General features: G+C 39.6%; 1 protein-coding gene across 1 annotated transcript; it reads right to left on the minus strand.

Moving 5' to 3' along the window:
- Positions 1-39,956: 39,956 nt before the first annotated feature.
- LOC148024468 (uncharacterized) lies at positions 39,957-54,105 on the minus strand. The gene is made up of 7 exons (XM_087693587.1): positions 53,325-54,105; positions 52,251-52,948; positions 52,057-52,157; positions 41,451-41,617; positions 40,940-41,377; positions 40,673-40,834; positions 39,957-40,331 (listed from the first exon to the last, which is right to left on the minus strand). Exons 1-4 carry the CDS (start codon positions 54,029-54,031, stop codon positions 41,489-41,491), a joined length of 1,635 nt encoding a protein of 544 aa, XP_087549713.1. The 5' UTR covers positions 54,032-54,105; the 3' UTR covers positions 39,957-40,331; positions 40,673-40,834; positions 40,940-41,377; positions 41,451-41,488.
- Positions 54,106-72,089: the final 17,984 nt, after the last annotated feature.

The raw sequence follows: 72,089 nt of genomic DNA on the forward strand, positions 1-72,089 counted from the left end.
AGAGGCAAAAATGGTGTAAATATAAATAATAATCGTGATAGAGGCTCACATGCCAACATGGGCAAGTTTCAGTTTCATGGGCCATCACGTAGTAAGTCCCGCAGTTGTCAGTCCTCTTTGACATGTCATTATTGTGGACAACAAGGTCACATTAGGTCATAATGTCATATCGGTCCAAGGGTGGCCCCATGTCCTATCAATCCTTGGATGGCATAAAGTATTTTGTTACGTTCATAGATGATATTTTGCATAAGGTTTGGGCTTATCCCATTAAGTAAAAATCGCATATTTTTTCTATGTTTCTAAGGCTTTTGAGCAACTATGTGATGAGAGAGCTATTAAGTGTTAGTTGATTGCCCTATACACCCCACCCCGGAATGGTATCGTAGAGTGTATGAATAGGAATATTTAGGAAAGTGTCCATAGTATGCTTAGTGAAGCATGCTTACCACATCACTTTTGGGCTGAGGTAGTTACTACTACCATGCATCTCATTAATGTAAAATATTACACGGCACAATGAACAGAATCTGAGAAAGAGATAGAGAGTACACAACAGATAAGAGGAGAATCAGTAAATTCTTTAGCTCCAAACAACTGATACAAAGATGGCTCTGTCCACCCGTGCGCTTCCACTGTGTGAAGCTTAGATGGTGATCTATACAAAAGATAGGTGAAGAGCTTAAGGCTAGCTGGAACAACAACTCTGACTGGGTGAAAGATGAATGATAGATGGCAGTGAAGGGGTTTAGCTTTTATAGCCCGCGAAGGCTGTTAAGTCGGTCTGACCGACCTACCATATGAGCCTCCACTAGTCGGCCAGGGAATATGAGCCCCCCTGGGACCCCCCAGCCAGGGGCCACTTCCACGGCCACCAGACCCCGAAATAGGGGCCCCTTTTAACTCCCTTACCCTGCAACTCGATGCAATGTGCCTCGAGTTGCTACCAGCTTAACCACTCTGTCTAACCCAAAGATTAGACCCACAATGGTCACCTTTTTGCCCTCCGGTCACATAGACCTCATCTGATATACAAGTTAGGACTCAACCAATGTCCGGGCTCACATTTGGCTTCTCCTCATAATGGGGGCCTTACAACTTTGAGCACCATGGATCATTGGTAGCACCTAATGATGGTGGGGCATTGATCATATCTAACAATTAATAGATCCCCATGCACTACTCTTGGTGGTAGAGTTGCAAAAGAGGTATGGTTTGGAAAACCTCCCTTGTATGCACACTTGCAAATCTTTGGATGCGAGGCTTTCTACCATATCCCTAAAGACAAGCACAATAAGTTGGATCCAACTTTTCTCATATATGTATCTTTCTGGAACATAGGGATGTAGGTGAGATGGGCTATCATCATTGGGATTTGCAAGCTAGGAAGGTTACCCGCATCCATGATGTTATCTTCCATAAGGATAAGATGCATATGAGACTAGAAGAGGTGATTGAGCTATGCAAGTTGATCTTTCAATAGGACCCTCTTGTTACCAAATATCCAATGAGACAACCTACTGTAGTTGTTGATGATGTAGAGGCCTAGGATTTGCCTATTGTGGAGGATCGTGATATTGAATAAAGAGATAGGTTGTAAAGGATCTATTTGTTGTATAGGATCATGATGTTGAGTAGAGAGGGTGGTTCATACAAGATCTTCTTGTTGTGCAGGATCATGATGTTGAATAGAGAGGACAAGATGCACAAGCCCCATAGCTAGTTTTGAGACACTCTAAGAGCTTCATGTCCTCCTGATTGTTGCTATGAGCTCTCTATGGTTTATGTCATGGGTAATAGACTCTATTGAGTCAGTTACCTATGAGGAGGCTATGTGCCTAGGTGATTCTCATTCTTGGGAGAGGGCTATGGATTTTGAGTTTGATTTTCTCTAGAAGAACCATATATGGGACTTTGTTTCTTTGCTTGATGAAAAGCCTGCATTACCATGCAAGTGGGTGCATAAATTGAAGAGTACCACTAGTCATCCTAAGCTATCATATAAGGCTAAATTTGTTGCTAAGGGTTTTAATTAGGAAAAGGGAATTGGTTTTAATGATATCTTCTCTCTTGTGGTAAAGATGATTATCCTACGCTATTGAAGGGCAATCACATCAAGACACCAATCCAGAGAGTATAAGGATTAGAGCCAAATGAAAGATTAAAGGTGATCACTGATAAGCATGCTTCTCCAAAGTGAGAAAGAAATCCTTAAAGTTTTTAAATGTAGCAACACAAGCTTTGTTCTTGAGACTACAACTGAAGGTTTAAGACATATTCTAGCTAATGTTGGTAGGCTTGAAGAATAGGAGATTGAAACAATTTGAAGATTGTAGAATTAGGACATAAACATACTATTCAGATGTACCTCTACTCCCTCTTGTCTTTCTACACTCTAACCTCACTTCATGGAATGATCAAGACCTAAAGCAAGAATTTAAGTACATTGGAACCACTTGGGCATTATCAGGACACTATTAGATTAGCATAGCCAAGACATCAACAATTGATTGGCATTATCATACATGTCATGCATATGTTCAATCATCAATAGTAGGCTTCACAAGAATTTGGTTTCTTCATGATTTTTCTCTCTATGGATCTTGACATAGGCAAGCTCAAACTTTAGAGAAGTGTTACAAAGAAGTGGTTTGTAAGGGTTGTAGGATGATAGACGAAGAGCACCATTATATGTAGAGCAATGCTCTTCAAGCATCAATGGAGGGAAGGGCCATTCAAATTTATGCTTCATTCTCTAATTTTAGTCAAAATAGAGTTTCATTAAGAGCAATGTCACTATTATCAGTTTTTCTTCAGCTTTGCATGAAACCTCCTTCTCTTTTGAGCTGATTAGAGGAACTCTTACTATGCTTTTCTTCTACCACCTTCATCCTTCAAGGAAATCTTGTGTTGTTTTAAGAGGCCATCCAATTGTCATCTTCAAGATCCACTCCATCATTGGCAAGATCATTGTCATGAATGTGGTCATCTCTGTGATCGTACTTGTCATCTTCGGGCTTCATTTCATCATTGCTAAGATTGTGATTATCAAAACCATGCCCATGGCTACTTGAGTGCAAAGTGATGTAATTTGTCAACTTTCTGGATTGTCAAAATCTCTAGAATGTACCCAACAAGCTCTTCTAGACTTTCCATATGATCATAATGTAGCCTCTATACTCTATTGCATCTAAAAGCTTATCGATCCCATTTACCATCTAGTCTCTTCTCTTATGATCCTTCTTTTGATCAATCTCGCTTCAGTCATTTTATTAGCTTGTCGCGCACCTTAAAATCTTGCACTTGTTTTCTTCTTTTTTCTCGTGTGACATAAGTTAGTCCCTCTTCTCCCACTATTCTTAATCGGTACCTCTCTCTCAAGCAGTGTAGATTTGGCTTATTTCACTCACTTCAACCTGTCAGGATTGTTGTAGCCTTCTTTGTTAAGTAAGAAAACTCATGCCTTATCTTCTTTGATCTTAGGAGAAGGCTGTCACCTTCCTATTAGCTACTCCCTTACTCCACCCTCCTTCCAAGTAGCAAGTAGCCCTCTCTTGAGAAGATCAAGTCCTCCCTCTATTTCATCTTCCCATCCTCACGTACTAGCTTGCCTTCTTCTTCCTATCCACCCTACTTGTAGCTCATATTAACACCTTGTCATCCTCCCCACAAGCTTCAAACCATTCCCTTAGTTTTGCACAGGCTCCATGATCCTAAAAAATAATGAGTACTCTTGGGTGTTGTGCTCTCCTCTAGCCCATTGAGTCTCTTCTCGTAATCCTCTTCTAATCATGGAGGTCCCCTCCTTCATTGCCACTCTTTTCCCTCCCTTTTCTCTAGTGCCATGCACATGTTAGGTTTTTTGTAAAGCATGTTGTTTTTTGAGTAAACAAAAATCATGGGACCTTAACGGGCCTTAAGTATTAAGGTGCTCAAGGCCTAAATTAACCTACAATATCATATCCTTCCCTTTCCTTCACCCTATACAAAGTATGTTCTCCAAGGCATCATAATTATTCAAACCAATATCATTAAGATTTGGCACAAATATACAATTTCTTTAAGAGCTCAAATCCTATACACCAAAGGAATGTAGATTATGTCCACCCTCGACAGTCCACCAAGAACATCTTGTACTCTCTTTGCTCCATTGACAAGACACCTCGCTTAGTTCGCTATGCTTGAGCTCACCATAGTCATTATCTTAAAGGAAGCAAAATCAAGTGGCATAGTACTTACTTAATATATGGACGTGATGCTATCTGTATTTCAACTACTCAATTGTAAAACATTCCTCTTCTATGGTCTTTCAAGAGTGAATGTGTAGCGTCACGACAACACATGGTCTTGGCCTTAGTTGCTTAATTGGCTTTGGACCTCTATCAGATGGATGCTAAGACAACTTTCTTACATGGGGACCTACATGAGGACATTTATATGCAGTAGCCTAAGAGCTTTGAGAAAAGAGGCAGGAAACACCTAGTGTGCAAATTGAAGAATAGTCTTTATGGGCTTAACTAGGAACCTAGGGAGTGGTAACATAAGTTTAATGCTTTCATACATTTATAGGGGTATTCATATATTAATATGGATCCATGTTTATATACATAAAGAAGACCTTGATGGTATCCTTATTATTTTGGTGCTTTATGTTGATGATATACTTATAGATGGGAGTGCTAATGTTGAGCTAGATGCCTTAAAACTTTAGATCAAGAAGAGATTTGAGATGAAAGACATGGGACATGCCTCACATAATCACTCTAAGGGACTTCTCTATTTTTCCTTGAAGGAGTACAAACACAAAGTACTTGAGCAATTCTATATACAAGATGGTAAGCCTATTGGTTGTCCTTTACCTTCTCATGTGAAGGAAGGTTAGGTCAATTGTCCACAATCAAATGATGAGAGGGTTGAGATGGCCAAGGTCCCTTATGCATTAGCAATGGGCAGCTTTTCTCCTTTTCTTTTACTCCTACTAAGGCACATTCAGCTATAAGTGGGAGGTTCTTGAGGGTAAAGGTGCTTGTGTCTAGTCACCTACATGTACTTGTGTGTAGACTTGCATACCTATACATGGTAGCTGATAGGCATGTAAAAATTACACGGTGCAGCAAAAAGAATTTGAGAAAGAGATAGAGAGTACACAACATATAAGAGGAGAATAAGTAAATTCTTTAGCTCCAAACAACTGATACAAAGATGGCTCTGTCCACCTATGTACTTCCATTGTGAAGCTTAGATGGCGATCTAGATAGAAGATAGGTGAAGAGCTTAAGGCTAGTTGGAAAAATTTTGACTGGGTGAAAGATAGATGATAGATGGCTATGAAGGGGTTTTGCTTTTATAGCATGCGAAGGCGGCTATGTCAACCTAACCGATCTATCATATGAGCCTCCACTAATCGATTAGGGAATATTCCCTTTATCGTCCGGGCCGAGGGCGCTACCCCCGAACCCTTTCCAAGGGTACCGCAGGCCCCCTTGGGAACACCCAGCCAAAGGCTGCTTCTGTGGCCCCCAGACCCCGAAATGGGGGGCCCTTTTAACTCCCTTATCCCCAACTCGATGCAGTGTACCTCGAGTTGCTACTAGCTTAACTACTTCATCTAACCCAAAGATTAGACCCACAAGGGTCACCTTTTTGCCATCCGGTCACATAGACCTCATCTGACATACAAGTCAAGACTCAACCAATATCCAGGCTCACATATGGCTTCTCCTCATAATGGGGGCCTTACAACTTTGAGCACCATGGATCATTGGTGGCACCTTATGAGGGTGGGGCATTGAGCATATCCAACAAGGCACCCATTACTTTTACTTTATTCTTATTCTTTTAGTGACAAATAGAATAAGGGAAGGTAGGTCATACATTATGACTCTTGGAGTTCCCACACATTGTGACTCATGTAGTTCCCACATTAGTCTCTCTCTTCTTGCTTTAGTCTCCATAGCTCTTGCTCTCTTCTTGCTTCTGCTTGTGCTTCTACCTTCCTCTCACCTTTCATTGCATATGTGGAGTGCAAGTCAATAAAGTAGTATTCCTAAAGAGTTCATCATTATATATATATGTGTGTGTGTGTGTGTGTGTGTGTGTGCTTCTAGCTAAATGCTCTAATTATACAGAGTGCCACAACCAAGTTAGTAGAGATCTTCATTAGTGTCCCTTTGTATTGGAATCGAGGCCCTTCTAATAGTCTTGGATATCCTTCTTCCTCAAATGGTGAACAAAGTTTCCCTTTCTCTGCTCTTGGCTCATTAGATTGATTTCATGAATGTACTCCATAAAATTCAATCCTATTCGAGTTTTGAGTTCCTTGAGATTCTAAATCTATGGAGTGTGGACTAGTAAGCTAGCCTTCTTGAAGAGTTTCTGCTATTTAATCATGATATAGATATATGCTTCTATTTGGATGCTCTCGTTGTACAATGACAACCAAGTCAAGCAGCCTTCTTGAAGAGTTATTATTGTTGAATCATGATATATCTATATGCTTCAAACTGGATGCTCTCATTGTAAGATGTCACCTTTAAGTCAATGAGAATCTTCATTGGAATTGATTTGTATTAGAAACAAGGCCCTTCTAGTAGGCTCACAAGAACTACCCCTAAGGTAGAGAGAATATTGTATATAGTCAACAATGATGTCATATTGCAACTTGCCTTCAACTTGTACTAGCCTATATAAGAGGTGCTAGATCTTCATTTGTAAGAGAGCCATACAATTGAGAGTGCATAATCTAACTTCTCCTACCTTGTTGGGAAAAAACTCATTATCCTTTTATCCTCTCTTATTATTAACAAAATCTTCTATCTCTTATCTAGTTGCATGGATTACCTATCATGACTATGTTTCACTATTTCTTACCTTAGCATAATCAATGCTCATGTGATTCATTATAATGAAGCACCATGTCTCCAACATGGTATAAAAGTAGCCACACCCCAACTTCATGCATTTGCATTGTCTCCTCATCTCATATTTAGGAAATAAAATATTTAGATGAGTTGTCTTCATCTACCTCTTATTTACTCTTCTCTTTTCATCCTCTGAGTTAGGTAGCCAACTACCCCCTCCACATGGAGGAATCATATTTCTTGATAGAGGCCATATTAGCTCAATTCTTGAATTGAAAAAACCTTCTCCATAGCATGCACACACATGCAGTACTCAACCTACACTAAATTGATTGGGGTACAACACCATTCTCACACCAAAAATTGCCTTACAACAATGCTAAAAACAAGATACAATACAAATCCATCTGTAATATGTTGGAGGGCTAGCATGGTAGTATTTGAGAAATTACATTACCCCAAGGGACCATAACCCCTACCCTAGTCAATTGTTTTCAAACAATTGCAATAATGTCATGTGCTATAGTAGTTTATTCTACCTAATGAATGGCAAAGAAACAACATGAAAAGGTACCAAAATTATGCAAACATTAATATTTCCAATTCACCACTATTTGTTGCATCTAGAATGTGGCTCATTTTCATTTGTAGTAAGAAAAGCAAAGCTTGAGATGGACTCCATTGTCATATTTCGCAATAATAAATATGTATCTACATCAACACTCCATTAGAACTATATTTATGTAATCATTGGCCTAAAGAAGACAAAATTGGACACAAAAAGTGCATAAAAGTCATTAGGAGGGGATAAGTGGACTAAAAAGGACTATGTAAGGAAAATACCAGGTTAGTTTTTGATGAAATCTAGGGTGATTTAAGTTGGAAAAAGTGAGTCATTTTATTACTATTAAAATGGAAGAGGTGGGGTTGGTTGCACTTATAGCTAGAAAGTGGGGGACCTTCTCAAAAGGGGAAAATATGGGCCTAAAAGATAATTATTGAGAGCCTAATTGCACCTAGGTTTAGTGGGGGGAATGAAAGGCCACTCTCACCACTATCACTATGGTCATACCCTATGATTCCAAGGGAAGGGGGTTATCTTAGCCTCAACCTTTCCCTACTAGTAGCCTCTCGAAAGGGCATGATAATGCTATGCTAGTGGGGCTAAGGTTGAGGGTGGAATGGTTCTTGAAACTACACTGGCAATAGTAGGCAAGTAGAAGCCTTAAGGGAAGGCATCTATTAATGGAATCTAGCTCTCTGACACTAGAGAAGGTTCAAAATCAAAACTCAAGATTAGAATGGATTTGGAGTAACAAAGACATCTTTTTATGATACTATAATAAACTATTATAATAGGGCTGAAGTGGTATTTAGTGACCTATCTAGGGTTTTGTCATGATTGAATGGTTTCAATCACTTAGTATTATATATAGGTGTTAGATGTTACCTTTCACCATATGGTTGCATGATTAAAACATGGATTTCAGAGTCTATGTAAAGCAGTGAATTAATCAATGCCAAGGTATCAATTGAGCTATTGACTCAAAGTGATTAGGCAATCGTATCATAAAGGGTTTACACTATTATGTGTAATGCATGCATTGATCTTGAATTGATGTATATGTTATTAATCAAAGAGTGTTGATTTGGCTTCATACAGTGTGTTTGTATTCCAAAATTTTGTAACTAGTTATTCTTCTTAATCTTTTCTATCTTAACTCTCTACAACCTCTCCTATCAAAACCCTTGTGGCTAAGGCCTTTGACTTTATAGGCCTCTAGACTTGATGTGAAGATCATTAGAAGGATTGTAGGTATGGGTGATGCAATGGGTTCTGGTTCTTTTGCAGTGTCTAGTGATGACATGAGGCAGGTGTTATTGCTACCGCAGCAGCACTAGCAACAACAACAATAATGGTTAGATGAAAGTTAACATGAGTCTGTAACCATAAATGCTTTATAGGTAGTTGAGTATGAGATTCAATAGTTTGACGGGCATCATGTATCAGCTAATTTATGGTAATATGCATTAAAGATGGATTTTTAAAGGTTTTCACGATATGCATGAAGTTGATACTTTGCTTAGCTTGCCAATAGGCACTTAAAGAGTGGATTTCAGCCATGTATAGGCAAGATTTAGATTAAGTAGAGTTTACCAAGGGTCTGAGAGAGAAGTTTTTCTTGGAAGATACCGGCTTGGTTACACATAGGACATTTATGGACTAGGTAGAGAAACCAATAAGGGTCTTACAACCACTACATTGTTATGAGAATTTGAGAATAGGCATGCACAATTATATACTATTGAGTAACATGCTCTTAAAGGTCAAAATGTTGAATTGGTTTTGAGAAAGCCACAGATCCTGGATTGCAAAAAAGGCTAAGGGACCATTTGGAAGATAATAGAACAAATATAGGGATGAAACTTAATTGGTCACATGTAATTGATGCTGTAAACACGATTGTTAAGAGGGAAAGAATGAAAGCGAGACTACATGTAGGGGCTATGCCTGCTGCCCCTAGCAAAGAATCTATAGTGAAGCCATTTTTTCCTATGGTTGTACCTACTATTCCAACTGTGAAAGAAGATGCTTTGGATGAGATTGTGAAGGGGATGCATAACATACAACTAAATGTTACAAAGTTGGATGAAAAGGTGGAAGAAAAAGGGTAGCAACCTCAAAATCTACTCGAGAGGGGTTTGTATGTAGATGCATATGGTGTGGCAGCTGTCAAAATGACATGCATGACTATCCTTTCTATTGTGATGCATTGGTCAGAGATTTGATCTTTTGGAAGGATGGCAAGATCCATGCAAGGGACATAGGTTTGCCTCTTGATCGAAACTTTGGCAAAGGTAGAATGCAAAAGCTTCTTGATAAAATGGGTGCAAGAAATGCATTTATAGTTGTAGATGCTACTACATATGGTTCACAAATTGAGAAATCTCTTGGAAAATGTATGGATGCCCTTGAGGCTAAATTTTGGACACATGCCTTGTATTCTATAGAGAAAGGGAAGGTTTCTGATTGATAGGTGCTTGTTAGAGTATATGGGGTATGATAGGTTAGGATGCTCACATTGACTCTTTTTTAGTTATATATACTTTTAAAAAGTGCAAAATATGGATGTAGTTGTGGAAGACAAGAGAAAGAGGGATGAGAATGAGGTAGGTACCACAAAGAGGAGGACATGGGATAAAGTAGAGCAATAGAAGATGGCTAAAAAGGTCATTCTTAAACATGTGATGGAAGATGGAATGCAAGATAAGAAGCAAAAAGGGAAGAAAAAGGGCAAGTAGCCTAGGTATAAGTTGTAGTTTGACATAGAGAATGTGACTAATATTAAGAAGGCACTTGAGGAGCAAATCTTGAATAGCAGGGTGAAGTTAATGCTAGACAAGGTGTTGGCAATTGTTAAGTGTGAATTTCATGATGAAATCATAGATATTATTAAGAGAAAGAGAAAGTTTTGGGAGAGACCACGTAGGCATAGGTTGAAGAAGGGATGGGTTTGCAAAGGATATAGTTGGATTCTGATGATTGTTTAAAATAGTCTGAGGCTAAAAATGGGGAAAATGAGGATGTGAAAGTTCATGTATTGGCTAAAAATGTTGTTGATAATAGTGCTATTCATGGGGGTGTTATGTAGCTACGATCGAATGAGGATGAGGCTTCTAGTTTCATTCCTATTCATGCACCCATTAGGCTAGGGCCACTAGAGAGACTAGTATGAAAAATCAGGGAGTGAGAGACTCTGTGCATTGCATTACTCAATCACGGGTCCAAAATAAATATCATGACACATATTCTATATAAGAATGGTGGTTGGCCAGTTGATGTAGATTATGGATGGAGAATGTGGGTTGCAAATAACCCTACAAGAGAGCTTTATGCTGCATGTCCAAATATATAGGTGAATATTGGGGATGTGAAGGATAACCAATAGTTTTTTGTGTAGGATACATGTAGTTATCTAGTTATATTGGGACATCCATACATCACAACTGTGAAAATGGAGACTAGAAGTTTTGCATATCCTCATGTTAGGAGTAGAGATGGCAGAAGAGCAGTGTAATTTTTGACCGTGTGTATCAATCATGTACAAAGCAGAGATACTCTCAGGGATTACCCAATGCATTCGAATGCAAAAGAATTTAAGGTTTTTTTTAGAAGGCACTGATGTAATGGGAGGCTATGATAGTGTTGCCTTGCAAATGATGCTGCCTCCTGGTGAAGGAAAAAATGTGTTTGTAGCTAATTTTCATGTATGGACAACAAACAGTTCGGGAAGATTCAAGAGAAGTGAAGCCATGTGTAGGGCTGAAAGGATGTATCTAGTGAAAGCTGAAAAACGAGTTTTAAAATATGGTGTTATGGTTGAATATGAATGCATTTCAGGGCTATTTGATGGGCTTATCTTTGTAGACACTATGGCTAAAATTACAATAGTAATTATTGTAGAAAATATGGTTAAAATTATGTCCTAAAGGTATGCACGCTGGATATGTTTGAAGTCATAAGAGAATTTGCTTAGCAAGAATGTAAGAAACATTGGACAAAAAGATTAAGCCAATTGTTATGCCTTTATTCCATGGCAGTAATGTGATGTATGAGATAGTGTCAAAACAATCAAGTTTGAGAGATCCAAGGGGTGTTAGGCATAAGTTTACTATAGACATATTGAAAGAATTGAAGGTTGGGTGTGATGGGCTTCTTTTGCTAGTAGAAAGGTTTTTTTTTTTTTTGTAGATGTTATCAAAGAATGGGAAGGTTTTTACATTTCATCTTGCTAAAATTGGTTATGTTGACCCAACTATTGTGGATCATATGATGATTTTTATAGTAGTGCCTCATGTTCCATGGAATTTGAAACCAATTCTTGTGCCTCAAGGATACTTGCCTAAGTTAATGGAGTTATTAAATAAAAAGATCAAGATTAAAATTTTGGAGCCATCCTTAGCTCCATATTCATGCTGCATTACAATTCATTCAATGTATGTAGTGGGTCAACAAAGTAACAATAAGGAATATTGGTGCATGACCTACACTAGATGAGTTTACATTGGCATTTGCTAGAAGGGCTATTTATTCGCTGGGGGATTTGTACTCAGGTTACGATCAATTCTAATTGGTAGTGGAAAATAGAGATATCACTACCATGAAGATGCCATTAGGATTAGCTCACATGTGTACCCTTCCACAAGGGGCTAAGATATTATAGCCCACATGATGAACATGATGAATAAGGTTTTGAGAGACTATATACCACAACTTATTATACCATTTTTCTTAATGATGTGTTGATTAAGGGTTGTAGAGTGGATGAAAAGAATGAGGAGTTGCATGAAAATAAATGTAGGTTATTTATTGCTAAGCATATTGGCTATGAAGAAGTTTTTAAAGTTTGCACTGACTTTGAGGAAGGTATACTATTCAAAAGGAAGTCCTATTATCCTTATAGTTGACACAAGCCCGATTGGCATTGGGTGGGAAATTGCACAGGATGATGAAGAAGGTAGGTATGCTATCAAATTTGGTGTGAAGGTGCTAAATGAGAGGCAAATAAGATACCCCCAAGTGAAAAGAGAGTTATGGGGGGTCGTAACAGTCCTCAAGTGCAATCGAGAGTACCATATTAGTATGCCTATGGTTATAGAAATGGATTGCTTACTGTGGTTGGGGATGATTTCTAATTGTACAACTCTGGATATTGCTATGTTACATGGATTGCTTACATAATCTCACATAATCCTGAGTTACAACACATTGCAAGGAATAGCAATCCAGTTGTTGACATGTGATCCTCAAGGGCATGCTTTGAGGATAAAGAGGGGATGATGGAAGATGAAGAGGAGGATGATTTTGCTGTTAAAAATGCATGTCTTACTATAGGAAATGGAATGGAAGCTATTGTAATTACATGTGTATAGTTGTCATAAATGTAAGTTCATTTGTCATAAATGCAAGCACAACATTAAATATTGCAAGTATAGTAGGTAGACTGACTGGGAGTGTTGTCAAGGGATATCCAAGGATATTGCACACTTTGTGGAGTCATGTAATACCTACCAAATGTATTTAATTGTGAAACATAGAGATGGGTTATAGATAATCTATCATTTGTCTCTTCATTACAAATGGATGGTAGATTTTGTTAGTATGCCTATAGGAACTATGGTAGGTGAGATACCTTGTGCTTACGCATGAGGATTTGACAAATCAAGTGGAGGAAAGAGCTCTAAGCATCAAGACTATGCAGATTGTATGCAAGTTTCTCTTAGAAGAGGTCTTTTGCTGATATGGATATGTTGGTAAGATTATTGCTAACAAAGGGGAACTAGATTCGGATGAGGCTTGTGAGTTCTTCTCATAGTTGGGGAACCTCAATCATATAGTGAAGGATTTAAAGCTATTATGGAAAATTGTACATGGGAACTTGCTAATCTACTAGAGGGTAAGAATGTCATTTGATGTAAGTGGATCTATAAAGTTAAGTTGAGAATTGATGGTACAATCAATAGCTCGGGGAGCTCGCTATAGATGTTGTATGGTATCACGTGAGTGTAAGGGAGGGGGGTTTTTGGAAGGGGACACTTAAGCATATACATTAGAGGTAGACCCCTCTTAATTTCCTATATTGAACTTAATCACATAGTAGGGTTATTGAACCTAAGGTTTCTAACAAAAAAAAGCATTAGCAAACTGTGAATAAGCATTGACTGTTGTTTCCCCTCCCACCGCAACTTTGGATCATCGTCCTTCGCAGCTCCAAGTCCTTTTCCTTCATCTGCCATCTTGAGCGTGAGCACTTTAGACTTGCAAAAAGAGAATGCCTCACTTTAGACTTTGTAATATGACCATTTTTATACTTTTAATTGCTTAGGATAATTCCAACTTTTAAAAAGAAAGTTAGTATATGTTCTATGAAGACTTACATTTAAGAAAGGAGATACATAAAAAGTCATACATGTATATTATAAAAAAAATGCATTATAGTTCACTTAAGTCCTTTCATGCCATATACAAGTTTTCTTTCAGCCCAAAATTTGATAGCATCCATACTTGCAAGACTACTATCAATAAGAAGGAAAGGAGACTAGTGAAATATCTACTCTGAAGCAAGCCATTAGATTCTCTCTTGAGACTTTAATCCAAAAGAATGCATTATAGTTCACTGAGCCCTTTCATGTCATATACAATTTCTATCTAATGTTTGAGTATCTCATATCTTGCAAGACTACTATCAATAAGTATGAGATCGACAGTATAGAAAATGATCAATATAATATTCTTACCTTCCTGCTTGATATATAGACGCCAATCATCCACACAAGGTATTCAAGTGTAAGAAGTCTCTATATGGGCTAAAGCAAGCCCCTAGATCTTGGTACACTAAGATTAACTCCTTGTAAGCTCATGGATTTTGAGATAAAAATGTTGAACCTAATCTCTATATCAAGCAGGAAGGTAAGAATACTATATTGATCATTTTCTATACTGTCGATCTCATACTTATTGATAGTAGTCTTGCAAGTATGGATGCTATCAAACATTAGATAGAAATTGTATATGACATGAAAGGGCTCAGTGAACTATAATGCATTCTTTGGATTAAAGTCTCAAGAGAGAATCTAATGGCTTGCTTCAGAGTAGATATTTCACTAGTCTCCTTTCCTCTTATTGATAGTAGTCTTGCAAGTATGGATGCTATCAAACATTAGCTAGAAATTGTATATGGCATGAAAGGACTTAGTGAACTATAATGCATTTTTTTTATTAAAGTCTCAAGAGAGAATCTAATGACTTGCTTTAGTAGATATTTCACTAGTCCCCTTTCCTCTTCCAAGTCCATCAGTATCTCCTATGTTTACTCCCTACATGCAGTACTCTACTTTGTTGATCATATTGCATGAAGCATTACTAGATTTCCATTGGAAATTTAGTGAAGTCAAAGCCTACGTCTCGTATTTGATATTGAGGTAGAGATTGTTCTTGAATCTTCTTACCTAACTAGGATTTCTATAAGACACATTGTTCTTGAATCTTCTTGCCTAACTAGGACGAGTTTGGATAGCAGGACGAGAGATCCCAAGGAGGACACATCTTACCTCGAGGTGCATCGAGTATTCTAGGTGTTTAGCGCACTAAGCATTGAGAGGTTGTCACCTAGTTTGCACTTTAGAAAGGCATGTTAATATTGTGGTCTTTGCTACTTTGAAAGCTCTAGGGTATTCCTTGATTATGAACTCACTTTTTGGAAGCTTATTTCCTTTGCCAATGGTTCATTATATCATGGATGGTGGGGTTTGCTTGGTTGGAAATGTTCATTCCTTAGCCTATGTTTCTTTGTTCCTTTCAACCTTATTGCAATTCTTGGATCTTTCTCTTTGTTTTGGTTTCACTTTTCTAGTTTGTAATTTGATTCAATGATCATCTAGTGCTTAAAGAAGGATTGGAGCATATGAAGGAAAAAGCAGAAGAATGGGCGGGCAAGAACAAAGATAGAATCAGAAACTTAGCCTACAAGATAGCCCATGCCAAGTTGAGTGCCTTCTAGCAGAATGCAAAGTCACAACTGTCGAGACAGGAATGCTGGAGATACAACGTGCATTCTTACGAATAGTGTTGAATTTCACATAGCCAGGGTAGAAGAGGGAGTAGAGCAAATCAAGTGAAAGTTAGAATTAACGAGGAGGGCTCTACAACATGGACTCCATGACAAGCCACCTGGGACCAGCACCAATTTGGGACTAGTACCGGAGTGCACGGGAGAGGAGGTAACTCGATTGGCATGGAGGTAAGATCACTACACCCGTAGATATGGATGGCGCGTCAGCTATGTGAGAGGTAGCCATTAGTTCTCGGCTTGGAACGCTTGAAACAATAAGCGGTCCGTGGGTCTTGGCGGTTGAGCAAAAGCTCCCACAAAAGCTAAGGATGGAACTTCACCTATCTCAAGAAAATCTATGGAATATTATCAATGGCAAGGAAGATTTCCCTGAACAAGAAGGAGCAGACAAGAAAGATTGGATGCAAAGAGATGCAGCTGTGAGAATGGAAATACTTGTCCATTGTGGAGATCGACAAGTACAACTAGTAAAAACAATACCCACTGCAAAAGGTATTTGGGAATTCTTCAACAATACATATGAACACACAGATAATGTTTATCAAATGACCATATTTAGAAAACTTTCTACTGCCACTATGCATGAAGATCAGTCTTCCACTAAGTTCTTAGAATAGTGGCAATCTTTACTAGATGAAACCATAATATCTGGTTTAGTCCTCTCAGAAGAATTACAAGCCATGTTTCTACTCTCTTCCCTACCTCTATCTTAGAGAGCCTTTATTACTACTCAAACCTCCACTAATAAACTCAAGATTTAGCCATTGATTAATAGAATCAAGCAAGAGCAAGTCATGAGAGATACTCTTTCTCTACTTCTTCAAATCAAGAATCCAAGGCCCTAGTTGTAACTGCTTACAACACCCAAAAAATTTTCACAAAAGAGCTCAACATGTTCAACAAAAGCCTAAGTTTTCTTCTTGGTCTAACTTCAAAGGGATTCTTGGTAATCCTCAACATAAGCCCAAGTCTTCTCAATCCCTATCCTCAACAAGAAACCCTCATTATCATCTCATATGTAATGCTTGCAAAAGGCAAGGTCATATTGAAAAGGATTGTCGTCAAAAAAATAGATTCAACAAATATCAATCAAAAGGTCAGGCTCACTTTGTTAGCATCGGCAATTATAACATAGAAGAGGAACCAGAAACAATCATAAGCCTAGCCACAAATGTTTGGCCACCTTCATCAAACTCCAAAGAAGAATATACATGGTTTCTAGATTCTGGAGCTATTCATCATATGACTTTTCACAAGGAATGGTTACTCGACTTCAAAGAGATCTCTACTCCACTTTGTGTTGCCATGGGGGACAATAGCATTCAACAAGCTCAAGACTACGACACAATTCAAGTGGAGCTTCCCTCCAATCACATAATCAAGGTACACAAAGTCTATTATGTTTCCAATCTCAAGAAAAATCTATTAAGTATCAGTGAGCTCACTTCTCAACCCTCTCTCACTGCTCACTTCTACAAAGACCACTACATCTTACAACTACTCTCACCTTCTCTCAAACTTACCTGCCCCAAAGTAGGTTGGCTTTATACACTTGGGTATTCACTTCTACAACCTCCTTCAAGTGCTTCAGCTAACTTCACTTCAATCACAAGTCTACCGCAAAACGCTCTCCTATGGCACTCTAGGCTTGGTCATGCCTCTCAGAATGTTCTCCAACAACTTATTCACAAGAAGGTTGTCCGTGGCATTCCAACTTCTCTCTCTCAACTTCCATTTTGTCAAGCTTATGCTCTCAGTAAAGCCACAAATCTTCCTTATCCCAAATCTTACTCCATTACAACTTAACCACTTCAATTAGTACACTCCGACATTTGTGGTCCAATAAATCCTGTATCTCTCACTGGAGCAAAATACTTTATGGTACTTATTGATGATTATTCAAGATATACTTTTGTATATTTTCTCAAGAGGAAGTCACAAGTCTTCTCCAAGTTCCAAGAATATAAGGAAGCAGTTGAAAATAAGCATGAGTTATGACTCAAAGCTCTTCGTATCGACAAAACGGAGGAGAATATACTTCAAATGAATTCAAAGATTATTGCAAGGCCTTTGGCATTCAACATGAGCTTACCGTACCACATCATCCACAACAAAATGGAGTTGCCGAAAGAAAGAATCGTACACTACTCAATGCTGCAAGAGCTATGCTATCACTAGCTCATCTGGAAAAAGACTACTAGGAGGAAGCAATTGCTACAGCAACGTATCTTCAAAATAGGTTGTACTCCAACTCCCTACAAAACAATACTCCTTACGGATTGTGTTTTAGTCACCCTCCTCACTTATCACATCTTAAAGTCTTTGGATGCACTGCATTTCTTATCAATCAAGATCACAAATCCAAGTTTTCTCCTAGAGCCACACAACTAATTTTTACAGGATATGGAGAGCCACATGGTCACAAGGCCTATCGCTTCTATGATCCAACTGATAAAGTCTTTATTTATGGCCGAAGTGCTATCTTTTATGAAGATAATCTTCTTCTGTCTCCAACACCACACAATGTCTATCTCTCACACTTTTTCCCGTCAACGAAACTCTGACATTAAACATGAATCATACAAATCCAAACATATCTTCGACAAAATCCTCTTCTTCCAGCTTAAGACACAACATCTCTTCACCTTTATCATCACCCTTATCTCGTTTTAGAAGTTCAAACTCTGTTAGATCATGTGAATAACCCTCATCTCAAAAGGCTTCAAACCTTAATGGATATCAAACATTATTAAAAACGTCAAAAGCCATTATCACTCTAGCTCGTCAAATGGCAATAATCACGCCCCATGTCCCTTCAAATGGTGCTGACCGTCAGGCAGCAACCTGCACATTGAATGCCATGCAGCAACTCCACGACTCACAGCATATGAGCTCTTCAATCAGTCCAAAATCGCCAGCTGCTCCAATCCATGAAAACCAGGTACAGGCGATGCATCAACAGCAATTGGCGCACCATAGCTCGACTGTTGCTGCCTATTCTAAATACCAGCCTGTCACAAATTGTAATCAACAATTTAACACTCAGTCAAATACTTCCTTATCTCCACGATTTCAAAAATCCCAAAATGAAGGAGAAAATTTATATAATCAGCAGTCTTCAAGTCTTCCACAAGCTTCATTTCCTCATGAAAACTTGGCTCCTCTCCATGCCTCTACTCCCAACTTAGCTCCATCCACACTGATGAACAATGACCTCGAAGGTCTTCTCGCATAGCCGCAATGTCTTAAACATCAACCAACACATCCAAATACCTTCAAGTGTGATACATTGGGCTTCTTGCCAGTAAAGCATTCTTCAGGAGTCATCCCATGAACTGCAGCTATGGGGGTTCTGTTCATAATATAGATAGCAGTATGGATAGCGTCAGACCAAAAATGCTTGGGCATATTCTTTTCAACCATTAATGCACGTGCGACTTCTACAATATGCCTATTTTTTCTTTCTACAACCCCATTTTGCTATGGGGTATACCTGCAAGTAAATTGCCTCTTTATCCCATGAGTCCTCAAGAAGCCAGTAAACTCATTAGAGAGGTACTCTCCCCCTCCATTTGATCTCAAGCACTTCACTTTTAAGCATGTTTTTATTTCAACAGCTGGCTTAAAAGATTTGAAGTGCTCAAACACATCACTCTTTTCCTTCATGAAGTATACCCATAACTTCCTTGAACAGTCATCAATAAATGTGACAAAGTATTTGCTGCCACCAAGACATACATTTTGTGTAGGCCCCCAAATATCTGTATGCACTACATCAAGTATTTTTCTACTCACTTCTCTGTCATGAGAGAAGGGGTGTCTTGCCTGCTTACTAAATTGGCATGGTTCACAGACTTTATGCAATTTTGCAACTCTAAATGAAGGCAACCCTGTAACTAATCCTCTGGACTGCATTAATTTCAGCCTTTGCACATTTTCATGTCCAATACGTTTATGCCATATTTCAATATCTGCAACTACTCCTTTTCCTTTAGCATACATAGCAGCATCCATTGCAAGAATTCCAGCATCTAAAGTGAACATGTGGCCAACTCTACTTCCTTTTGCGACCAACCTACACTTATCATTAAAGTCTTCTACAAAACAACCTTTTGCATTGAATCGGACCTGCAACCCCTGCTCTACCATTTGGCCAATAGACACTAGATTCTTTGTGATTGATGGCACATGTAACACATCTGTCAGACTCTTTGTCTGGCCATCATACAAGGACAAGGGAACCTTTCCAATGTGTGAAATTGGGTGGCATGAATCATCAACCATCTGCATATAACCTGGATTTTGTAAGTCTTGCATCTCTCCAAGCCATTCAACATGACTGGTCATATGATTAGATGCACCTAAATCGACATACCATACATCATCATGTGTCACCTTTCCTGTAACTGCATTCATTATATGCTGCATAACAAACAGATGCTCATTTTTGTCTTCATTCTATCGTGAAGACGATGCATAGTTTCCTTGCTGCAATTTACCACTGCGAATATCATCCTTCTTAGCATAACAATTGGTTGCAATATGACCTGTTTTGCCATAATAATGGCAAACAATAGCAGAATTTCCAGAACCTCTATTCTGTCATCCACCTCTTCATCTAGAGCTCCCCTTGCCTCTAAAGTTTTCTCGGCCTCCTAAAACCTGTACTTCACCAAATTGCTTATTGAACCTATTTTGCTAGTTATCGCTAGCACGTCCCATACCACAGTATTTCAAAGAGGATCTACCACGTCCCTTCTTGAACTTGAGCAAAATTCTTGAACCTGTTCACCATTTTTTCAGATGAGTCACCTTGCATATTGATCTCTTCGGTAATCATGAGAGAGATCAGCTCATCAAAATCTAGAAATGACTTCCGTACGTATACTGAAGTAATAAATAATTTTCCATGCCTTTTCATTATTAAGACCGCTCAAAGTGGATGAAACCAAATCATCATCATTAGGCATTACATCAATCGCTGCTAAAGCATCTGCAATGCTCCTCACCTTCAACACATACTCATTGACAGACATTTTCTCTTTCTTCAAGAAATTCAACTCTTGCTTGAGTTGAATCTTTTGTGCCTTTGTATTTACTGAAAACATGTTCTCAAAAATTGTCCAAGCTGCATGTGAAGTTTCTGCATTCCTGATATGTCACAACATCGTATTATCAATGACTACAGATAACCAGTACATCACCTTTTTGTCTTTCGCATTCCATTCTTTCCATGCTTTTAATTCATCTGCAGCAGTCGGAGGGATACCCAGCCCTAGCTCCTTTTCTCCACTTGAAACAAACTCATAAAGGCCCTTTCCAATGAGAAAGTTTGTCACACGGAACTTCCATGAAGGGTAGTTATTCTTGTCGAGCTTCTCAATAATGGGATTTCCACTATTCTCTGCCATTATCACAAACAAGGATACAACACAGCAAGCTAGTCTTTTGCAATCTTTCACAACACGCGCACAGCAATACACCAAGCAACCTTTTTCACTGATTGCTCAATAGTACATGTAATCTGCAACCTATTTGTAGATAAACCTTATGTTTGCTTCCTACAAACACCTCAGAAATTACAGATTCAAAATCTGTAACTTGTGCACCCACTTTCAGTCAATACAGTCGAAATCACAGTGTACCCTGAAACTGCTGGCTGCAACCTTGTGACTCTAAAACGGGGCCTGAAATGGCCTCAGACGCCCAAAATCTATAGCAATCTGAATATACAGGGCTCTGCTTGCACACAAATCTCACAGCAATCTAAGATTTTTGCTCTACCCTACTTCCGGTGCCTCCATAGGCACTATCCAAGATAGAGTGGAAGAATGGAAGAGCTTCTTACCCATTGCTTGCTTGCTCTAACCTTGCTTCTTCTCTTTCACTTCAGCCTTCAAAATCAGTCTCTCTCAGTGGCACGGCTCTGATACCATGTTAAGAATCGCGTGGTGGGGGACTTTGCTTGAGCTGCTGCTACGCCAAGCACACACTGTATACACAAGAGGAAGCTCACTCAAGAACACAAGAAGAGAGATGGAGGCAAAACGTTGCTGATTTTTTCTTCTTCTTCCACACACTATACAATGTACACAAAGTATAGATAAGATACAACATAAAGGAAAGTGGCCTTCTAAGTCAAACAGTGCATAACTGACTATACTAATTGATTGGCACTATATCTTTGCCAATTGTAGGTAGGTGTAACAACTTAAATATAATAAGTAATAAGTCAATGGCCATGTGAGTGTCATAATGACCACCAACATGCTAAGTGTAGACATGCGGACCCATCTAGCCAGGCGGTCCATCATCAATGCCCGCACGTGTTGAGCTTGCCATCTCAACACACAGTTTGCTATAACAGACTATGGTCCTATGCATTACTATCTTGGCATTGAAATCGAACAGTCACCCGCATCCATCAAAATGCATCAACGTACCCATCCATATTTATCTTATGTAAGACACGTTCTCTCCAAGGCCATGCATCAACCCACTTATGAACATTGGAAGCTGCTTAAACGGGTCTTGTGATATCTAAAAGCAACATCAAGTGTGGGAATTTGTTTTACAAAAGACAGCAATGATTTTCTTTTACGGGCCTATTCCGATGCAGATTGTGTTGATGACCTTGCTACTCGAAGATCTCTCACTGGTTTTATCGTTACTTTAGCAGGAGGTCCCATCTCTTGGAGTACCAAACAGCAACACTCCATTGCACTTTCTACTCTACTGAAGCCAAATATGTGGCATGCAGCATGGCCGCCCAAAAAATAATTTATCTGAAGAAACTCTTGGAGGACATCAGTTTTGGGTATCAGCCTCAGCAAATTCCAATCTTCACCGATAATAAAGCATCGATCTGTATCATTCAAGGACCAAAATTAAGCATTAAACTCTGCCATATTGATATGAGATATCATTTTGTACATGAATTAGTTGAAAGTTCCCATATCATCCTTCAATATGTACCATCATGTGATAATGCTGTTGATTTTCTCACCAAATCAATTCCTCACTTGAAGCACAAAATTGCCATGCAAATCCTTTGCATGATCTGATCGGGAGGGGAAAACATCTAGCTGAATTTATGAATTCAATGTAATCTTTTATTTTCTCTACAGATACCTATGGAATCCTTTTGAGGGGAGATGTTAAGATAAAGTTGTGGATAAGGATAAAAGTTTGGATAAGACAAGGACAAGTCAGTATGGGGACAAAAGGATCTCATAGATATCCACTTTGTAAATATCTCAAATATTTAGAGATAAAGCTCACCTACCTCATTTAATGTACCTTGTATATATACAACCACTAGCAATGAAATGCTTAACCGCAGTTCACTACTTTCTCTATATTGTCTCTATATCTATCTCTTATTGTGCACATTATCCTCTTATCTTCAAGTTCTTGGTTTTCACTACACTGCATAGCCAATGGAACAGCCTGCAACAACAGTTGGTACACATGGCCAGGTATTGGATAGGATACTAGACATGCAGCAGAGTTTGCATTGAGATGGTCTACTAGAGCTAGACGTCCGCCTGATAGATTTGAGCCCTCGATGCATTATGTATTGGTTACAGATGCACGATAGCCTCTCACTTATGATGAGGCTATGCGTAGGGGTGACAGTCACTCCTGGGAGAGGGCTATGCAGTCTAAGATGGACTCCCTACATAAGAATATGACTTGGGATTTGGTTGCATTGCCTCAGGGAAAGAAAGCTTTGTCGTGCAAATGGGTGCACAAGCTGAAAAGTACCCCTGGAAACCCCAAGCCAGCTTATAAGGCAAGACTTGTTGCTAAGGGTTTTAAACAAGAGTATGGAGTTGACTTTGATGAAGTCTTTTCTCCTGTGGTCAAGATGACCACCCTAGGCTTGGCTTTGGCCTTAGTCACGCAGCTTGACTTGGACATATATCAGATGGATATCAAGACTGCATTCTTGCATGGGGATTTGCATGATGAGATATACATGGAGCAGCCTAAGGGCTTTGCAAAACCTGGCAAGGAGCACCTAGTGTGCAAGTTAAAGAAAAGTCTTTATGGCTTGAAGCAGGCACTTAGGGAGTGGTATCATAAGTTTGATGCCTTTATACAATCACAGGGCTATAGCAGGAGTGCTATGGATCTGTGTCTTTACACGAAGAATGCTAGTGATGGCTCATTGCTTATTTGGTACTTTATGTGGATGATATGTTGATAGCAGGGAAAGCTCCTGATGAGCTGGATGCTCTTAAATGTTAGAGCTGAAGAAGAGCTTTGAGATGAAGGATTTGGGACAGGCCTCTCACATTCTTGGTATGTACATTAAGCATGACAAGCACATCAAGGACTACTCTACCTCTCACAAAGGGAGTACATTCATAAAGTCCTTGAGTGTTTCTGCATGCAAGACGTGATGTCTATTGGCTATCCATTACCTTCTTATGTGAAGGTTTCACAAGTCAATTTTCCACAGACAGATGAGCAGAAGGCCGAGATGGCCAAGATCCCTTATGCATCAACCATGGGTAGTTTGATGTATGCCATGATAGCCACTCGTCCAGATACTTTCTTTACAGTTGGTGTTGTGGCACACTATATGGCTACACCTGGCAAGAAACATTGGGATGCCGTGAAGGGTATCATGAGATACGTGAAAGGCATAGCAGATATGTGTATTTGCTATGGCAACCAGGATACTGGAGTTGTGGGATACACAGACTCCAATTATGCAGGACATGCAGATAGTAGGAAGTCCACTTCTGGCTATGTATTCACCTATGCTGGAGGTGCTGTCTCTTGGATGTCTAGGGTTCAGAAGTGCACAGCTCTCTCTACCACACTGAGCCCGAATATGTTGCAGCTATACTGAGGCTTGCAAGGAGGCCATATGGTTGGGCCATTTGATTCATTACCTTGGTATTGATACTATACCTACGCTGCATTCGAATTCTATGAGTGCTATTCAGCTAGCCAAGAATCTGGTCTTCCATCATACAAAGATGAAACACATTAAGGTGAGGTATCACTTCATACATGGGGTCATGGAGGACAAGTCTGCTGACCTTGTCAAGATCTCCACTGATGAAAATCTTACGGATCTGCTCACGAAAAGCCTCACTATTGAGCACTTTGCCTTCCTTAGGAGATTGATGGGTGTTGGATGAGATGACGTCTTTCCTCCTCCTGTTGTACATGTGTACATTGTACTATCTTTTCTTTTTCTTTTCACTCCTCACTGGGGCAGATTCGCCTTTAAGTGGGAGGTTGTTGGAGGTAAAGGCACTTCTGCCTAGCCGCCCGTGTATTACTACACTGATAGTACCCACCACCACTACACACTGCATGTGGCAGGTGCCCATCACCGTCACTTTATTCTTTATTCTTTTAGTGACAGTTTGAATAAAGGAAGGCCCAATTACACATTGTGGCTATTGGAGTTCCCATTTGGTCTCTCTCTCTTTCTTGCTCTTACTCTCGTGCCATAGCTCTTCCAAGCAAGCTTCGATCCTTGTCACCTTTCAAAAAAAGGATTTACTGTCACCTCACAAGAGCTTAGTAGGTTCTTGGGTACCAAGACTGAATGTGATGCCGATGCCCTGTTCTCCTTGGGTCATAATACGCTCATCAGCTCCCTCCCTTTTACACATTCGAGTACCAAATATTGAAGAATAGAAAATGAGAAAAATAAACATATATATGAATTCAAGTGGACTATGCTCTATAGGAATACTCACCCGGTAGCAATTCCTAGTATAGTTATCCTAGGTTAGGTAGGCAAGCCAGTTAGGATGACCTCTTTCATAGATTTTTTTAGCAAATATGTGTTGGAGCAACTAGTTGGAAATTAGCTCTTGATCTCTTTATCAGATTATGTTTAGCCTATCTCTTGTGGAATTCATGCATTGATCTTTGTCACAGGATAAGTTGAAAGCTATGTTATGTATTTTATTTCAAGCAGCTTGATGCTCGTTATGTTTTATTTGTATGGAAATCAATACGTGGGTTTGAAGGCCTAAGTCTCATTGTCTTGTGGTCACCAATGAGAGGTGCCACTAGGCACCAAAACTGAGGTCAAAAATTAAGCATTTGTAGTAAAAATGAAGATGCCAAAGTTTTCTAAGCAAAGGAGAGTGACCTCGAATGCATTGAAAATGTTCATTCGTCAATTGGAGTTCATTAGATGGCCCATTTAAAGAGGTGCAACTTTAGCATTACAAAGTAGCTACCTAATCTAGAGGTTGAAAATAATGTCCAAGAGGCCAAGTCAGTAGAAAAAAATGCCAGGAACGTAGCTATGCCTTTAGATCTCAAATCCAAGATCATTTGCTCCTCTAATTTTAATGAAACAACTTGTCAACAGTGTGAATGCAAAGGGGGTGAAACATATAATTGGTAATTAAGCTTAAGAAGCTTAAAAGAGGTAAAAACTCAATGATTTGGGGGGCAACACCAAGGAGAGGGGACAATTTTCTCGCTACCCCCTCATTTCTTATGATTTTTTATTTTTCCAACTATTTGATTTAGCAAGAATGCTCTCTGCTATGAATTCTTGAATTTCCTCTCTCCATCGCTCCAAAAATTGCTAAAAATGATGCATTCTATCAAAAGATTTGTTTTTAGTCTCTCTTTCTCCCTTACCATAATGTTTCTTCATGCAAGCTAAGAAGGAGAGGGGAAAGAGATGTTAGAACATGATATGAGGTAAGCAATAGAGCAAAGGAGCATGAAGGTGGTTGTGGCAACTGTGTGGAGCATCAACACGATGTCTAAGCGATCCAAGAATCCTAAAAATCAAGTAATCTTATGGAATATTTTATGATAAGTCTCGTTTTATTTAAAAATTGTAAAGAATAAATGGGATATGTGCATATACAGTGTTCTTGCTAAGTAAAAATAAAAAATATGTTATCTAAATACTGGATTAGCATGCTTTTTATAATAATAATTGGTTTTTAAAATGCATCCATATATGTAAAATGGAGTAAAATTATGGAAAATAACATTTTGAGGAGATTTGAATGATTAGATGGATCCTGATGTTGTGAAGTAATAAATATATGTTTGTGCAATATTTGTATGGGTTCCATGGCATGGAGATTGCTTTAGCATGGCCTCATATTGTGTGTTAAGGTCCATTCCTATACAGTTTTTCTCATTTCACTATATACCCAAGAATATGACAACGCTTGCAAAATCTGCAATAGGGAGTGGTGAGAATGGGAAAATGAGATTAAATGTGTTGATTTTTTAGTCTTTTCCATATGCATATAGATTGGTTTTTAAGTATAAGGAAGATAGTAGCACGTGTTTTCTCAATGCAATCTTCTACATCGCCACAATGCATATGGTGAAAAGCATGAAAAGATATGATTGTGCACATGGAAAATGATATTGTTTTTCTTTTGTTGGTGTACTTTAGAGCATTCCACCTCGGGATCCCTAACAATAGGTCAGTGCATTTACTCTTGGGCAAAAGGTTATGTGAGGTTATAAAAAGTTTTTTGGAATGATAAATATTAAGAGAAGAGTATGTTACAATGTTTTATATGTTTCAAACAGCGCATCTTGGGGCCAATCCCTAGGGTGTAAGAAAGCCGAAAGGGCCACATCAAGCCAGTTGGGGAGGTGCCTTTATGTGCCTATCCAAGGTGAGATAGTCACATACGTATGGGAAACTCCTTTGCTTGGAGTTGAGAGGGATAATTAGTTGGACTACAATCCAAAATTGCATTTACAAATGCAACAATTAAAAGCATCATTTATAGAGCCCAAAAGCTCCTAACTGCGAGACCATGTGGAGTCCTTTGGTGTGTTTAGGAGCCTGGCTAGAGCCATCAAAGCTAGTGTCAACAGGCCCATTTTAGGTCCCAACAAGAAGGTAGAGGGTAGCCAATAGGCTTACCACCTTGCATATAAAACCACTCAAGAACTTCATGAAAGTACTCCTATGACAAGTAGAGGAATCTCTTAGAGCGATTGTGTGTAATGCAAATATCAAGTATATGAGAGGCATGCCCCATGCACAAAAAGATCACTAGTACCAAAATGCAGTCTGACATCATGCACAAAAGGATCACTAATACCAAAATGCATGATGTATATCATGCACAAAAGGATCACTAGTACCAAACTGCAGTCTAACATCACCTATGCCAATGATATCCAATGCAATGTGAATTCCCAATCTAACAAGACCCCTAACAGTATGGTAGCTATGAAACCAATGATGATGCAGGGCAGCATGGAATGAAGCCTCCCAATCAAGAAGCCAATATTGAGAGTAAGAAGGCAGAACATTGATCAATTGAGCAGTAGCAAGTATGTAATCATCGAAACTATACTCTAAGCCATTTATCTCCTCTATCTTTACATTAAACTTAGGAACAATGCTACAATCATCGGAAGATTTAGCATTACACTACACTTTTCCCTTTCCTTTCTCATTACGCTTATCATTGTGTATTTTATAGCATTGCAACCTAATGTGACCTTGTTCTCCACAATAATTATATGTCAAAGAGGACTTACAACCACGAGACTTACTACATGATTTTACACGAGACTGAGACTTGCCCCTATTAGGCTATGAGTCTCTATCATAGTTCTTATTTCCATTTTCACCATTCCTACCTCTAATTGTTAGTGCATAAGAAGTGTAGACTGCATCAATATTCTTGTTTACTTCTTCTGTAAGTACTCTTTAAATCACTATATTTAAAATCTTCTTCAAGAGAATTAGCACTCGTAGCAATACGAAATGTATTCCATGACTCTGGTAGCATGACAAGCAAGGGACAAAGGCTTTACATTATCCTTAAACTAAATGCCCTACATGATAAGCTAGCTGAAAATAGAGTGGAACTCATTCAAATGAGTAGGCATAGGAGTGTCCTCCATGTGAAGGTCCACAAGTTTCTTCAACCAATACAACTGAGATGCAAGTCTCTACTTGTCATAAAGATCACATATCTTCTGTCGTAAATCATACATAGCACCATCAATCAAAATAACATCGAAGTACACATGCTTAGACAAAGATTGTATGATAGTGAACTTGCATAACTCATCAATCTCATCCTAATCATCTTTGTCCCAAATTGTTTCCTTTATACCCTTGGCTCTTTTGCACCAATACCTACTATATTTGTGTCTTCCAATACTGGAAGTTGTTACAATCCAACTTCTCAATGTTAAAAATAGCACTATCATTTGATGTATTAAAAATACATGCCATTGTCTGAAAATGATTGTCAAATATAAGAGTATGGGCTATGGGCTACTATAATCACAACAAAAGCACCCCAAAATAAATCCAAAAGCAAGGGCAAGAAGTGGGGAACCAAAGAGCATATAGCTATCCACAAATAATAGGCCTTAGAGTGCTCAAAAAAGACATTCTCTCAAAGAAACTGCTCATAAACAGAATTTTGCATTGGTAACCATAAAATTGTAATAAATGACCCTAACCAAAGGAGTAATCTCCCACTGCTAGAAACATCTGTGTATCAACTAGAATATATAAAATGCAACTAGCAATGTAGTAGCCAAGTATTAGAACTATCAAAACATATAGTGTGTTAGATACATAGATGCATACAACAATGGGTATCAAGCATGTATCCACCACTAACAACCTAGTGACAAAATTATAGACACAAGATATCCAATCCCAAAAGCAAATAGGCTCACAATTATGAATCTCTACAAAGAACAGTGCAGCATAAACCAAAATAGCATATAGACTCTCCTATTGACTCAAAGAACCAAGCTCTACAATATAAATACAAATGGCTTCCACCAATAGAAAATCCAAAATGCCCAAGAGCACAAAAAATATCAATACATCAAGGTCATAGCATTTGGTAAGCCCAAGTGTATCAATTATATACACAATAGCATATACATCCAATATACCCACAAGTGAAGAATCACTAAAGCAAATGGCTAGCATCCATATACATCCAACAGATCTAAATCCAATCTTCAAAGGTTTTCATAAACATATCTGGGTATAAACATCAATGTCAAGCATCAACATAAGCATATGGAAGACCCAAATAGCATGTAGGCATGTAATGCATAAATCTTGTAACCTATAAGCTTATTGTTCAAACCAAAACTATTATGTTCTATGTAAAACAAAGAACTAGAAACTACATAGAATCAAATCAGTAATAAGTACTCAAATATGAAGTTCTCATTGGGCTCTTCGTTTCTAGCTATCGAACATCTGAATCTAATATCATATTTAAATGTTATGGCCAAAATACGAAAGTGTTATCAAGCTACCATAGTTGTCCTCCATGACTTCAGCAACATGCTCTATATCCACTCAAAATGGATAGAATGGTTATTTTTCAACATAGTAAGCATTGCTCAATTAAGTCCTACGAAGTTTCTCAACCATCCTAGAACTAGAACAAGTATTGGAGATAGGGAAGCCAATGCATACCTCAAATGGACTAAAATGGGGCTCCCATGAATGTTGTAAGTCAAGCTCTCTTCCTAGCTTATATGAATTGTTGGTTAATCTCCTCAAATTCTCACTCTGATACTAGTTGAAAAGTGGAGTGGAAGTGGAAGCACAATTGGAAGCAAGAGCTATGGAGGTTCAAGAAAAGAAGGGAGAGACTAGTGTGTGGGAACTCCAATAGTCACAATGTATGACCTACCTTCCCTTATCCTATTGCCATAGTAAGAATAAAGAATAAAATGGCAATGACGAGCACGCACGACCTATAGTGTATAGGTATATGAGCGGTAAGTACAAGTGTAGGCGGCTAGGCATAGATAGCCTTTAATCCCCAATTGTTATATTGTTAGTTTCACTTTGGACTTAAAAAGGGGCCATTTTTCTCTACAAAGAGATAGTGTATAGACCAATTAGGAGAGAGCTACCATAACGGACCATATCATGTCTTTCGTTTCTTTATATACATTCTAAAAACAAGAAACTCAAAAAAAATTATAATTCATAATCCTCAAATAAAATTAAAAGAAATGTATGCTTTTACATATCTATTGATATTTCTAAAGATGCTAGAATATAGGATTAGCATATCATTTAGTTGATATATTCACCTCTCAAAATGCAACTCTCTCATTGAATGAAGAAAAAACATTTCCTTCCAAATAAGAGTTGTTTCTCGAGAGGAAGTACTTGGGGCAATCAAGAGAGAGCTACCATAATGGATCACTTCATTCTAAAGATGTCAAAATATAGTGTTGTGATCATCTCATTTAATGGGTATATTTGACTATCAAAGTGCAGCTCTCTTATTTGATGAAAAAAGAAATTTCCATCACACAAAAAAGTCGTTTCTCTTTACTATTATTCCTTATGCTTACTTGATCTCTATTTGTGAGTCCTTATGTTTACTACTTGTGGCAATAACAATACCTCGACCTACATGTTCCAATAGTACAAGGGGGATGCCATTATGCACAAGAAACAATCTTCCCTTGCAGATTTGGGGTTATACACACTGGAAACAACTTTGTTTGCACTATTCAACCTTATACATGCTAGAAATAACTCTCCTAATATCAAGAAGGGCCCCTAGTTTGAATGCAAAATATGGGCCCTTTGCACTAATGCATTACTCAACCTTATATACTCTAGAAAAAAATTCCCTTGAATTATTCAAACTTATATACACTTAGAACAAAGACACACTTTTTTAACCATTTCACCCTCATCTTGACCTTTTTTTGACATTTTAATAGCCCTTTTTGAGTTTTTTGGCCATGGAAACCCATCCGCCATGAGGTCAAAAGGCCATAGTTTGCCTTGGTTGAAAGTTGCATGTAGTAGAAATAACTATATCCCATTATTGTGAAGGGAATCCATTATGAGGTCCCTTTGCATTATTAGGATAGAAATAACTCTATGCCAATAGCAGGAAGGGGCTCCATTATGTAGTAGAAATAACTCTATCTGAATAGTGCAAAGGGACTCCATTATGTGTCCTCTTGCACTATTTGGATTTATTATGTAGAAGTAGCACAAAGGGACCCCGTTCTACATGCAAATAAGGTCCTTGCATGTTATTAAGACATCCTATATGGTATTGAGCATGTGTCCTAATTGCACAAGTATAGGGATGTCATTGTACATGAGAAACAATCTCTCCTTACACTATTCCAGCTTATACACACTAGAAACAACTCCCTTTGCACTATTCTAACTTATACACACTAGAAACAACTCCCCTTGCACTATTCTAACTTATATACACTAGAAATAGTTGTACTCCTATAATGCAAAGGAACCCTATTCTAAATGAAAAATGAGATCCCCTCATGCTATTGAGGATATATCTATATGGTACCATGATATAGTTGATTTTGACCTTACATATGGGTTTCGCACGGCCAAAACCTCAAAAACATCTTTTGAAACGTTGAAAATGGAGTTCAAATATGAAGAAAATAACCCAAAAAGGGTGTCCAAGGGGAGGCGCTTTTGAGAGAACCCTCCTTGGATATCATTTTTTGGTTGCTTTCCCCTTTGTCATGTTTGAGATAGCCCCCCTTGGACACTCTTTTTTCGTTGTTTCCCCCTTTCTCACGTTGTTCAAAATAGCCCCTCTAGACAGCTTTTTTGGCCATTGTCCTCTCATATCTGAACTCTACTTTCGGCATTTCAAAAGTAGGTTTTGAGGTTTTGGGCCATTGGAAACCATCCTTAAGGTCAAAATGGCCATATCATGCCATGGTTGAAAACTACATATATTAGAAACAACTCTATTCCAATAGCATGAAGGGACCCCATTCTAAATGCAAAATGAGATCCCTTCGTGCTTTGAGCATATATCAAAATAGTGCAAGGAGAGTTCATTATGTATGAGAGATAATCTCCCCTTACACTTGAGCTTATATACCCTAGAAACAACTACCCTTGCACTATTCATACTTATATACACATTAGAAACAACTCTACTCCAATAGTGTGAAGGGACCTAATTCTAAATGAAAAATGAGGTCTCCTCATGTTATTGGGATACTTCTCCTTACACTACTCAAGATTATATACACTCCCCTTGTATTATCCATGCTTATACACATTAGAAACAACCCTACCCTAGTAGCACGAAAGGGACCCTATTCTAAATGAGAAATGAAGTCCCCTCATGCTATTTGGGGTACTCCTATGTGACGGCATATTAAAGGTGTTTTGGGTGTGTTTGAACAATACAAGAGAGGGTTGTTTGGAATCTAAAATATTCACTCCTTATACTATTCAAGCATCCAAAAGTATCATTTTTGGACCATTTTGGTTAGGAGAAGCTATTCAAGAGTACCCGACAGTGCAAGAGAACCTCAATGTGAGTTTAGAATGGGATCTCTTTGTGTTATTGGGTTATGGATTTTTATTGTGTGAATGCTATAATAGAAAGAGGCATGTTAGTTTTTCATACATAATGGCTTCCTCTCGTGCTAATTTTTCATATATAATGGATTCCTCTCATGCTATTTGGGCACATGCTCAATACCGCTAAAGAATGCCCTAATAATGTGAAGGGGTCTTATTTTGAATTGAAAATGAGTTGGTCTCCCATTGTTAGGGATAAGTGTTTTCAGTTTGTGTGCTCAAAAAAGCAAGCATGGGTTGTTTCTCATGCATAATGTCTTATCCTTGTGTTGTTTGGGAACATGCTCAATATCACTCAAGAGTATCCCAATACTAGCAGAGGCAGAGGTCATGGGGTTGAGGCCAATGTAGTGGTCGTGGTTAAAGTTATGGTGCACAACAAAATAGGGGACAAAAATCTTGAGGAAGGGGAGTGGCAAGTCGTAGGTTTTAACTTGCAATAGAATTTTGGTGATAGTAGGGAATACTAGCATTGTGGTGAGAAAGGACACATTTCTAACAACTCTTTCAAAAAGAAAACTGAACCTATGCTCAATATCACTCAAGAGTATCCCAATACCATTGAGTATCAGAGTGGAATTTTGGTGATGGTAGAGAATGTTGGCACTGTGGTGAGAAAGGCCACATTTCTAACAATTGTTTTAAAAATAAGTCAAGGTTCTTCTTCTCAAGTATTAGCATAGAAATCAAATATGCAAAGTAAGAGATATCATCCATGGTATTTATAAATACCTGAAGCTCTTGTACTCATATCCAAGACAATTTAAACATACTAACAATTGCAAAACACCATCATCATCACAACGGCTCCACGAATAGATCTAAGAGCTTTCATAATACTATTGATCCTTAATGCATAGTCATTGATGGAAAATTTTCCTCTTTTAACTTAATTTAGCTTTGACTTAAGATGCAACTTTCTAGCCTTTGTGTTTATCTCAAACAAGCTTGCCAGATTCTTTGATGCAATAGCAAGAGTTTCATATTCATACAAACATCCGACTATACTATTTATAGCACTCATAGATAGCCAATACATTAATTTACTATGTATATGCTCCCAATTCTTCCTAACCATTATTTGTTCTACAGAACTAGTATTTCATTTAGGGATGTTCAATGCCACTGCCATGTCTTCTTCAATATAATCCCAAACTCATTTGCCCTTCAAGAAATTTTTCATGTTGAACTTCCATGCAAGATAATTATTCTTATCAAGCTTCTCACTAACAATCTAGTTAAAATTATCAATCATTTTGACAAGAGAAGCAACCTTGCTAAATCTATTATCTGCAATACCATGTGCATTACAACCAAAACATGCAATCTTCTTCACTAAATGCAAAACAATATTTGCAATTTACAATTTTCATATAGATTCCCTCTACATCTCTACATCTGCAACCTAGCAAACACTTAAAAGCTTATAAATTTGGAATCTATAGCCTTTGCACTTATAAGCAACACAGTTGAATTTGCAATATGCCCAAAAATTGCTTTCAATCAACCTATAGAACTAAAACCAAGCCAACAACAATCTCAAATAGCAAAAATCATTGTGGGATGTCTTGAAGGGCTTATTTGCAATCTATACACTGCTCTTCGTGCTCATCAAATCACTACAATCATAGATTGTATACTACCACCCTTGAGAGCCTCCTATAGCTATATTTCAAGGTAAATTGAGCAAGATTGAGCTACGCACAACCATGGAATGGCCCTAATACCATGTAAACAGATAAAAGGAGAGAGGTGAAGAAAGCAAGAGCGTATATGCAATAGAGACTTGAGTATACAAAGAAGTAGGACTAAAAACTTCTTCTTCTTTCACATAAAAAGACTTAGTCGATAACATGATAAAAGACTAATATGAAAGTACTAAAACATATGTACATGCAATTAGTATGTATGAACCCACTAAGAATAGATGAGATAGTATAATGAATGTGCCATAGCCAAGAGTAGACTGCGTAGATATAGTCCAACTATAGAATCATTGGTATATCCTCCACATAGATTACCTAATTAACCAATCATGAGGTAAAATCTTATCACTTCTCCAATGTAGAGCTTGACATTTCAACATGACACACTACTAGAGTCATTTTCTTCAACTCTTTAAGGATGGTTTCATCACCCAACTAAAAATAGGAAGACAATAAACTAGTCATTAGGTAGAACCGACTTGCATTTTTTAAGGGGGCTGGAATAAAATTTTGCCTTATGGATAGGAGGGTTGACATACCGCACTCCCCTCCATCTCCCATTCTCTTTGAACCAAGTGCAATGGAAAGTCTGCTTCAAATCGAGTAATCTTGTAGAAGTGGGAACTCGAAATTATTGACGCTAGCTGGATGTTAGGAGCTATTGAGCATATTCATATCTCAATGCATGATTTGAGGATTGAGACAAGTAGATGGGAGGATATGGAGATAGAGGACTACATGTGCCCACTTTGTGAATTAAGAGCCAAAGACAAAGGAGCATTACATCTATAGATGTACAATATATTATGATATTTGAGGTAGATACTACTAACTATTTCAAGAGGATTTTGACCCTCTATAATGATAGGTGATGAACTTTGAGGATTAGAGGTATTTGGGATTCTTTCTTTTGGAGCTTCAAATGTGCAAAGCTTCTATTCTACCAAATAAGAGCCCTCCACATACAGAGGATTGTTATTGACTTTTCCACTACCATATAATCAAGCGTGACATCAACTGCCACCATTGTCAACAAAGAGCCAATAGGGCTATATTATAAAGGAGCTTCATCTTTAGGGGATTCTCCTTAGATAGAGCATCAGCACTCAATTGAGCAAGATACCCACATCCATCTAAGAGGAGACTGAGACACCCTTATTATAAACAAGTTAGAGATATCATTGGGAACCATAGAAGATAAATGTCAAAGCACCTATTCCATTTGAGGGAGATATTTAGCTGAGAAAATAAGCATTTCTATTTTTTCCTTTTCTTTTTTTAATAGTATCATTTACATATATGCCACAAACATATTATTGCATATTCTATTGCTTGACATATACTCTCATTCACACATCTTTTACCTTTTTAGATGAGAGGCACATCATTGTATGTATTGGTGTTGTCTTTTAGATGAGACACACTTCATTGTATGTACTGGTGCAATCTCATAGACCACATTGACCTTTCAAACACGTTAATATAATCTCTCTCTCTCTCTCTCTCTCTCTCTCTCTCTCTCTCTCTCTCTCTCTCTCTCTCTCTCTCTCTCTCTCTCTCTCTCTCTCTCTCTCTCTCTCTCTCTCTCTCTCTCTCTCTCTCTCTCTCTCTCTCTCTCTCTCTCTCTCTCTCTCTCTCTCTCTCTCTCTCTCTCTCTCTCTCTCTCTCAAAGGATTTCCATGCAAAAAATGGTTTGATGATGAATGTAAGGATGCACGTAGAAAGCTAAAAACCCTCCCTAAGGGACAAGAACGAAGTGAGGCGGAAAAACGATATAATGCTCTCATGCGTAAAAAGGAGGACGATATGTAATGGCCAAAGAAAGTGAAGATGCTAGGGAGTTTGAGAAATGTCCAAGGCAAGCATCGAAAAAATTGCAAACCAAAGGGTCAAGTGTTATAGGGGATTTTACAGATGTTGATATGTTATCGTATATTACAAAACTTTACATGCATAAAGGGGTACAGTCCATCAAATGTGATGCACATACGTAGTCATTTAGTGCTATGTTCACTTTAGAAACATTGGAGGCGACCCTCAACAAGATGGCTAATGGAAAAGCATGTGATACTTTGCAGTTGAATGCAGAGATGTTGAAATGGACAACAAAGGAGACGAGACTGTTTATTGTTGCATGGGATACATCATGCTTTTGCATATGGATTTTCCCAAGAATGGTAGGAGAATTGGATACAACCGTTGTATAAGGGAGGAGATCACAATTTGCTCACAAACTACCACACGATTACGGTCAGTTCAGCCATGGCAAAGTTATTCAATACTATCCTAGAAATGCAATTGAGTAAATGGGCAGAAAGTAATAACAAATGAGCTTATGGACAAGCAAGTTTTCGCACTGGTCATAACACCATAGACCATTTGGTTACTTTACATGTACTTATGGATGAGAGTCAGCTTGAGGGAGCAACCTTATATTGTTGTTTTGTGGATTTTAAGAAGGCTTTTGACATCGTACCAAGGATTGGCTTATGGCAACAAATGCAAGAATTAGGGATCCCAAATGATCTATGCATGGGAATTTACAAGATATATCAATGCGAGTGGTGTGCTGCCTCAAAGGTCGCAACGGGCTGTCACAAGTACTTGAGAGTAATATGGGAGTCAAACAAGGTTGCTCGCTCTCCCCTGCATTATTTGGTTTATGCATTGATAAGCTAGAGGAAATACTTCTCACGGCTATGAATGAAGAGGAAGCCAAAAGCCCGCATATTGGTATGTTTGCCATCTTGCTCCTACTTTATGCAAAGCATGTGGTCTTCTTTACATATACTGGGGAACGTATGCAACAATTCATGGGGATTCTTGAACGGTTTTGTCAAGATAGTGGTTTGACAATGAATGTATCAAAAACAAAGCTAATGGTGGTGTGCACCAAGCAATCAAAGACCCCACCAAAAGTACATTATGTAAGACAATCTATAGAGGTAGTATCTACTTTCAAATACTTGGGGATTGAGATACCTACAGACCACAAATGGCATACATGTGTGAAACGACGATTAGCGACAGGGAAAAGCAAGTAATATCACTTTGAAAACGACTACAATCGTACAAATACTAAATGCTGGAAAATACGGTATATGATTTTTGATACATATATTCTACATACAGTATTATATGGAGTGGAAATGTGCGGAGGAAGCATCTCTTCATCTACATGGAACAACATTGAGAAGCTACAAAAAGCTTTTATTCGTAGACATTTGGGCATCAAAAGCACCACACCATATGTACTTATGCTTTTGGAAACTGGCTGTCGACCAATTGAGGTACATGCTATGATCCGAGTACTGAGATATGCCACCCGAGTACATCAAATGGATGACAGTAGGCTCCCCAAACGAGCATGGAATACTAGCACACGCTTACAAAAAACGTGAAAAACTAAAGTGCTTTCAATATGATGAATGCTGGATATGTGAAAATGGTTTAAAGAGTGGATAGATATCTAGATATGGCATCTAAAGATATATGCATGGACACATTTCAATCAAACCTCTTACCAGTATATCAAGCAAAACATCAAAGCAAGGGAGCAAATGGCAAACTTACTTATTACAGTATGCATATCTATCCTTCATGTTGAAAATCCTACATACATGCAGAGGCACACACGAAGCCATACATAGCCAACCCGCTCTCAATGGTATTTAGACGGCGGAGCATTGTACGACTTCAAACTCGATCACACACTTTATTGATCAAGACAAGTACATGGAGTGGACAAATAAGAGAGACGAGGTTATGCAAGCTATGTGGACTACAGAGTGTAGAATTAGAAGAGCACATGATTATAACATGCCCAACATATGCACACATATCAACTGACTTTGATATCCCTTTACAAGGGCCACTTCACCAATTTTTGACCACTACTCTTATATCAAAGTTAGAGGCTCTCATCACCTGCATGTTACGCTTTTGGGAGAACCACACTGCATAGATAGTTCTTTCACCATAGCTACCCTTTCCGACCATGGGGAAAGAGAATCATTGTATATCTAGAAAGGTCCCATGGGTCATAATTTGGCCTTCCGTGGACGATAATAAACTATCTCTCTCTCTCTCTCTCTCTCTCTCTCTCTCTCTCTCTCTCTCTCTCTCTCTCTCTCTCTCTCTCTCTCTCTCTCTCCACATGAACATGCATATTTACACACACACACACACGTACATACATATATATATATTCAAAGGGAAAATTCAAGATCAACATTAACTTGCAAATGATATAACTAATATTGAGTACTTAAAAATAGGTTATAAAGACCTCCAAGAATGAAAAAACTCTATAGACTTTAAAGTAGAATTACCAAAAAAACAAAAACAAAGAATATTTACACACACACACACACACACACACACACACACACACACACACGTACATACATATATATATTCAAAGGGAAAATTCAAGATCAACATTAACTTGCAAATGATATAACTAATATAGAGTACTTAAAAATAGGTTATAAAGACCTCCAAGAATGAAGAAACTCTATAGACTTTAAAGTAGAATTACCAAAAAAACAAAAACAAAGAAAAAAAGATTTTGCAATGATACATCAATCAAGTGCTCCAATTCTTTTATCACACTTCTATGCTAGAAAAACTATGAGATATGATACAACAACGAAACTCGCATATCAAAAGAATGCTATATAAGATTTCTATGTAATATTCTCAAAACAAACTCTATGATAACTATATATGACATTATGTTCACACATCCCAAGCACTAAAAAGTGAAATACAAACCAATAGATATATCATTGGCAAAATATTTGATCTCTTCTGTCCTAAACCTCAAAATAAAGGTAGTCATCATGATCATGGACTAATAGGGACAACAAATAGCAATTCTTCAATGGCCTTAAGCAATGAAGATATCATTAATATTGTTGACAAGTATATCTCTATCAATGAAGCAAGCTTACCCAATTAAATACATAGAAAAACAGACATCACATTAATGACGAATATGTACCAAATACATTGCTTTAAAAAACCCAACATTATAAACAAGTAGGAAAAAAACATAACCAAGCTTAGAAATAATAGATATATACAAACCTTGTGCATACAAATTATACTTCAACAACAAAAACTAAACAAAGATTAGCATATTTTTCTGTACATTACATGGAAAATAAGAAAAATGTTTTTCTTTTTAAAAGAACCTGAAGGCATATATACAATTAGCTTTGACAAAAAATGTGTCTACTTTTGAGTGTTAATATTGACATTCAATGCATAATGACTACTCATGGAGCCACAACATTCTACAAATTATAGATAAATAAACAAGACAACACAACAAAAGCACTAAATGTGGCATTCAGTTATGGCATCCAAAATAGGATAACTGCATTTGATTGTCTTTAGGAGATGAGATAATCATCCATGATGACAATATTCATTATTCACATCATAACCTGCACTGTAAGTTCTTGTAATGGCTTCTCTATATCAACTTTCATTCTGCCTAAGAGAAAATATTTGTCAACAATATAGCAATCTTTCATGCATGAATTGCCTCCCTCATACAGGTTTCAGCAGCACTTTGTTTAATTCTCAAAAGTATTGCCAACAAAAGGCCTCATTGTTCATCAATTATGTTTCTTGTATGTCTTAGCCAAGATCCATTATTCTGTTCACTTGTAGGATCATGGCTGTCAAAATAGGGGGAAGAGGAAATGCCCCTCACGAGAAATGCAACTCCCATGTATAGTGTCTGCACAAAAACCTACTTACAACCAATAAGGCTGAACATGACTCAGTAAAACATACAAATAAGATTGTGTGCACACACACGCGCGCATGTGCACATGCACACAGCCCCACATGCACATGTGCACACAAAGACTTCATTGCAGTAAAGTGCATCACCATATTATGTTGAATGTGTATACATTGTGTACATAACTTAACTCTACAATGAAATAACTGATGCATTAATAAGGTGCTAGTCTAAGATTTTTTGTGATTGAAAAATTAATGCCCAAAACACCTGTCTATCAGTGGAGAACAAGAAAGACATGATTAAGTGTTGAACCCAAAAAGCACACCAAAGACAACTTTACTCACCAGAAGCTGGTCCAATGCCTGCTTTCAAGTTCATTTCCCATCCATGTCTGCTGTTGCAAATGCATGTTTTGATTTTAGTAGTGTAGAGCTCAATTTCCTCTCAGCTGATTCAAAATTTCCAAAGTTTGCCAGGCATCTTTCACTGCTCCCAAAAGCACGCTCCTGCATGGCCCAATAGATTATGGCAAGACATAAGTAGCACCAACAGATTATGCAATTCCTCATCCAGGACATGCCTTTTGACCACAGGAGAAGAGGTGCACATACCATGGCATGAAATTTGCTCTTTGCGGAGGGACTTGTCACTCTAGAATAGGCATAATTGTCATTTAGGTGGCTGTCCAAGAGACGTTAGTACTGATCAGTCTGTTATATAGCTTGACTAAGAGCCATTCTGTCCAATGGTCCTGTCATAGTCCCCATCCTGCAAACTTTTAATGATGTGCAGTGTTTTTTATATTTGCAGGCTGCAGCTATTCCTCTTTCTTGAAACTGTTACAGGTCGGTCTGTTATATAGACTGACTAAGAAACCAGTCCTGTTGCAGCCCCTGCCCAGCCAGCATTTGATGATGTGGAGTGTTTTTATATTTTCAGCTATCCTCTTTCTTGAGAAACAAGTTCCTGTATGGCATTAGAAATGTACTCTCAATAATGCCCATCCAAATCCAAGCAAACTTCCACAACATTGCTGCATGATCCTCCACCTTCAAAATTTTTCCGGCAATCAGAACTCAATATCCAATACAATTTAAGCTTGTTAAAGACAGTATTACTTACCCTGAGGTGCTGCTCAAAAGCTTACTCTCCATCCTCCTCTATATTTCCAGATCATCAACATCCCAAGAGTCACCATTATAAGATTGTACGTCTTTGTTTCCAAGAAACTGATTCATTATTTCTAAAGTTTGTTCAGGCCCATGTTCGCTATTCCCAAAATCATGTTCCTGCATGGCATGATAGCTCGTATTTAACTAATCAAATAATATTCATGTACATACTCTTTATCTACATTCAAGCAGCAAAGAAAAGTCAACAGCAACAAGAAACAGAATATACACTCATTCAATGGTTCATGGCACAAATCACTGATCATAAAAAATAAAGCTCTATTATCAGCATCCTGCATTACTAAAAATAAAGATGAAAATGCTGTTTAAGAAAAAGGTAAGGGCTTTCTTTCCATTCCTGTTTGCTTGGCCATCTGAGCAACAAAGTTACACATAGACATAGTTGTCAAGTACAAAAGGTTACGATACTATACAGTACAATAAAATACGGTACTAAACGGTAGCTTAAGATTTAAAAAGGTACGTATAGTATTAGTTTTTTTTTTGTTTAATTAACTTCATTATTTTGGAGTAAAGATGATAGAATAGATGTTCAAAGTCTAAATAGCAATGCTATTAGAGTATATAAGGTGAATGCTTGAGGGTAATACACCAAAACCTCATGCCGCATGCGCAACATGCACTATTGTTACCTACAACTTACAAATACATATATGGGAGTGGATACAGCATACATGAATGATCATACAAATAAGAAAAATGCATGCTTGAGAGAAAAAGAGGCTGTGAGAAGAGAGTAGAGTAGAGTAGAGTAGTTTATTATCGTCCACAGAAGGCCAAATTATGACCCATGGGACCTTTCCAAATATACAATGATTCTCCTCCCCCATGGTAAGAAAGGGTAGCTATAGTGAAAGAACGATCTATGCAGTGTGGTTCTTCCGAAAGTGTAGTATGCGGGTGATGAGAGCCCCTAACTTCGATATAGAAGTGGTGGTCAAAAACTAGTGAAGTGGCCCCTTTAAAGGGATATCAAAGTCAGCCCGTATGTGTGCATATGCTGGGCATGTCACAATCATATGCTCCTCTGATTCTACACTTTGTAGTCCACACAACTTGCATAACCTCGTCTCTCTTGCCTATCCACTTTATACACCTCTCTCGATCTATAAAGTGTGTGATTGAGTTCGAAGTTGTACAATACTCCATCTAAATACCACTAAGAGCAGGTTGGCTATGTATAGCTGCATGTGTGCCTCTACCTGCATGTAGGATTCCCAACATGAAGGATAGATTGCATACTGTAATAAGCAAGTTTGCCATTTGCTCCCTTGCTTTGATGTTTTGCTTGATACGCTCGTAAGAGGTTTGATTGAAATGTGTCCATGCATATATCTTCGGATTTCATATCTAGATATCTATCTACTCCCCACCCTTTAAACCATTTTTGTATATCCAACTGAAACCAACCTTCCTTCTCGGAATAGGGTGGTTGCTAAACCCTAATTTCTGCTGTAAATTAGGGTTTACTGCAGAAATTACAGATCACCCCACCAAAAATGGCTGAAATCTCCTCCAAATGGCTAAGAATTGCTGAGAATGGCTGAGCATAGGCTGAAGGAGATGAGAAAATGCTGTAGAGAGAGAAAATTCTGAGATTTGTCGCGAAGAACTGATCAAAATCAGCTGCTGCCCTGCTATGCCAGCCCCAAACGGATGCACCAACAACAATAGGAGCATCAAAGACTGTGATCTTCAAGAAAAAGTGCATCAGTAGCAATTGCCAGCTTCCCAAGGTCAAGAATATGCAATCTCCATCACCAAAATGGTCTCCAATGGCTGGGAAATGGCCCCAAAAGCTGGCAGCAACAGTCCAACACCTCTTCCCAACAAGTCCAAAATGAAAAAACAAGATTTCCCTCTCCCTTCAGCCCTATTTAGCCTTTCCCCCACTTGCATGGGAATGTTTTGCCAAGTGGCAACTTTCTTAATCCATTTTCAGCAATTTTCAGCCATTTAATTAATTTTCAAATTTAATTAATTCTGAAAATTAATTCGGCCCTTAATCCATGCCCAGAAAATTGACCTTGCCCATCCAAAAATTAATTGGCTAAGCCATTTGCAACCCAAAGTGATCCCATGCATTAATTGATCCTTGGACAAGCATTAATCCATTAATTAATGCCTAGTCCCTAGTGTCACCACTGACACTTAATGGCCAATTAATGGTCCTAAGGACAAACTGACACCAAAATTCACCTAGAATCTAACAAGTGTAACTTGTTACAACTTTTGCCTTTGACACCCATCTTTTTCACAGGGTCCTTCGGCCTTCGCCTGTGAAAAAGTAGCTTGCACCTCACATGTGCAACACATGTGCATCTTTTAATTGCAAATTTGATTAATCCTTTAATCAAATGTCAATTAAACATAAGCAAAGCATCAAATTTTCACATCCTCGTGACACCAACACCCATCCTGTTGAAAGCACTTTACTTTTCTACATTTTCTGTAGACGTGTGCTAGCATCCCATGCCCGTTTGGGAAGCCTACTGTCACCCATTTGACGTAGTTGGGCGACATATCTCAGTACTCGAATCATAGCATATACCTCAATTGGCCAACGGCCAGTTTCCAAAAGCATAAGTACATATGGTGTGGTGTTTTTTATGAGCCTGCCTGAAATGGATACTGCCATGTTTGCACAAGGTTCAGGTGTTGTGGTTGATATTGAACTTTATCATAAGAAAATTGGTCATGTAAATGTGTAATAGTTGAAAGATATGCAATCAAAACAAATTGTAGATGGCTTACCCAAGTTTAGGATTGATGGAATGCAAAAAATATGCGAAGCATGTCAATTTGAAACACAAGCAAGACATGTATTTCCACATGAAAAGTATATATGCAAGAAGCCACTTGAATTGATATATTCTGATATGTGGAATCCTATAAAGACTATAACTTTGAGTGATTGTAGATATTATGTTTCCTTCATTGATGATTGTACTCGCAAAGTATGGATTTACTTTATGCATAAGAAAAGTGAAGTGTTCACTCACTTTAAAAGCTTTAAGGCTCTAGTTGAGAAAGAGACAAGGTTACATATTAAATACCTAAGGTTGGATGGAGGGGAAGAATCTCTCTCCAATGAGTTTTTTGATTTTTTGCAGAAAAATAGTATACAAAGACAATATACATATAGATATACTCCGCAACAAAATAGAATTATTGAGTAAAAAAACAAGCATATTCCAAAGGTGCCTCGTGCATTGATGTTAGAAAGAAACTTACCTCGTTATTATTAGGTTGAAACAATTGCTACTATTGTATTCATTATGAACAGAACACCCACTATTGTTGTATATGGTATGATATCTGAAGATAAGTTTACAGGTAGAAAGCCAAATTTGTCCCATCTGAAAGTATTTGGATGTATTGCTTATGTACATATTCCTAATGAGTTGTGCAATAAATTGGATCGCAAAGCAAAAAAATGTGTATTTGTTGGATATTCTCTTGAGCAGAAGGGATATAGATATTATAACCCTATTACATGTGAGCTGAGAGTTAGCAAGGATATTGTTTTTAATGCAATGAGTAGCTAGTACAATAATGTACAAAATGCAATCGGGATTGATGAGCATGAAAGTGTGATTATGGAGAAAATAGATCAGTAGTCACAAACACTAAGTGGACCACAAGAGTCTCCTAGTTATGATTTTGTTGATAGACCTTGGAGTGGCAAATTGAGATCACAAGTTACTCCACGAAGTACACCACACGTGTCAAGAAAAGGTAAAAAGAAAGTTGGGGACTTACCTATTATGATAGATGTATCATCACGTTTCTCTCATGTTGATGTTGATTCAGATGGCTCTGAGCAAAGCTTGAATGAGGAGTTTGGGATTCCGTCTATTAAAACACCTGGTACACGAAAGGCACAAGAGAATGCTACAAAACAAACAACACGACCACCCTCAGAAGTGTGCACATAAAGCTGTGGATCGGACCTAGAGCACTGATATTCCAACTTGGCTTGGAGAAACAAATCAATCTTCTCGTTCCAAGCACGCGGAGCTTGCTTCAGATCATACAAGGCCTTTTTCAACCTGTAAACCTTCCCATCTAAGGAACCAAAGCCACGAGGCTGCTCAACATAGATCTCCTCCTTCCAATCACTATTTAAGAAGGCTGACTTCAAATCCAACTGAAAGACAAGCCATCTCCTATAACTAGCCAAGGCAAGAACAGCACAAATAGTCGCCATGTGAGCAATGGGGGGAAAAGTATCATGGAAATCAACACCTAGGCGCTGTGCAAAACCTTTAGTAACAAGGAGAGCCTTGTGCTTGTCCAAAGAGCCATCACTATGGTACTTAGACTTGAAGACCCATTTGACACCAATCACCTTCTTATGAGAGGGGACGAGGCACAAGGGACCAAGTGCCATTCCGCTCAATAGTCTCTTACTCGGCTTCCATCACTTTCCGCCAATGATCAGATTGTAAAGCCTCCTTCACTGATGTAGGCTCTCAATCCTACATAACACAAGACATCAAATTGTAGTTAGAGCAAACAAGCTCCATAGTATGTGCTTGGTACCGCCATGACCTCCGCGGTCCATCCTGTGGTTGCCACTCCTCAAGGACCCCCTCGATCCCTGATTCTCGAATCGTGCCACATGCCCAACGAGGAGGCCGAATCTCGCCTCGGTGATCTCCATCTGCTGAAGTTTCTAGAAGATCCATCATCGACGGAAGACCAAGCAATGAAACCAATGGCTGGATAGTAGGCTCCTCATCCGAAAAAGAGTCCTCCAGAGACACAAGCTCGAGAGAAATAGTCATTGTGGCCCAACTCTATCATCGGGATCTCCAAGTACATGATGATCCTTGCTCCCCTCTAGGGCTAGAACCTCCACGAACTGAACATCACGGCTCGTGTAGACATCCTGCTTAACAGGATCATAAAATTGGTAGCCTTGAGATTGCGAGCTATAGCCCACAAACACCTATCTTCTGGAAGCCGCTTCAAATTTGTCACACTGTGTCTTCGGGATATGAACATAAGCATTACCCCCAAAAACCCTGAAATAAGAAACATCGGGCTTGGATCCAAAGTAAGCCTCAAAAGAAGTCATACCAACCACAGCGGAAGTAGGGGAACGATTAAGGATGTAAATTGAAGTAGCCACAGCCTCAACCCATAGACACTGAGATGTCTGACGATGCTCCATCATAGTACGGGCCATCTCGATCACACTGCGATTCTTATGCTCCAAAATGCCATTCTCCTGAGGGGCGTTTTATTAGCAAACTCCTGGTGTATGCCGCGATATGCACAAAACCGAGCAAACTCATTAGAAAAAAATTCACTGCCCTTATCCGATTGTAAGGTCTTCAGCTTCCACCCCGATCGATTCTCCTCAAAGAGCAACCAATCCTTGAAGTTGGAGAAAGCCTCTGACTTCAGCTTCAATAAATAGGCCCATGTCATCCGGCTATAATCATCTACAATGAGCATGAAATACAAACTCCCTCGAAGGGATTTCGTCCTCATCGGTCCACAAAGATTGGTGGGAACAAGATCCAAGGGTGTTGAAGACCGCCTCTCGAAGCCTTGCTGGGAACAACATCACGAATCTGCTTCCCACGAATGCAGGATACACAAGGCTACTGACTCACCACAATATCTAGCAAACCTCGAACAAACTGGTCCTTAGATGCCTTCCGAAGGTATTCATAATTGAGGTGACCAAATTGAGCATGCCAAAGCTCCGATTGTGTTTGAGAGAAGAAAAGTCAAGGCAGAAGAAAACCACAACTCGTAGACTCCATTCTCCTCATAACCTGAAGAAAGAACCATTCTCGAAGATGATACCCCAAAGCGGCACATAAAGTATCTCAGAAGCATGGGTACCCCCATGCCCAAGATACAGGTTATCCCATCCCTTAATAGAAATAGACGGACTATCTCCAATAAGAATATGTCCATGAGAAGGCCGCAAATGAGTAACACCTGCGGAAGGAGTCATGTGCCTCGAGGCATCGCTGTCAACAATCCACTCCCGATCTCAGAAGCTGACATAGGCGAATCCTCAACCACCTCCAAATGGAAGAAAGCAGCTAATGAGGGAGCATCCATCGCTCTGGAATCCTTCAAAGATTTCTCCTTCTCCTTCTTCTCCTTGTCGAGGCAATCCTTCTTCCAATGACCTGATTTGCCACAAATGTAACAAGTAGAGTCATTGTCTTTGTCCTTCTTAGATTTGTCTTCCTTCTTCTTCTTTTGATCCTTCCCTGTCTTTTGAGAGGATTGACCAACCAAAGCTTCAGATTTCAAAGCATCGGTTCCTTTCAATTGCTCCTCTTGGTCCAAGACCATAGGAACCAACTCTTCCCACTGAAGAGTCTCAAACCGCCGTGAAGCAATCAAGGCGGAATAAAAACCATTGAAGCGAGGCGGTAACTGTGAAAGGAGAGTTATCGTCATGTCTTTAAAAGTGATCATCTTCCTTGCATTTTGAACTTACATCTGAAGCTGCATTAGCTTGTTGATATGCTCCCGCATGGATGATGACTTGTTGACACTCAATTCTCATTTGCACTTCCAAAGACACACGCTTCATGATAGTCATCCGATTACACATCTGATCCAACTCCAGCCATATCTTCCTAGCCACAGTCAAATGCTCTATATAACATTCTGCCTTCTCACTGGAAGAGAGTCTGGACTCATCTTGCGAAGAAGGACAATTGATAGCCTCTGTAACAAGCTCTGCCAAATCATAGGACTCCAATATGGCAAGCATCATAACCTGCCAGATGCAGTAGTTCTCACCATCGAGCTTTTGATCTGAAAAAAGAGCCAATAGGACGGGCATCTTTCGATGCATGATCACCTGAAACTCGGTCTTGGCCTCAAAAGACATCTTCACCTACAATGCCTGCACAAAACACAAAAAGCAGCCCCCTCTGACTGTGAAAATACAGCCTGCTAGGGTTGAGGTTTGCTTATCGCATTCCTTCTTCACCCACCCAAAGCGATGAAAATGTAAAATCTGCACTTAAAGGCAAAAAACGCAACCTTACTCCTTTAACAGCAAAAAAAGCATCAACTTCAGCAAATCTTCTCTTTTTTCGCACACCCATGCTCGTCTCAACCTTGTTCTGATGGCAGCCCACTTGCTTGCACTTAAACATTGAAAACACAACCTTGTGTCATGCTAAAAACTCCTCTTCAGATAGATCTACCTTAGATCAATCCTTCAATGCTCTGATACCATGTCACAGTAAAGCAATATGGAAGCAAATGACCATGACAAAGAGTGAACAGAGAGAGGAGAGAGAGAGAGAGAGAGAGAAAGAGATAGTGAAACGCAGAAAATCTACAGTGAAGAATGTTGTATAAGGATGTAGAATTATACATGGGTGCAGAGAAAATATCTATGTATGTCAGATAAAATATCTGCATATGTCTCCACCTCGAGGATCTCAATCTCCATCATCCCCGAGAGCAATCTCTGCAACAATCAGCAGGCTGAAATCTGTCAGAAACAATGTGTCAAGACTGCTAGAAACTCAGCCTTTTAAAGGCTGAAAATAACAGCCTGAAAATAATCAGGTCGGCTGCATTAAATGCAGTTGGACTATCTAAGTACTAGCATGTGGTAGTCTGCCACGTGACACTGCTAACGTGGCCACAGGAAATGACTCTCAACATATATATGGATAATTTGATCATTGTGGATAATAATGAGATAGAGATTGACAATGTGAAGGGTCTCCTTAAGACTGAATTTGAGATGAAGGATTTGGAAAAGCTATTCTATTTTCTCGGCAAAAAGATAATCAAGACTCCAGAGGATATATGGTTGTCACAAAGACAATATGCGTTGGATGTGTTGAAGTATGGTATGGCTGATTCCAAGCCTATTTCTATACCTTTGGATGTTAATGCTAAGCTTAGTGCATATGAGGATATCTTGATTGAGGATGTCACTATGCATTGGAAGATTGTGGACAGCCTTATTTATTTAACAATCACTAAGCTAGACCTAAACTACATAGTTGGTTTGGAAAGTTATTTTATGCAACTTCCACGAAAGCCACATTTGAATGCAACACGGCACACATTGCACTATGTCAAATCCACATTGGACTATGCCTTATTCTATGCTAAAGGTGTACCATTGGACCTACATGCTTACACAAATGCAAATTGAGCTAGTAGTATTACTAGCAAGAGATCTACCAATGGTTTTATGTTTTCCTTTGGCAGTGCTGCTATTACTTGGAGTAGCAAGAAACAGCTGACAATTGCCTTATCTAGTACAGAAGCAGAGTACAAAGGTGTTGCAATTGCAACATGTGACATAGCTTGGTTAAGCAAAGTAACCTGGTAATTTAAGGATGCAAGTGGACAAGAAGATTATCATTTACTATGATAACCTTAGTAGCATTCAATCGGCTAGAAATCGGCTAGAAATCCAGTGTATCATGCATGGACCAAACACATAAAGATCCATTACCATTTCATTCGAGAGCCGGTTCTAACAAGTAATATTGACTTGGTTTACATCAACACAAAGGATCAAGCTGCTGACATTTTCACCAAGGCCTTGGAAGTTGAGAAGCTTCAACACTTAAAAACTATGCTTAAAGTTTGTAAGCTCATGCTAAGCTTGAGGGGGGATGTTGAGATATCAAGCTCTACATGAGCTAGCATTCACTATACACGTTGGTGATATAGCAGGATGTTATTCACTGGCGTGTTAGGTGACCAACATGAGGATACACTAGTGATTCTACAGTTGGACTACACCCACGTAGTCCATCCTTAATTATGGTACATTCATTGTACCACCTCTTCTTTCCTTAACGAGTTCACACTTAGTGACCGCGTGTACATACATTATGATACTTAAATATTAGTCGCATACGTTGTGATATCTTCATATTAGTCTTTTATCATACTATAGACCTAGTTCTTTTGTGAGGAAGAAGAAGAAAAAAAAAAGAATAAGAAGATTTCAACCATGTCTCTCTGTGTTCTCAAGTTTCCATTGCTTTTGTGTGTGTGCTCTTGGGTTCTTCATCTCTCTCCCCTCTTGTCTATTTTAAAAGGATTGGCATCCCATACCACCAGCCCACATCATCCCAATGTACACATACATCGCTAACAAACAATGAGCCCAAGAGTAGTGATCACACAATAATGTGCACAACAGGGCCTTGAGTCCTATAAACAGGACTTGACTATCCTAACCTCGAAGTGTCCTTAGTACATTCACAATAAGTCACTTTGTGACCATTATGACCAATGCTACTAGCATCCATCAAGATATCCAAGGATGTAATACTTCCCCCTTTATGAATGATTGTTGTCCTCGGCCATATCCTCAAGGACGATGTGGGAAAAATGACTCTTCAATGAACATACTGATTTCCAAGTAGCCTCCACCTTTTCAAGCAATTTTTCCACTTGATCAATACTTGGGGCAAATGATCCGACAACATCATTTAGTTACGGAATCGTTTAGTCCTAAGATCAAGAACAAATTCGGATTTGAGTGGAATATATCAAGCACTGTCCCCAAGCCACAGGACTTCCTCAATTGAAACAATCAATTCACCTTGTTTCAATCATTCTTTCAAACGACTAACATGGAACATAGAGTGACCTCGGATTTTCAAAGGTAAATCCAACTCATAGGATGTGGTATTATCTTCTTGGTAATCTAGAAAGAACCACAATACCTCAACGACAATTTATAGCACTTGCCAGTGGTCATCAAATCACAATTCCTTGGAACTTTAAGGTTAAACCCACATACCCTCTTGGAGCTCTCAAGGAGTACAACATTGGTTAGCATAAAACATGACATGATCTTGGGACATTTCAATGCTTTCTCCAACAATCTACCCATGTTTTCAGCTTGGGCCATAGCACCACCCACCAAGCATACGCCTTCCCCTATAACGTGATTTGCATCTACCCAATATGTTGAGTCTCATGAAGCTGATACAAATCAAAGTATGTTGTCCATTTGGCTAGCCATGAATCGATGTTCATCTCATCACATTCCTCTTTCCCTTTAAAGGGATCTAGTTGAAGCTGAAGAGACAATATCCTCATAGCTACAGACACTAACATAAAATGGGGAGTGCACGTCTTGGCTAATTGCCATTGCATGTCCTTGATTTGAGCTTGGAAAATTGCCACTAGCAAGAAATCTCCATCAGATCTGATGGAAGATGACACGTCGGGATGCTACCTGTGCGTGTGTTTGGGTTTGGGAGAAGCCAGATGAGCATCCTGTTGAGATCTTCCAGCATGGTGACTTTTATCAATACACATCAAGATCTAGGTTGTACACTGAAAAATGTGAATTCACTAAACTAAGGATTTCTCAAAGTTTCATTAGCTAAGTAAATCTGTTGTTATATGTTAAAACAAACAGCTTTTGAGTGAATAAGCAGGTTTGTCTCTGACAAGCTATATACCTTGCTCTGCAAGGATGGAAATTTGACTATGTTTGAAAAATTATAGACAGACTTGCAGAATAGATCAATCATGCATTGAAGCCTCACCCAAGATGATGCCTGGAGAGCACTTTTAGAACCATGTATTTCATCCCTTCCCTTGACACAGAGTGTGCTCGCCTCTTGGAATTGCTCATCATGTCCTGATTCTGAACACATCACTTAGAGGACATCACTTAAAAGGACATAGAATGAAAAAATAAAGACCCTGAATCTCACATGTTAGAAAGCAAAATGCATACCCTTACGAAGCGACGTATATCTTTCATATGCCTCTGCAAGTGTTTGCTCTAACTTTCTCATCTTTTTCATACCCCATGCATTTGACCCAAAATCATGAACTGTTGGGTGGGATCTCTCTCTATCCAAATTTGTTCCAAGATTTGCATTGATCTCCCTGAGTTTTCCGACAGTTCCAGCATCTGCTTGTAATTTAGATTTGGCTGCTTCCAGTTTGGCTTCTGAATACTCAGCATTATCATCTCTATCTCTGTTTAAAGTTGCCAGTTGTGTCTTTTTGCTTTGCAGATCTACTTCCGGAGAGAATTGAGTTAAAGTCTTTGAAATTGACTCAGGAAGGCTGTTTGTCCTTGTGGATCTCTCCTTTTGCAGATCACCTTCGAGTGCAAAGATTCTAAGTCTCAATACAGATATAGCTGCCTCTCTTAGCTGTGTTGCAGCATCAGCTTCTATCTTTCGTTTGACATAGTCCAAATTCTTCCTTCTTGCACCTTGAAGCTCCTCCTCAAGTCTGCAAACTTTTGCATGCAACTCTGCAATTGTTATATCAGCTTCCTGCAATTGCAAGGAGAGATTCTTGACAGTACTGTTGGCATCAACAAGGTTACACTCAAGAGTCTGTAACCTTTCTTGCAGCACCTGTGTACTCTGGGTGGTGTAATGTTGCTGTAGTTCAATACCTGGTAATCCTCTAGAAGGCCTACAAGCAACATTCACCCAATCATTATCCATCAAAACTGGCAATGCCTCCAACTTTAATTCAAACAACTATATGTCACATTTACTGGCTGATCTATGGTGGATCCATTATAGTCAATCAGTGCCCTAAGAATGGTTAACACCGAGGGGATGCAGTTTATTACATGATAGTACTGCTTATTGCACAATCTGCTTGCTTCATTGTCTCACATTCATTCATGTAATGCTCCTTCTCTAATGATGGCTGCAACCAGATTAACTAATGATAATCACTAATCAATGCAATTGCATCTTATATCAAAGAGTACTCAGAATTTTATTTCCTGATCAACACATTGTTAGATGTCCATTATCTGAGTAGATTTTAGACAAATTACAAGAAACCAATTTTCAGGCGGCTGATTTCACAGTTCGGTGTAAAGAGGAAGTCCAAAATTTTGCATCTGCCAGAATATCCAACCTGAGAATTCAGGTCATAGAACTCCAGCCAGTTCTTTTCAAGCTTAAACATGGTTTGTTTGACCCATTCCAACTCATCGACCACTTGTCCTCGTGTCTCTACAACCTCCTCAGATTTTTTCCACAGCTGCATGTGATACTGCTGGAGCTTTGATACCAAACTGCAGACTCTGCACTCAAGGTGCTCGGTGTAGCCTTTGAGGTACATGCACTGTGCCGACAGACACTGACCCTGGGCCTTTGCCTCGTCTCGCTCCTTCTGCAGCCGCTCCATTTCAACCTGCTTGCACTCAAGTAGTGATGCAGCCTCATCGCGTGTCTCGCACAGGAGGGACTGCAAGTCATGCAGTTCCGACTCGGCTTTGGCAAGCTTCTTGCGACACAGGATGTGTGCAGCCTGGACTTGGACCTGCAGGAGCTCGCGGTCCTTCAGCACAGCAATGAGGAAATCCCTGAGCATGTCAATCTCCTTCCTGAGGGATTCCTTTTTGGATGCGAAGACGATGTCGCGTCTGTGCGCAAGATAGCCAAGGGCCGCGATGTCGGAGGCCATGTCTGATGAGGGTTTCTTGCTGGCGAGTGTCCCTCTGTCGAACAGGAGGGCATGTTGGGCAGTGCAGAGCATGCTGGTAAGGGCTTACTGTAGATGGGTTTTTGGCTGTGGTAGGAACAGGGGAACCCACAACCGGTAGAAAATGACCCACATCCCGCGAATCCAGTTTTGAAAAAATGGTTGTCTTTTGAGGATCTCTTCACATGACCCGGACAATGAAGCAGCTGTTCACACGTAGTTAGACCTAGAGCCGCTATCTATACCTATTAAATACCTTGTGATATGCAAGAAGATGAGCTACTCCCAAAAGTTACCATGGTAGGTGTTTTGTGTACAATGCTTAGTAGGTCTACTATGTTTACCAAGGGTGAACAAATCCCAAAAAACCAACGGAACTTTTTAGGTAATATTTACAATGCAACCATTGTACAGGCCCCTAATGTGACATCTCCCATGGTTGTCCAAGAAAGAGTGGTTACTTGACACCGGAGGTATAACCCCCTACCACATCAACAAACTTTAACATTGTTATTTAAACCTCCATTTACATAAGCTATTGTCAAAAATGAAAGCTAGTTTCCCCAAATATCTACAATAAAGGTTCGTTCCCTTGAGTAATATTTATACAAATTTTCAATCCAATTTTGATTTTTTCCCTCAATAGAGGTTTCAACAATTGTATGACAAATGTAGTCTTTTCAACATTTGGAAAAAAGGGTGATCATGATTCTAATAGAGACATCTTGGATATTTTCTCTATGATCCATTTAAATACTCACTATTCTAGGCCGCTTCGCGGCAAGTGCCACGAAGCAGCAAGTGAAATTGTGATGTAGTCACTCGACAATCTATTTCTCCTCATTCTCTCTCCTCTTCTCTCTCTCTCTCTCTCTCTCTCTCTCTCCCCTCTCTCTCAATTTTTTATTGCTTTCATCTCTTTTCCTTGGATTTTTTAAATTTCCTCTCCCTTCCCATATTTTCCTCTCTCTCTCTCTCTCTCTCTCTCTCTCTCTCTCTCTCTCTCTCTCTCTCTCTCTCTCTCTCTCTCTCTCTCTAAGTATGTGAAAAACTATGTCAAAAAAAGTAATTTAAAAATATTTTTAAATATTTAATTAAAAAGAGTGAGAAATTTAAAAAATAATTAAAAGAGAGTAAAAGATTAAGAAAGGAGTGAAGTTTAAATTAAATATTTTAATCTAATTAAAAGATTGAGAGAGAGAGAGAGACTTTTAATTTAAAAAGGGAGAAAAATAGATGTTTATGAAAAGTTTGATTTAATTAAAAAAGAAAGAGCAAAGAGAGACAAAGAGAGTCTACATGTGAGGAAGGGAAATAATTTAAAAGGGGAGAGGGAAGAGAGAGGGAGATATTACACGTGAGAGAGAGGGGGTTTTAATTAAAAAGTAGAGGTTTGGGAAGCCTTCTGGAGGTTTGGGGCTCTCTCTCTCTCTCTCTCTCTCTCTCTCTCTCTCTCTCTCTCTCTCTCTCTCTCTCTCTCTCTCTCTCTCTCTCTCTCTCATAAAACATAAAACTAAAAGTACTTTATAAAATTTATAATATAAAACGCCAAATATACATGCAATCTCTTTTATGTATCAAACTTATAAAATTTCGTCTATACACAAAATTGGTACCAATTGGACCTCATAAAGTTTGAAGTTCAAATCAAACACACACACACACACACACACACTCTCTCTCTCTCTCTCTCTCCAAAAAAAAATTTCTCTCCTCACCCCTACTCTCTCTCTCTCTTCTCTTTCTCTCAATCCTTTTTCCCTCTCTCTTTCCTATTTTTTCTCACTCCTCTTTTTCCCCTCTTACCCCTCTTTTTTCTGCTCTCTCTCTCCCTCCTCTTTGAAGAAAATGAGAGACTTTGAAGAAAAGAAGAGAAACTGAGAGAACAAAAAAGAGGAGAGAGAAAGCAAAGAGAGAAGGAATAAACAAGGGAAAAAGAGAGAGAGAGAGAGAGAGAATTAAAAAACAAGGACAGAGGGGAGAGAAAAAATAAGAGAGAGACAAAGAAGAAAAGAAAAAAGAGGGAAGAGAGAAAAACAATGATGAACAATGAGATAATAAAAAGAGGAGAGAGAAAATTAAAAAGGCAGGGAGAGAGGGGGAGAGATAGAGAGAAAAGAAGAAGAAAATAAAAAAGAGGGGAGAGAGGGGGAAAAGAGGAAAGAGAGAGGGGGGATGAGAACAAAAAAATAAAAAAATAAGAGTGAGAGAAGGAAAAAGTAAGAGAGAGAAAAGAAAAAAAGAAAAAAGAGGGGAGAGAGAAAGGCAATGAAAAAATAGGGGAGAGAGAATAATAATAATAATAGAAAAAAAGGAGAGAGAGAAGGGGGGGAAAAGGAGAGAAAAAAGAGGAAAGAGAGAGGGAGAAAAAAATATGAGAGAGAGAAGGGGAAAAAAAAGAGAGAGAAAAGAAAAGAGGGAAAAAAAATATGAGAGAGAGAGAATAAGAAGAAGAAGAAGAAAAAGGACAACATGCTTAGAGCTGCTGGCATCTTGTAGTCCCTACCTGTTCCTGAAGGGAAATGAACACGTATCACCATGGACTTCATCGTGGGTCTCCCTATTACCAAGAAATGATGGAGCAGTATATACATGGCCGTTGATCACCTCACCAAGGCTGCCCACTTTATTCCCACTAAGACCCAATACACTACCTCTTAGGGGGCCACTTAGTTTATGGAGTATGTCTTCAAGTTGCATGCATTACTGCAAGTCATAGTGCACGATTGGGATGCCAAGTTTATGAGCAAATTTTGGTAGGCAATTTTCACTTCTACTGCATACCACCCACAGGCAGATGGGTAGACCAAAAGAGTAAATAAATGGCTTGAGATGTACCTACCGGATTTTTGCCATGATGTACAATACAATTGGGATACATGGCTCCACTTGGTTAAATTTGCATATAACAACTCCATCCACTCTAGCATTGGGGTTTCCCCTTTTGAGGCATTATACGAGTATAAGGTCCCCTTTCCTACAATCTTGTTCAATGATAAGATCAACCCTCAAAATAAAGCCAAGTTGGATCTCATGCAGGCCCTGCTTTAGCAATGCAAAGTGAGTCTTCAAAAGGCACAAACCCACATGAAGCTCTATGCTGATGTGAAAATAAGGCATTTGGAATTCTAAGAGGGAGAGTTGGTCCTCTTGAAAGTGCTTAAGTCCAGTTACTCCACTCTCAAAGAAGGTAGTAGTAACAAGTTGGTCCACTATTTCGATGGCCCCTATTGGATCCTCAAGAGTATTGGTGGCTTGGCCTACCGATTAGAGTTTCCCCTATCACCAAGATTTACAATGTGTTTCATGTCAACTAGTTGAAGCTCTTCATGGCACCTCAATGGACTATGTGGAAGAGCTTCTACCCATAGATGAAGAAGGTATCATTCAGCACATCCATGAGGCAATCATTGGGCAATGAGATAAACACTTAAGTTCTCGACCCATCAAGGAATACCTCATCAAATGGCAAGGCCTACCCCTGGAAGAAGCCTCCTAGCACCTAGCCATTATCATCAATGAACTTCCTCACCTCTAAGATGCCCAATAGGCTAAAGACTAGCAAGTTATAATCCCTTTTGGCCACAACCTCTACATGCTGGCTATACATTATTTTAGATTTTTTTTGTACCTACCCAAATTACAGCCATGTACTTCCTACGTGGATTGAAAGTACACATCACAAGCTCTGTTTTGACATGTGGCATACCCCATTTGGAACAACCTATCAAAAGTTATGGCTAATTTACCTCAATAGGCCTATAGTGGACAACATGTTGTCCACATTCCTTACCCACCTATTTTTATTATAATGTGGATCATAGTAGTACTCTGCATCCCACTCATTAGCCCCTTTATCAAGTCCCTCCAATTGTCTTTTTTTTTTAAGGGCAAAAACTTTTAAGGTGGGGATGGATTGCAATAACAAGCGAGATACACAAGAACTAGGGGGTTAGACACCTAGTCACAGTAACCGAGGTATATAAGGTGTAAGAGACCTAGTTTAGGGTATTCAAATATTGTCAAAAACATACTCTTCACCTTCATCTCTAGCTTCCATGGCTTCCTTATTCTTTCTCCCCTCTTTTCTGTCTTTCTCTCTCCTCTTATGGTCTTTCTTATTTTCTTCCTTCTCTCTTTCTCTCTTTTTTGCTCATTCTCCTCTCTCCACTCAACTTCATTCGTTAAAAAAATGTGGCACACACATGAAAGTCACATGATGGAGCAAAAATAACTATTGATCGTAGGCATTATATATAGTCTATTTGGATACACATGGCTTGTGCTTTTTGCCAAGGTGGGGAAGGGGGGGGGGGACTTTTGAAAGTTAGACAATGGAGCAAAAATAACTATAAGTCATAGACATTATATATGGTATATTTGGATACACATGTAGAATCAACCATGGAGAAGCAAGTCGAGTATGGAATGAGGAGTAGGGGAGATATAATAGATCGCACGTTAGTTGGAGACATTGAGGAATATGGAAAATGGAAGGAGAAGTCAAGATATGAAAAATGAAAGGGAGAAGCAAAGGAAAGGGAGGCTAGTGTTGGTGGGTGGGTGGGGTGCAGGAGGGTGGAAGAGGTGGAGAGAGAGAGAGAGAGAGAGAGAGAGAGAGAGAGAGAGAGAGAGAGAGTGTGTGTGTGTGTGTGTGTGCACGTGCGTGCAAGGTACATCACTCCACCTTTGACTTTGGCCCCTTTGTTGCCTCCAAGGCCTATTGCTCAAGCCTGTTGTTGCATCATCCCTCACCTTAGGTCCACCTCCTCTATCAATTCCTTCACTGTCTCCTCCCACAAAAAGCACCCCTTCACTATTTTTGGAGAGGACGAGAGCTCAAGAGAGCCAACATCACTACCTCCTGAATTTACTCATCCCTCCTCATTCTCTCTCTTATGCCCTCTTTCTTGCCCTTATCATCCTCTTCTTTTGGCTCGTTTGCAAGCCTAGTTGGCCCACTAAGTCCATTAAGCATGAACAACATCATTAATTCAACCAGCTTTAACTACTTGATTATTAGGCATCAACAAAAACTCTAACTTATTACATACCACACACAACCTTGCAACATTAGACAAATAAGATGCAACACCACACATGGTCGTGACTTGGAGCACACCGACACGATGCCAAATGGTATCCACAATATTAGATGTAATCATCGAGTGTGCACAAAAGCCACTAGTGCCCAAGGAGCCCTTGACTTCCCAAGAGGATAATGAGCACCACATGCACAATGTTGCTCATGATAAGGCTGATTGGTCAACAAAGCAAATAGAAGAATCATCTGACAGCAACGAGCAAATCTTCCAGCCAATGCCAAGTCCACTTAGGAGTCCCAAATGATGCCAGGAGGCATATTTTACTGTGGATTCCGTGAGGTTTTATGGTGGATTCCATAAACTTTGTTGACCGGGGCTCATACACAAAGTGGATTCTTTGTGCGAGAAGTTGATGGGGATGCCTATCCTTTTCGGGCGTTTCATTAATTTAGTGTGTACATGGGTGATTCCATAGCGGGTGATTCCGCAAAATACATATTAAATTAATAAACGTTTATGAGTTTAGAGTGGGCACTTGTGATAAATTAAGGTTAGGATTGATTTCTAACCAGTTGATTTATTTATGTAGCTGAAGACTGCTAGATATTCACTTTTGTCGGTTTAATTGTATTATTTTACTAACGATTGTGAATGCTTTAGTTGATGTGTAGAGACAGCAGTAGTGGCGGAGGAAAGCATTGGAGGATAGCGTGTATTCGAGTTGTCACTTATATTTTGATGGGCGTATACCTTAGGCATGGCGCCTATATTTTGTCGCGCCTATTTATTGAGGCGTTGGATATTTATTTATTATTTTGTATGCGCATGGGCGCACGATTATGATATTTGTATTTGGATATTGTATTGGGTATGTTTGACTCTTTGGGCGCCCGCCCATTAGCTTTATTTCTATTTTGTGCTAAAGCAAACTCAAAAGCCAAAAGCGTGCTATTTTGTAATTTGGGCTATTATTTGAGTTTGAAGATGATTAATACATAAAATACATGCTTTGTGGAGCGCTCACATAAGGCATGGGGGGAGATTGCACCCAATTAGTCTCTTGTTCATGTCGTGCATGCTTTCTACCTTGAGTTTTGTGCAAAAAGTAGAGTTCTTTTGTTCTTGGGGACCTTCCGGCGTTCACTACGCGAGCATACATCATCCGATCTGTGCACCAGTGGTATCAGAGTGAAGTTGAGATCGAGAGCTTCCAATCGCTACCCATCTTGTGTGAAGGCAGAGCTCCTGGAACGATCGAGCTCTACGGACAGTCTCATCGCGAACAGTCAATACGGGTGGATTCCTGGCAATCAAGAACCTCTGTTTACAGCCTCTGATCGCGAAGGACCAGCTTGTAACGGTGGAGGACCACTCCAACATCTTTTTATCCAAGTCGTCTTCTCAGAAGTTCAGAGATAAGTTTCATAATTTCTATAAAGCTTAAAAGCTTCAAGGCTAAGCTTTTTAAAAGCTTAGCCCATCAATTTTTTTATTCGGCGGCATCAGCGGCCGTTCCCCGTGATTTTCGGCGTCAGAAAACGAACCCCCCCTAAAATTCGGCGACTTCAGACCACTAAGCTTTAAGCTTAGTTAAGCAAGATATAAGTCACAATAAACTTCAAGTTTCTCAAGTTTCATAAGTTTTGATACTCTGCAAGTCCAGCAAGTCACCAGAAGTCAAACTTAACTTGTGCCCAAAACTCCCATAAGGGCTGTTCCTGCGCAGAAGCACCGAACTGCAAAGTTGTTCCCTAGAAGACTCTGTTCGCATATGCAGACTTGCTGAACCAGTTTCAGCACACGCAGAAGGTCAAACACAGATTTTACAAAGGTTTCAAATCCCGCAATTGCCAAAGACGAAGACCGTGAAAGCTAAACAAAAATATATAAGCCTTGTACACCCGATCTTGAGCTACGCTCATCCCGCTAATTGGATTTTGAGAGTGTGAGGTCTTTTGAAGTTTTGCAGGATGACGGAACAAAATATGGATGATTTAATGGCTAAAGGCGATCTTCCTGAACCTACGGTCGAACAAAAGTTGGATTTGATTATGATGCAGTTGGACAAAGAATGAAGAGCACGGCAAGCCTTGCAAGTTCAATTGGCCAATTTACAAAGATCAACTACCGACAAAGAGGAACCACAATCTGAAGATCTTATCCGACGAACCATTGATGCGACTCTCGAAGCTCAATCCATCCGTAAAGAAACAAAAATAAGTAAAAGAAATTTCAAATTCCGTACTTTCAATGGCACTCGAGATGGAAAAATTGTTCTTGCATTCATGAGTCAATTTGATGATTACTTTCATGAAGAGACATACGCTGAAAAAGATAAAATCAAGTGTGTCACTAATCATTTAGTGGATAGAGCATCTCTTTGGTGGACCGTGGTTTGTAAGAGTATAGATTGTCCCACTACCTGGGAGAGTTTCAAGAAGAAGTTTATGCAGAATTTCCTTCCTCCATAATTCCATGAAAAAGCCATAAAACAATGGGACCTTCTTCAGCAAAGAGATCGTGAGCCTATTTCTCAGTACACCAAACGCTTTTGGAATGCCTTACTCCAGTTACGCATGCTTGAAGATGTACCTGAAGAGACTCACAAGCGCAAGTATATGTTTGGATTACTTGGGCATTACTACGCTGAAGTCAATATGTTCAAGCCTGCAACTCTTGAAGATGCAATTTCTCTAGCTCATGACACTGAAGACAAGATTCGAGGAAGAGACAAGCGTCCACAATAATTTCAAGCAAATGGTAACTATGGATCTAAGCAATTCAATTCAAATTTTAGAAGATTCAATCAAAGTCGATTTCCTTCATCATCTTTCCGTAAGTCTTGGACAAAACCACCTGCTTTGCCATAAAATACCAATCAAAACCCTAAGCCATCTTCACAACCAAATCCTAATATTGTTAGACTTCCTGCCATTGCAAACAATGTATCTAAAGCCAAACCTATAGTGTGTTACAAATGTCATCAACCTGGACATCTAACAGCCAATTGCCAATCGAAGAAGCCACCTGTCCATATCAATTATCTTGGAACAATGGAAGATAAAGAACATGAGGAAATGCCTGACTTTACGGAAGATGAGGACGACATTACTACTCCTTCGGATACTTTACCATGTATGCCAACTCCACATTCTTTATTGACAATGAAATATTTAGTGCATGAAAAAGAAAAGATTATTTTGCATGATGATGGTAGTACACATGATTTTATTTCTGCAAAGTTAGTGAAAGAATTGAAATTACAAACTGTTCCTACGCATTATCGTATTAAAGCAGCATTCTTAGGCACAAGGTATAATGGAACACAAGAGGTGCATGATTTAGAAATTCAAATTGGCGAATACACTGAAAGAATGAATTTTCTAGTTGTACCATTATAGTCCAGTGATATTATTTTAGGTATGCCTTGGCGTCATCAGCATAATCTTGATATAGATTATTCCACGCATTCAATTAACATTCATTTTCAAGGAAAACACATTACATTGTATGGTATGCATGCATCTAATGCTTTTCCACTGCTTATTCATACTCAAGCTAAACGTGCATTACGCAAAAGTAGTAATCTTATCTAATTTGGGTGAATGAACTGCAAACTAAAGAAAAATATATGCACCCTAGGCATAAAGAATTCCTTGCACAATTTAAAGATTGTTTTGCTGAAGATCTACCACCTGGATTACCTCCTTCACGTCCTGAAGACCACAAAATAGATTTAATTCCTGGTACACAACCACCTTGTAAAGCACCATATAGGCATAACCAGATAGAGCAAAAAGAAATTCAAAATCAAGTTGAGGAATTATTAAACAGAGGATTGATTAGACTTAGTAGTTCTCCATTTGGTGCACCTGTTTTGTTGGTAAAGAAGAAGAATAATGCTTATCGTATGTGTATTGATTATCGTGCCCTAAATAAGATTACTGTAAAGAATAGATATCCAATTCCTAGGGTTGATGATCTTATGGATAAACTACAAGGTTCTGCCATATTTAGTAAAATAGATCTTAAATCTGGTTATCATCAGGTGAGATTAGATAAATCTGACATATTCAAGACTGCATTTAGAACACAATTTGGTCATTATGAATTTTTAGTGATGCCTTTTGGATTAACTAACGCACCTGCTACATTTAGTAGAATGATGAATCTCATATTTTTGAAATATCAGCCTTGTGTTATAGTATTCTTTGATGATATCTTGGTATTCAGTAAAAATGAGAAAGAGCATTATGAACATCTGTCTTTGGTTTTCAAGTTGTTGAAAGATAATCAATTGTATGCTAATCCAGAAAAGAGTGAGTTCTTTCAAACAGAAATTGAATATTTAGGTCATATTGTGTCATCAGAAGGTATTAAGGTTGACCCTAAGAAGATAGAAGCAATATTGAACTGGCCAATACCTAAAAATGTGCATGAGTTACGTTCTTTTCTAGGTCTTGCTAGTTTTTACAGGAAATTTGTGCAAAAATTTTCATTACTTGCTTTGCCTTTGACTAAACTTTTAAAGAAAGGTATTGTTTATCATTGCTCTGATAATCAACAGAAATATTTTGATTTATTGAAACATGTGTTAACCCATGCTCCTGTATTACAAGTACCTGATTTTAATAGACCATTCTTTTTAGTAGTTACTGATGCTAGCGGATCTGGAATAGGAGCCGTATTTATGCAAGATAATCACCCCATAGCCTATTCTAGTTGTAAACTGAAACCCTCTGAACTTAAATATTCCACATATGATAAAGAATTATTAGCTATGGTACAAGCTTTAAGACAATGGAAACATTATTTAATGGGTTCCGAGTTTATGATTAAGACTGATCAACAAAGTATTAGACATTTACTTAGTCAACCTCAAATATCTGACTGACATATCAAATGGGCATCTTTTATTCAGAGTTTTCATCCCCTTATCCAATATCAACCAGGTAAAGAAAATGTAATGGCCAATGCATTAAGTAGAAGACCGACAATTCATAATATTTCTGTTATATCATTTGATTCTTTAACCCCTATGAAAGATACTTATCATTAGGACATTACTTTTCATGCTGATTGGAATAAATTAGTTGGAAATGACTGGATTCCTATTGATTCACTGTCTTATAATGATGGATTCATGTTTTATGAAAAGAGATTATGTGTTACAATTCCATTCAGATCTTTTGTTTTGAATGAGATTCATTGTCCTCCATATCAAGGTCATAGAGGTATCATATATACTTTACGTGCATTGACTGAAGATTTTTATTGGCTACATATGGACACTGATGTATCTAACTTTGTTTCTGAATGTTTGGTTTGTCATCAAAGAGTTAAGAGACATCATGGTAAACAGTATGGTTTACTTATGCCTTTATCTATTCCATCAAGACCATGGGAATAGATTTCTATGGACTTTATTACTGGTTTACCTAACACTAAAGCTAACCATGATATGATTTGGACTGTAGTAGACATGTTTAGTAAACAAGCATATTTCATTCCATGTAAGAAAACTTTAATAGCATCTTAGGCAGCACAATTGTTTTTGAAAATTGTTTTCACTAATCATGGATTACTGAAGGGGAGCTACAAGCTCTACCTCGAGACCTATGGGCCACTTATTGCTCAAGTGTTTCGAACTGAGCGGCCATGGCTACCTCTCACATAGCCGACGCGAAATGCCTACCTTACGGGTGTAGTGAGCTTACCTTGATGCTCGATCGATACCCTCCTCTTTCTTACACACCGGTAGCTCCACGATCCTTGAGGCAAGCTCAAGCAACCTCAATCCCTCTCCCATGAGCTTCATCCTCCATAGCCACGCGCGAGACAAGAGAAGAGAAGAGAGGAGGGGAAGATGAAGAGAGAAGATGGAGAGCTTCTTCTCCAAGATCCCTCACTCTCACACAATCACTCCCTCACTCCCTCACACTCTCTCAATCCCTCTCTCAAGCACAAGCAAGAAGGCAAGAAACAAGAGAAGAAGAAGAAGAAGCTTTGGCCACACACAAGAATGAGCTTCTCATTCACTTTTCAACTTTATATACAAAACCCTAAATCCCTTTTGGGCGGTCATCCCCTTTTCCTCTTTTTTACATGGAAGGCCATAGCCTAGGCCCTTTTTTCCATTGTCCTTCTATCTTCCTAGATTCCTTTCCATCGCCCGTTTACATTTACAAATTGCACGGGTGAGAGCCCCTGGCGCTCTTTTACAAGATTTCAGGAGGGGAGCTACAAGCTCTACCCCGAGACCTACGGACCACTTATTGCTCAAGTGTTTTGAACCAAGAGGCCATGGCTACCTCTCACATAGCCGACGCGCAATGCCTACCTTACGGGTGTAGTGAGCTTATCTTGATGCTCGATTGAGTACCCTCCTCTTTCTTGCACACCGGTAGCTCCACGATCCTTGAGGCAAACTCAAGCAACCTCAATCCCTCTCCCATGACCTTCATCCTCCATAGCCACTCGCGAGACAAGAGAAGAGAAGAGAGGAGGGGAAGATGAAGAGAGAAGATGGAGAGCTTCTTCTCCAAGATCCCTCACTCTCACACAATCACTCCCTCACACTCTCTCAATCCCTCTCTCAAGCAAAAGCAAGAAGGCAAGAAACAAGAGAAGAAGAAGAAGAAGCTTTGGCCACACATAAGAATGAGCTTCTCATTCACTTTTCAACTTTATATACAAAACCCTAAATCCCTTTTGGGCGGTCATCCCCTTTTCCTCTTTTTTACATGGCAGGCCGTAGCCTAGGCCATTTTTCCCATTGTCCTTCTATCTTCCTAGATTCCTTTCCATCGCCCGTTTACATTTACAAATTGCACGGGTGAGAGCCCGGCGCTCTTTTACAAGATTTCAGGGTGCGCCTTTTTATTTTAAAATGCGCCTTTCCCCTTTTGCATTTGCCTTGGACTTTTAAGGTTGTCCTTGTGCTTTTGGCCTTTTCTCCTATTCTTTCTTCAGTCGGGCTACCTTTTTTCTGCCTTTGCCATGCGTCTTTTTTATTTCCTTTTGCTTTCTTCGTGTTGGGGTTAACATTACCCCCTCCTAGATGAGTGCCAATCCCATGGCACTCACCGTCGTAGGTAGCAGGCTGTAGCATGCATCGAAGACGTGGGTGACAAGGACGTAGTGGCTAGTTAGGTCGGTTGCTAGGTGGAACAGGTAGGTGGGTGACACTGCTTCCAATGTGGTTGGGTGAATGATAGGTGATGGGGTTTAAGGACGATGACCAGGAAAGATTCCGGCGTGCTTTAGGCTTGATGAAGATACTCGGCATCTTTCACACTGTTGTGGCGCCCCTTATGTAGCCGGTCATCTTTTGAGTATCAAAAACGTTTGAAGCAATAAGAAATCCCTTAGGAGGGTGGTATTGGAGGAATTTATTCTGGAGAAACCCCCCAAACGCTATTTGCCTTGAAAATCCGTTGCTTTGATTGAAGATCCTTGTCTTTGAGTTGAAAGTCTTTAGTTTTGAGTTGAAGGTCTTCAGGCTTGTGGAATCAATAAGCGATCCGTAGATCTTGAGGCATTGGGCACGGATCATTGGATGATGAGGTTCCAAGATCTATGCCAATGGCAGTTCTACCTTGACTTGGTTCAATCATGGTAGCCATCAGCAGGCAGATGGCTAGCAACATGAAATCTGTTGAGCCATTTAAACCTTAGCAGCGAAGCTCCTGAAGTTGCAGTAATGGAGTCATGTCCGACTCATGGAAAAATTCATTGTCATTGGAAGATGTAGTGGATGATCTTCTTCAGCCAAGCAGCCAGTTCTTGAAACACGAACATAACCTGCAAGAAAAGTTGTGCACTTCCTAGGGGGTGTGTCTGTCTCACTGTGTAGTGCATGGTGCCCGTGCTAGTGGAATTGGGAGATGGGTCTAACCTTGGGCAAGCCCTTGGTAATGTCCCACACTTGAGGACCCAGTTCGCGCGTCGTTGGAGGTGCGGTGCAAAACTTAGGGTGACAGGTCTGAAAGTCCTGCCCTTGATGTGCCCTAAGTGTGAAGTGGAGAAGGGGCTAGGGAGAACCCTAGATGCAGTGAGTGTGGTGCACAATAACAATGAAGGGAGATTGCAAGCACATGTGAAGTGTTCTCCTTGTTAACTTGCTTAGTAGTAGATTCATCTTTCAGCTTTGCTATTTTTTTGCTCTTGTCTTTCTCTCCAGTCACCTTGTCTTTGTTTCCTTGTGGCTTTTTCTCTCTTTGCTTTCTTTTCTTCTCTTTTTTTTTTTTTTTTTGAGAATGAGAGAGGGAGTACAATTGTCAAGGCATATCACACCCATTTAATCACGGGGCGGTTGCAGGCATTGAGATAAGAATGCGTGACTTTGTAGGTATTCTTTAATATCGGCCTTAGCTCTCAGAGGAGTGGTCGATAAGAAAGGGTGATTACACCTTGTGAAGCGGGTGCCACTCATATTTTCTAAGAGCTCTAGACAGAAAGAAGGAAGGAGAGTAGCCCGCATCATTAACCTAGTCATAGCTCTACTATCTATTCCTAGGTTGATATCAAAGAAGAGTGGGGGGAGATGGGCTTCCTCTGCTGTGGGTTTTTGGAATAGCAGGAATTTGATAAGTCGGAGGTAATTACAAGTGGTCAAAAATGCTAGATCTGGGCAGGAAGAGAAGTCTACAAGGAAACGATTTATAGAAGGAAGTATATCTTCTAACCTAAACACTAAGCATTCCTCAGGGCTCCTAGCATTTATATTATATATTTTTGGGAAGTCGTAATCCCCATGCAAGTCTCTATCATAGTCCACTCCATGCCTACGGGGGTAGGGCATGTAGATAGGATCATTGCGCTCTTCGGGGAGTGAACTGCAAAAGGCGGTCCATGCATCAAAATTGGTGTCCCAAATCCTTCTCCGCCATTTTGGCTGTGCCTCGTAGCCTTGGACGGTTTTAGGAACCAGATTGACCTTATCTTCCCAGTAATCCTGTGATTCTTGTCGCCACCTAGTTATTATCAGGCTCCTCTCTTCAATCCACCTGTTTGCAAGTTCATTAGCCAGATCCTTGATCTTGGCTAAGACTCATAGAGGTAGGGCCCGGTCCAGAGAGTGTGGGAAAGCAAATGAGAGCTCAAACGGCCTTTTCTGGAACTCTCGTTGACGCCGCTAGATGACCAACTCCTGGGGCCAGTCTACAGGATGTGCATCACCTCTTAGTGGCATGGGCTCTTCAGAAAGTTGTCTTAGAATTGTGTGTGCTCGGAGTTGGGCCTCCTCAGCTAATTCTTGTCTTCTCCTCCTTGCTGCAACTATACGCTCAGGCAGATGGGCATATGCAGGTTCTTCCTGTGGGAGATCGGGTTGAGGCAGACTCGACATTCTTTGTTGCTCTTCTTCATCACCTTGCTCAAAATCCGGACACTCTTTGACATGTCGCTCAACCGCAGATGGGATGGCTGGCGGTGATGGTGGTGGCTGTTCATGCTCCTCAAAACTTAGCTCCTTGAGCTCAACAGTGGAAAGGCCTGTACAGTGTAAGTAGTGGAATTGTTGCTCCTTAGTGATCCCTGTACTCGTTGGGAGCTCCCGCTCTTGAAGACCATATCTTAGAGCTCGGGTGGTCAACTCCAACTTTCTTTTCACCTTTTCCATTGGATCATCGCCCTCAGCTTGTATGACATGGAGTACCGTGTTGAGGAAGGCCTGCCGCTGTGCTTTAGTAGTTATTTCGACAGCTTTAACCCTGGCTTCTGCAAGCACCCTTTCGCATTCTGCCACTGCCAAGCGTTCGGTTAAGTCTCTCGCCCTGTCAAAATTATTCCTTTCCCAATCCATAGCTCTTTCTTCCATCCTTTTTCTCTCTTCCTCCAGTTGGCTCGCTAGGGTGGTCACTACCTGTTGCTGCTCATTTGTTAAAAATCACAACTGGTTCCTTTCTCTTGACCTCTGAGCCAGCTGCTCTTTAGCAATTCCTTTGGCTTAATCTACAATGCTGAGCCTTTGGTGCACCTCGGCCAATACTTCTGATTTTTCCTGCACCAGCTACTCTTGGCTTTGGATCTCAGCAAGGAATAGCCTTTTTTGATTGAAAGCCATGGCCATGAGGGCCTCTACATCTTCCTGGGAGGTCTCCAACGCATCTTGTAATCTTTGCGCTTCATCTTGTAGTTGTTTTGCTTCTGCTGCTGAGACTCCTAGCCCTTCACTCTTCAAGAACTTGATTTTACTTCTTAATCTATTTTTTTCTTCTAGCTCCTACCACAAACGGAGCTCCATGGTATGTTCTTGTGGTGTACTAGCTTTGCCTTCTTGAACCTCCTGTCTTAGCTTTTCCACTTGAGCGACCTTTTGCTGTAGATCATTGTATTGCTGCACTAGTAGCTTTAGACTCCTTTGCTCTGCCACCAGGTTCTGCTCTTCGTCTTCCAGCCTTTGTCTAAGGCGGCTTTCGTTGTCCTGGGCTTCCTTTGCTTTTGCTACTAGTTGGTCCTGTAGGGCCTTCATTTCTCTTCGTTGGTCGGCTCCCTGCCTTGAGACTTCTAGCCTAAGAGCAGTTGACGTTTCTTTTTCTTTTTCTAGCTCCATCAAGGCCACTTTCTTCTCTTCCTTCGCCTTGTCTAGTTGTGCCAGTAGCTCAGCTAGATATGCGTCATAGTTAGTGTCAACAGGCATGGGAGTATGGGGTGTGGTGGTTGATGCCTCCAGCCTTTGTCTTTTAGGGTCTTGCCGTGACTCTGCATCTGCGGCAGCGGGCCTTTTCAATCCGATTCTTGGCATGATCTCGACCACTTTTCTCACTAGCATTTGCATCATGTTCATTAGCTGTGCCGTGTCGAGGGGAGGTGTGGGTTGTGTGGTGGTTGTAGTCGTGGTTTCAGTCGTTGCAGGCACAAAAGAGGAAGGAAGTGGATGTAGTAGGGACTTGCCCTTGCCTACATCCCACTGGAGCTACTTCCACACTTGAACTAGCTTCGGCTTTATGATGGGGGCTCACAGGTTTGAGCTCTCCATCCCCGTGGGTCTCTTCCACAGATCTTCATGTAGCCTCTACCAACTCGGTCAGCTCCTTCAGTCTCTGCTCTTCAGCTTCTTCTTCCGCCCTTCTTTTCCTGTCCTCTTTTACCTTCTTTGATTCTTCTCTTATCTTTGCAAGCTCTTCCTCCTCTTTCTTCCTTCTTTCTTCCTCAGCCCTCCTAGACTCTCTTTGAGCCCTCTTGATTTCAGCTCGTTCTTCTTTGCTTAATTCCTCTTTCCTCTCCTTCTGTCTCCTATCCCCTTTCTTTTGTCCTTCTGGTTTGCTTGTTTGTGTAGGTGGCACCTCCTGTTCTCCCTTGTCACTTATCGTTCTTTCACTTGATTCTTCTCCTTCGTGGTGAGGTGGGCTTTGATGTGGTGGGCTTTGATGTGCAGCTTGCTCTTCCATGACTCCAGCATCCTTCATTGCTTCATCTATGATGGCTGTCAAAACACCACCATATCTAATTGTGGCCGCCTTCGAGGCAGGTTTCTTCCTTGTGGAGCGTGCTGTTGAGGCAGGGGATTCTCCTCCTGCTGGTGCTTCCGTTGGAGTGAGAAGGGCAGCTGAGATTTGAATGGTTTTCTGCACGAACCCATTCCAGTCTACCTCCTCAGGGACTCCTGCTACGATGCTTTCTAACAATGGGACCCCGATCCTGTTCATCAATGCGTTGTACCTTTGGCCTGAGAAGAGTGTGTGGATCATCTTCGCTTGCACCTTCACTGCTGGATCCGGGATGTTAGCCAATATGATTCCATCCACTGTGTGCACCTCTTCTTTCTTTACCCCCATCATGGCGTAAACATCCCTTCTCGGTCGCCTCTCTTTCTTGGGTATACGAGCCCCAAGGCCTTCTCTACGATTGCTGCATTGAGGGGCACTTCAATTCTTCTTTCTTGCTCCCCTGTCCTCACTGTGACAGTGCCACAGTTCCTGCCCTTGTCAAAGTTCCTCAGAAATCCAGCACACATGCCGTAATCCACGGCCTACCCCACCTTTTCCACATACTTGTGGAGGTGGCATCTGTCCATCAATTCTTTGACTGCAGGTTCCTCCAAGATGGCCTCATCCAGGTTCAGCCTGTGCTTGAAGGTGAATGACTGAATCCTCGTGTCTCGACGCTGATGCCAAACTTGGTCATCTCTTCTTCAGAAAATGGGAGTTTGCCCCCTTTGTCTTGTCCTGCCATGGTGGTTACCTGTCAACACACCATGCCAACATTAATGCTTAAAAATCGGCTTATTTCTAACAAAACTCAATTTTGAGAGAAAAATGTATGTGTCAAAAATTGGTATACTTGCTTAGAGGCTTGAATTTTAGAGACAGGCTCACAGCAGCAATTGCTATTGTTTTTCCTTTGCAGTATCTTCCATTGAAACTCAATTAATCATAACATTCTGCTAGATAGCATGACTCTCATTTTGCTCTACTCTTGCTCCCCCCCCCCCCCCGGTCTTGGATTTTCAAGGAATCCTTCCTAGGATTAGCACAGGAAGTACGAGGCAAACGCTGTTTTTCGTGCTTTGACTTACTTAGCCAATAACTGATCATAGAAGCTTGGATTGTATTCGAGTTGGGCATGACAATCAAGAGTAGATAGTTGGATGGAGACTTGGGAGATGTAGATCAAGACATCGTGAAAGAGATCTCCAGTATTAAGGCGGCTTGCAACATGTAATTCCTCTTCCATAAGGAATTGGTCAATGTAAGGGTGAGCGAGCACATGGTCATTTAAATGCTGGTTGTTGCGGGTGATGGCCAAAACCCTAAATGAGATAGGTGCCACATAAGTAGGGTCATATTCAATGGTTTTAACTGCCCTGCGTTGCTCAACATTGGTCATTATTCGGCAACATTTTTTCTCCCATTGGATTCTCAGAGCAAACCACTGCTGCAAGAACGTGGAAGGCGAGCTTTCCATCTGCGTGAGCTCTTGCAACTCGTGGTCAGGAACAAAACGAGGAGGCTTACAATATGAAGTGATTAGTCTTCTGAGGGCAGCTTGCTCCTTTGAGATTTCGTCGTTTGCTAGTTCAACAGCAATTTTGGGGAATTTAAGGGTCATAAGTTTGTATTCTT

Source organism: Lygodium microphyllum, chromosome 15, assembly GCF_053477565.2.
Source record: "Lygodium microphyllum isolate KBCC chromosome 15, Lygodium_microphyllum_v1.1.10, whole genome shotgun sequence".
In the NCBI taxonomy this organism is placed as follows: domain Eukaryota; kingdom Viridiplantae; phylum Streptophyta; class Polypodiopsida; order Schizaeales; family Lygodiaceae; genus Lygodium; species Lygodium microphyllum.

Excerpts from the sequence above, each read along its gene's own strand:
- LOC148024468 (XM_087693587.1), bottom strand. The coding sequence starts at position 54,031 with ATGCTCTGCACTGCCCAACATGCCCTCCTGTTCGACAGAGGGACACTC. Across the intron at positions 52,158-52,250 it reads ATATACGTCGCTTCGTAAGG|AATCAGGACATGATGAGCAA; the intron begins GTATGCATTTTG and ends TGATGTGTTCAG. Across the intron at positions 41,618-52,056 it reads CTCTCCAGGCATCATCTTGG|GAACATGATTTTGGGAATAG; the intron begins GTGAGGCTTCAA and ends CATGCCATGCAG.